Source organism: Palaemon carinicauda, chromosome 36, assembly GCF_036898095.1.
Source record: "Palaemon carinicauda isolate YSFRI2023 chromosome 36, ASM3689809v2, whole genome shotgun sequence".
Lineage (NCBI taxonomy): Eukaryota > Metazoa > Arthropoda > Malacostraca > Decapoda > Palaemonidae > Palaemon > Palaemon carinicauda.
The window spans coordinates 18,146,016-18,203,515 of NC_090760.1; the positions used below are offsets into that span (position 1 = coordinate 18,146,016).

Below are 57,500 nucleotides of genomic sequence, written 5' to 3' on the forward strand. Positions count from 1 at the left end.
GGTAAGTATATCAAAAATTTATTTTACTAATAAAAATAACATTTTTATAATAAAATAAATTTTTGAATATACTTACCCGGTGATTATATATTAAAGGACCCTCCCTTCCTCCCCAATAGAGACCCAGTGGACCGAGGAGAAAATTGAGTTCTGTGTTTACATTGAGTACTGAGTACCTGCACGACAGATGGCGCTGTTGAAGTACACCCCCTACCTGCATAGCGATCGCTGGCGGATTTTTGAACGTAGAGTTTTCTGTCGAGCAGCAGAGCTGCAGCTTATATAATCACCGAGTAAGTATATTCAAAAATATGTTATTTTTATTAATAAAATAAATTTTTGAATATACTTACCCGATAATCATGTAGCTGTCAACTCCGTTGCCCGACAGAATTCTATGGAGGGATACGCCAGCTATCACAATACTAGAAGGGGGTGTATTTACCAGCGCCACCTGTGGCCAGGTACTCAAGTACTTCTTGTTGACACCTCCTCAATTATTCCTCGGTCCACTGGTTCTCTATGGGGAGGAAGGGAGGGTCGATTAAATCATGATTATCGGGTAAGTATATTCAAAAATTTATTTTATTAATAAAAATAACATTTTTCAATATTAAACTTACCCGATAATCATGTAGCTGATTCACACCCAGGGGGGTGGGTGAAAACCAGTGTACAAGATTAAAGGATAGCTAAGTATCCCATATTTCATATAATCAGTTATCCACAATAACAATGAAATAATAAGTACCTGGTAAGGAAGTCGACTTGAACCGTTACTCTGCCTTTAATAAGATCGTCTTCCTTACTGAGCGCAGCGTTCCTCTTGGGAGGCTGAATCAACTCAAAGGTGCTAAAGTATACAGGGCTGCAACCCATACTAAAGGACCTCATCACAACCTTTAACCTTGGCGCTTCTCAAGAAAGAATTGACCACCCGCCAAATCAACAAGGATGTGGAAGGCTTCTTAGCGACCGTACAACCCATAAAAAGTATTCAAGAGAAAGGTTAAAAAGTTATGGGATTATGGGAATGTAGTGGCTGAGCCCTCGCCTACTACTGCATTCGTTGCTACGAATAGACCCAGGGTGTAGCAGTACTCGTAAAGAGACTGGACATCTTTGAGATAGAATGATGCGAACACTGACTTGTTTCTCCAATAGGTTGCATCCATAACACTCTGCAGAGAAACGGTTCTGTTTGAAGGCCAACTGAAGTAGCCACAGCTCTCACTTCATGTGTCCTTACCTTCAGCAAAGCAAGGTCTTCTTCCTTCAGATGAGAATTTGCTTCTCTAATCAGAAGCCTGATGTAGTAAGAAACTGAGTTCTTAGACATTGGTAGAGAAGGCTTCTTGATAGCACACCATAAGGCTTCTGATTGTCCTCGTAATGGTTTTGACCTTTAGATAGTACTTAAGAGCTCTAACTGGGCAAAGTACTCTCTCCAGTTCGTTCCCCACCATGTTGGACAGGCTTGGGATCTCGAACGACTTAGGCCAAGGACGGGAAGGAAGCTCGTTTTTAGCCAAAAAACCGAGCTGTAAGGAACATGTAGCCGTTTCAGATGTGAAACCTATGTTCCTGCTGAAGGCGTGGATCTCACTTACTCTTTTACCTGTTGCTAAGCACACGAGGAAAAGAGTTTTTTTAATGTGAGGTCCTTAAAGAGGCTGATTGGAGCGGTTCAAATCCTGATGACATTAGGAACCTTAGGACCACGTCTAGATTCCAGCCTGGAGTGGACAACCGACGTTCCTTTGAGGTCTCAAAAGACCTAAGGAGGTCCTGTAGATCTTTGTTGGAGGAAAGATCCAAGCCTCTGTGGCGGAAAACCGCTGCCAACAAACTTCTGTAACCCTTGATCGTAGGAGCTGATAGGGAGCTTACGTTCCTTAGATGTAACAGGAAGTCAGCAATCTGGGTTACATTGGTACTGGTTGAGGAAAACTGCATTGGCCTTGCACCAGCTTCGGAAGACTTCCCATAAAGACTGATAGACTCTGAGAGTGGATGTCGTCCTTGCTCTGGCAATCGCTCTGGCTGCCTCCTTCGAAAAGCCTCTAGCTCTTGAGAGTCTTTCGATAGTCTGAAGGCAGCCAGACGAAGAGCGTGGAGGTTGGGTGTACCTTCTTTACGTGAGGTTGACGCAGAAGGTCCACTCTAGGAGGAAGAGTCCTGGGAACGTCGACCAGCCATTGCAGTACCTCAGTGAACCATTCTCTCGCGGGCCAGAGGGGAGCAACCAACGTCAGCCGTGTCCCTTTGTGAGAGGCGAACTTCTGAAGTACCCTGTTGACAATCTTGAACGGCGGGAATGCATACAGGTTGAGATGGGACCAATCCAGCAGAAAGGCATCCACGCGAACTGCTGCTGGGTCTGGAATCGGAGAACAATACAAGAGGAGCCTCTTGGTCATCGAGGTAGCGAATAGATCTATGGTTGGCTGACCCCACAGGGCCCAAAGTCTGCTGCAAACATTCTTGTGAAGGGTCCACCTGTGGGGAAGACCTGACCCTTCCGGCTGAGGCGATCTGCCATGACATTCATATCGCCCTGAATGAGCCTCGTTACCAGCGTGAGCTTTCGATCTTTTGACCAAATGAGGAGGTCCCTTGTGATCTCGAACAACTTCCTCGAATGAGTCCCTCCCTGCTTGGAGATGTAAGCCAAGGCTGTGGTGTAGTCGGAGTTCACCTCCACCACCTTGTTAAGCTGGAGGGACTTGAAGTTTATCAAGCCAAATGAACTGCCAACAACTCCTTGCAATAGATGTGAAGTGTCCTTTGCTCCTGATTCCATGTTCCCGAGCATTCCTGTCCGTCCAGTGTCGCACCCCAGCCCGTGTCCGATGCGTCCGAGAAGAGACGGTGGTCGGAGGACTGAACAGCCAATGGTAGACCTTCCTTGAGAAGAATGCTGTTCTTCCACCACGTTAGAGTAGACCTCATCTCTTCGGAAACAGGAACTGAGCCCGTCTCTAGCGTCATGTCCTTTATCCAGTGAGCAGCTAGATGATACTGAAGGGGGCGGAGGTGGAGTCTCCCTAACTCGATGAACAGGGCCAGCGATGAAAGTGTCCCTGTTAGACTCATCCACTGGCCTGACTAAGCATCGGTTCCTTCTCAGCATGCTCTGGATGCATTCTAGGGCTTGGAAGATCCTTGGGGCCGACGGACAAGTCCGAAAAGCTCGACTCTGAAGATCCATACCCAAGGAGACAATGGTCTGGGATGGAACGAGCTGAGACTCCTCAAAATTGACCAGGAGGCCCAGTTCCTTGGTCAGATCCATAGTCCATTTGAAAATCTCCAGACAGCGACGACTTGAGGGAGCTCTTAAAAGCCAGTCGTCTGACGGAGCCGGACACAAGATCATGATACTGCTGCACAGTCTGTAAACTGTCAATCATGGGCAAGCGAGGAAGTACAGTGACAACCCGAATCTGTCTAGACTGTCTGGGTCGTACAGACAACTCCTTAACGGGTTGCTGAGGTTGCCCACTGCGTCACAACAAGTCCCTTCTGTTGGTTGTTGAACGTCTTCCCCGTGACACATTGACTCCGTAAACAAAAAATCCTCTAACAAGGACTAAGCTTGGACTGCATGTCATGCAACACAGCTCAAGGTCTATGGGAGCAGGTGTGGTAACAGACGGAATTAGCGGCTGAAGTGTAACCATTACCTTCCCTGTAAGCATGTTATGCTTAAATAAAAGTCCATAAGAGGTTATGCAGCTAAAGGCTCCCTCCAAATGACAGAGTCCTCAAGGGAATATCAGAAGGAGGGAGAAAAGAACTTTCTCATCTACAGGGACCTTATCCTAGAAAAGCTAAGTTCTCTGAGTGAGGGTTCACTGGTGCAAAGCAGCAGACTAGAAGGCAACGTTATGAAACTGCTTGACAGTCTAGTGAGTTGGCAACAACCCAAGATGTGTTGAGAAGCATGCGGTAAGGTATGCAGAGCATGATGTATACAGAGTATGCTGTATGCAGAGCATGCTGTATGTAGAGCATGTTGTATGCAGAGCATGCTGAATGCAGAGCATGCTGTATGCAGAGCATGATGTATGCAGAGCATGCTGAATGCAGAGCATGCTGAATGCTGAGCATGTAGTAAGTAGAGCCTGCTGTAAGCAGAGCCTGCTGAAAGGAAAGCAGAGCGTGTGCATGGCGTTTAACATTTCTCAGAAATTCCATGACCAGTGCTAGAGTGCTTTATGCATGCTTGCATGGGGTTTAAACCATGGTATGCTGAACAGCAGAGTCAGAACGAGCTGGAACAACAACAGAGGTTTCCTCAACTTGAGGGAAAACCTGAGGTTCAGACTGCATAGGCTGAACAACAGACGGAGCAGAAGGCAGGTGCAAGGGTGAAGGAGGTTGACTCCTAGCAAGAGTTGCACCCAAGGATTGCACCAGCTGAGCGGAGGACGGAGGCGGAGTAGTCCGTTCCTGTTCCTGAGAGATGAGTGGAGCATGAGAAGGTTGAGGCTGCGCAGAACAAGGTAAAGTTCTAGCAAGCTGAGGCTCCTGAGGCGCAAGTGCATGGTGTAGATGAGCTTGCCTAGATGAGGGTTGAACTCGGTGCAGCGCTGGTTGAGCAGACAGACTCACGGAGGGGAGAGGTTGTTGTACCCCAACCGAGAGTTGCACCACTGGTGGAGCAGCAAGGGGAGGAGGAGGAAGAGTGTAACTCTCCTGATCCCAAAGCAAGGGTTGCCTTAAAGAAGGCTGAGGCTGAACAACACTGTGAACAGCAAACTCCGAAAGTGGTTCAACATCGTACGCCTGGCAGATGGTGCTGCGACCAGGCGGAGCAGGTGCAGGCTGGGCGAGCACAGGCGGAGCAGGTGCAGGCTGGGCGAGCACAGGTGCAGCGAGAACAGGTGGAGGGAGTGCAGGCGGTGCAACACTCTCAGCCCGACACTCACGCATCAAGATCGAAAGTTGTGACTGTATGGACTGCAGTAGAGTTAACTTGGGGTCGGCAGACACTAAGTTCTGCTGAGGTAAAGCCTTAACAGCAGAGATCTGTTGTGGCAGAACCTTACTCCTCTTAGTCGGAGTGTAATCAACTGATGACTGAGGAGAGTCAGAGCTAACCCAATGACTGCATTCGGGTTGTGAACTTTAACTTCGTACGTCTGGCATAGGTCTGGACTTAACGTTTAAGAAGTCTTGAGACCTGAGACCAGCGTTACTCTGCCTTTATTTTCTCCCCTAATCTCTTCTGCAGACGAGCAAAATAAGGGCTCAATCGTCTGCGGGTGGGAGTGACGGTCTCGGTAAGACACGCCCACAACCACCGAGAATACTTCTGTGCGCCGATCAAGGCCTGCTGAACCCTTATGCCCTTCGACATTGCTTCTCCCCTGGGCTTGGGAGCTTGCAAGAGGTCCCGGACTGGGAGGACGACTGGCGCGCACAAAAGTACCCTCACGCACTAATCACTTATCACTTTGATTTCTGTTTGCACTTATTTCACTGAACTCGAAACTTTAAGTGGTTTGTACCTGAAATACGCAATTCTATCCTTTCTCAAAGTTAGTAATTGCGAAAACAGAATTACAATGTAACAGAAAAATCTAATGAAAGATAAATCAGTGGTTGGAAAGAGACTAAACACTAGATCACTCTAGAAACGTTTAGTTTCTTCCCCTAAAGAGACTAGGGAGAAGAGCAAAAAAAAAAAACGATAACGACGTTACTCGTACGCCTGGCAGGCTTGAATGAAACGTTTATCCTCTTTCTCCCTCCGTCTCTATCTCTCTCTCTCTCTCTCTCTCTTGACTTAGAACCTGAGAGAAGAGCCCAATCATATATATCGTTAAAACATATTATTGTTAAAGGAAAAAAACTGAAAAGTTCCTTTATTAGGATCAAAACCATTAAGTTAAGAAAGAATGAACAAAACGCTAGACACGGTTTTCTTACTGCAACGTGAAACCGTGAACATTCTTTCTCTATCGTAACGATAGAGTGCAAGTTGAACGTTCTGAACGTCAACAACTGCAGAGACAAAACAAAACGTTAGTTCAGCTTTGAAAACAGTACGAGACTGTCAAAGAAAATCTTTCAAACTCTGTGGCGGAAATAGCATAATATGTAAACAGGTAAAACCGAAATGACGGGCTCAAAGTTTATTAACTTCGGTAAAAGACCGCCTACTATTAGGAAGGTCGAATATAAACAAATATAAAAATTAATTTTAATGAGTTTATAATAAAAGGAAGTTAATCGAAGAGGCCTATAAGAGGCGGAGAGATATAAAAATGTTATTTTCATTAGTAAAATAAATTTTTGAATATACTTACCCGATAATCATGTAGCTGTCAACTCCGTTGCCCGACAGAAATCTAAGGAGGGATACGCCAGCTATCACAATACTAGAAGGGGGTGTACTAACAGCGCCACCTGTGGCCAGGTACTCAAGTACTTCTTGTTGACACCTCCTCAATTATTCCTCGATCCCACTGGTTCTTTATGGGGAGGAAGGGAGGGTCAATTAAATCATGATTATCGGGTAAGTATATTCAAAAATTTATTTTACTAATGAAAATAACATTTTTCAATATTAAACTTACCCGATAATCATGTAGCTGATTCGCACCCAGGGGGGTGGGTGAAAACCAGTGAACAAGATTAAAGGATAGCCAAGTATCCCCAAATTTCATATAGCAGTTATCTCTAATAACAAATGAAATAATAAGTACCTGGTAAGGAAGTCGAATTGAACCGTTACTCTGCCTCTTTTTTAAGTTCGTCTTCCTTACTGAGCGCAGCGTTCCTCTTGGAGGCTGAATCAACCCAAGGTGCTAAAGTATATAGGGTTGCAACCCCTACTAAAGGACCTCTACACAACCTTTAACCTAGGCGCTTCTCAAGAATGAATTGACCACCCGCCAAATCAAAAGGATGCGGAAGGCTTCTTAGCCTACCGTAACAACCATAAAAACAACAAAAAGAATTCAAGAGAAAAGTTAAAAAAGGTTATGGGATTAAGGGAATGTAGTGGCTGAGCCCTCACCTACTACTGCACTCGCTGCTACGAATGGTCCCAGGGTGTAGCAGTTCTCGTAAAGAGACTGGACATCTTTCAGATAAAATGATGCAAACACTGACTTGCTCCTCCAATAGGTTGCATCCATTACACTCTGCAGAGAACGGTTTTTATTAAAGGCCATCGAAGTAGCTACGGCTCTTACTTCGTGGGTCCTTACCTTCAGCAATGCAAGGTCTTCCTCCTTTAAGTGAGAATGTGCTTCTCTGATCAGAAGCCTTATATAATACGAAAGCCCATTCTTGGACATGGGTCTCGAGGGTTTCCTGATGGCACACCATAAGGCTTCTGACTGTCCTCGGAGAGGTTTAGACCTCTTGAGATAATATTTGAGAGCTCTGACAGGGCAAAGAACTCTCTCAAGTTCGTTACCTACCATGTTGGCAAGGCTAGGTATCTCGAACGATCTAGGCCAAGGACGTGAAGGAAGTTCGTTCTTTGCTAGGAATCCAAGCTGGAAAGAACATGTAGCAGACTCGGTCGTGAAACCAATGTTCTTGCTGAAGGCATGAACCTCACTGACTCTCTTAGCTGTTGCCAGGCAAACGAGAAAAAGAGTCTTGAGGGTAAGGTCCTTGAATGAAGCTGACTGGAGAGGTTCGAACCTAGATGTCATAAGGAACCTTAAGACTACGTCTAAATTCCAGCCTGGGGTGGAAAGACGACGATCTTTAGACGTCTCAAAAGACTTAAGAATGTCTTGAAGGTCCTTGTTGGAAGAGAGGTCCAAACCTCTATGGCGGAGAACTGAGGCCAACATACTCCTATATCCCTTAATCGTAGGAGCTGAAAGGGATCTCTCATTCCTAAGATGAAGCAGGAAGTCAGCTATTTGGGTCACAGAGGTATTGGTAGAGGATATTGAATTGGCTCTACACCAGCTTCGGAAGACCTCCCACTTAGACTGGTAGACCCTACGAGTGGAAACCCTTCTTGCTCTGGCAATAGCCCTGGCTGCCTCCTTCGAAAAGCCTCGAGCTCTAGCGAATCTTTCGACAGTCTGAAGGCAGTCAGTTGAAGAGCGTGGAGGTTTGGATGTAACCTGTCTACGTGAGGTTGACGTAGAAGGTCCACTCTTAGAGGTAGAGTCCTGGGGAAGTCTACTAGCCATTGTAGTACCTCTGTGAACCATTCTCTTGCAGGCCAAAGGGGAGCAACCAGCGTCAGCCGTGTCCCTTCGTGCGAGACGAATTTCTGCAGAACCTTGTTGATTATCTTGAACGGAGGGAATGCGTACAGGTCGAGATGGGACCAGTTCAGTAGAAAGGCATCCACATGAACTGCTGCAGGGTCTGGAACAGGAGAACAAAACAGAGGAAGTCTCTTGGTCATGGAGGTGGCAAACAGATCTATGGTAGGTTGACCCCACAAGGTCCAAAGTCTGTTGCACACACTCTTGTGGAGGGTCCATTCCGTGGGAATGACCTGATTCCTTCTGCTCAGACGATCTGCTGACACGTTCATATTGCCCTGGATGAACCTCGTGACTAGAGAGAGGTTTAGACTTCTTGACCAAATGAGGAGGTCCCTTGCGATCTCGTAAAGGCTCCTCGAATGGGTCCCCCCTTGCTTGGAGATGTAAGCCAAGGCTGTGGTGTTGTCCGAGTTCACCTCCACCACTTTGCCTAGCAGGAGGGACTTGAAGTTCAACAGGGCTAGATGAACTGCCAGCAGTTCCTTGCAGTTGATGTGGAGAGATCGTTGTTCCTCGTTCCACATTCCGGAGCATTCCTTTCCGTCCAAGGTTGCACCCCAGCCCGAGTCCGATGCATCTGAGAAGAGATGAAGATTGGGGGTCTGAATGGCCAAGGATAGACCCTCTCTGAGAAGGAGGTTGTGCTTCCACCACAGGAGAGTGGTCTTCATCTCTTGGTTGATAGGGATAGAGATTGCTTCCAGGGTAGAACTCTTGTCCCAATGAGCTGCAAGGTGGAATTGAAGAGGGCGGAGGTGGAGTCTGCCCAGCTCGACAAACAGGGCTAGGGACGAGAGAGTCCCTGTGAGACTCATCCACTGTCTCACTGAGCAACTGTTCCTCTTCAGCATGCTCATGATGCACTCTAGGGCTTGGCTTATCCTGGGGGCCGATGGAAAAGCCCGAAAACTCTGACTCTGAATTTCCATTCCCAGATACACGATGGATTGTGAGGGAATGAGTTGAGATTTTTCCAAATTGACTAATAGACCCAGGTCTCTGATAAGGTCTAAAGTCCAATGAAGATTCTCCAGACAACGACGACTCGAGGAGGCTCTCAACAGCCAGTCGTCTAGGTAGAGGGAGGCTCTGATGTTTGACAAGTGAAGGAATTTGGCTACATTCCTCATCAGAAGGGTAAAGACCATAGGAGCTGTGCTTAGGCCAAAACACAGGGCTTGGAATTGGTAGACGACCTTTCCGAAAACGAATCTTAGGAAAGGTTGGGGATCTGGATGAATCGGAACGTGAAAATAAGCATCTTTCAAGTCCAATGAGACCATCCAGTCCTCCTGTCTGACCGCTGCTAAGACCGACTTGGTCGTCTCCATCGTGAACGTCAGCTTGGTGACATACTCGTTGAGAGCGCTGACGTCCAGCACAGGTCTCCAACCTCCTGTCTTCTTGGCCACAAGAAAGAGGCGGTTGTAGAAGCCCGGGGATTGATGGTCCCGGACTACAACTACAGCCTTCTTCTGCACAAGAAGCGACACCTCCTGGTGCAAAGCTAGCCTCTTGTCCTCCTCTTTGTAGTTGGGAGAGAGGTTGATGGGCGAAGTGGTCAGAGGTGGTTGAAGGAAGAATGGAATCCTGTAACCGAACCTCAGCCAACTGACAGACTGTGCGTCTGCACCTCTCATCTCCCAAGCTCGCCAGAAGGTCTTGAGTCTGGCTCCTACTGTCGTCTGGAGAATCGGAGAGTCAGTGTTTTCCTTTGGATGGCTTGGATCCTTTCCTGGACTTGCCTCTGTAAGAGTCTGGACGGGAGCTTCCTCGGCTGGGGGCTCTACCACGAAAGGGCGGTATGAATCTAGTCGCAGGGGTATCAGCCACTGGGGAGCGGTAAGTCTTAGGGGCTGAGGTGGAAGCCTTAGACTTACGAGCCGAAGAAGCTACAAGATCGTGCGTGTCCTTCTGTATCAAAGCAGCCGACAAATCTTTAATGAGCTCTTCGGGAAAAATGAACTTCGAAAGAGGAGCAAACAGAAGTTGTGAACGTTGGCAAGGGGTAATGCTGGCGGAAAGGAAAGAACACAGCTGTTCTCTTTTCTTCAAAACCCCTGAGACAAACAAGGACGCTAGCTCGCCCGATCCATCTCTGATGGCCTTATCCATACATGACATTAACAGCATGGCAGAATCTTTGTCCGTATGGGAGGTTTTCTTGCTGAGGGCCCCCAGGCACCAGTCGAGAAAATTAAACATTTCAAAAGCTCTAAACACTCCTTTAAGCAAGTGATCCAAGTCCGAGAAGGTCCAACACACTTTTGAGCGTCTCATAGCAGATCTTCGAGGCGAGTCTACCAGACTTGAGAAGTCAGCCTGGGCAGAGGCAGGTATTCCCAAGCCTGGTGCTTCCCCTGTGGCATACCAAACGCTCGCTTTCGAAGTGAGCTTCGTTGGAGGGAACATGAAGGAAGTCTTGCCAAGAAGTTGCTTAGACTGCAGCCATTCCCCTAAGATCCTAAAAGCCCTCTTGGAGGATCTAGCTAGGACAAGCTTGGTATAGGAAGACTGAGCTTGTTGCACTCCCAGCGAAAACTCAGATGGTGGAGAGCGGGGTATAGCTGAGACAAAATGGTCTGGATAAACCTCCCTGAGAAGAGCCAAGACCTTGCGAAAATCAAGAGACTGTGGAGAGGGTTTGGATTCGTCCACGTCCGAAGAGGGATCAAGGTGTGCTTCCTCATCATCCGAAATCTCAACCCCAGAATGAGGCGACGGGATCGGATACGAATGCTGAACCGCAGAGTCAGAACGAGCAGGAACAACAGAGGTGGAAGGAGGAGGTGCAGCAAGTTCCTGTTCCTGTGGTAAGAGTGGAGCGTGAAGAGATCGAGGCTGTGCAGAACAAGGTAAAGTTCCCGCAAGCAGAGATGTCTGAGGTGCAGGATCAGGGTGCACGGGTAGAGCTCGGTGCAGCAGCTGAGCAGACTGACTCACAGGTGGAAGAGGTTGTTGTACCTCCACCGAGAGTTGCACCGCCGGTGGAGCAGCCAGGGGAGGAGGAGGAAGAGTGGAGTAATCCTCCTGATCCCAAACTGAAGGTTGCCTTAAAGAAGGCTGATGCTGAACAACACCGGGAACAGTGAACACAGAAACTGGTTCAACATCGTACGCCTGGCAGATGGAGCTGCGACTGGGTGCAGCGAGTGCAGGCGGGTGCAGCACAGGCTGAACAGGTGCAGGAGGTTGGTGCACCACCGGTGCAGGCGGGTGCAGCAAAGGCTGAACGGGTGCAGGAGGTTGGTGCACCACCGGTGCAGGCGGGTGCAGCACAGGCTGAACGGGTGCAGGAGGTTGGTGCACCACCGGTGCAGGCGGGTGCAGCACAGGCTGAACGGGTGCAGGAGATTGGTGCACCACAGGTGCAGGAGGTGCAGCACTCTCAGCACAACACTCACGCATCAGGTCCGAAAGCTGAGCTTGCATGGACTGAAGCATAGACCACTTGGGATCAGCAGAGACAGTAGCAGACTGAGGTAAAGCCATAACAGTGGTTGCACCACCGGTGCAGCTCTGTTGTACCTTACTCCTCTTGGGCGGAGTACAATCGCTAGAAGACTGAGGCGAGTCAGAGCTGAGCCAACGACTGCAACCTGGCTGAGCACTCGAGGGTTGGACTCTGCGTTTAAGCGGTCTAGAGACCTGAGACCAACGTTTCTTCCCCGAGAGAAGATCAGCGGACGAGCGGAAGACGGGCTCAATCGTCTGCAAGTGGGAGTGACGGTCTGTGGAAGACACGCCCGCAACCACTGAGGATGATTCTGTGCGCCTAACAAGGCCTGCCGAACCCTTATGCCCTTCGACATTGCTTCTCCCCTGGGCTTGGGAGCTTGCAAGAGGTCCCGGACTGGGAGAACGACTGGCTCGCACAGAAAAATCCCCACGCACCACACTGGCACTAACACTAGCACAAGGCACTGCACCGACACTAGCACTCGTCACAGCACTGGCACTAACTTCACCCACTGCACTCTTGGCCTTCAACTCTTTCACTTCGGCCATCAGAGACTTATGGTCACTTACCACTGACTCTACCTTATCGCCTAAAGCCTGAATAGCACGTAAAACCACTGACATATCAGGCGGAGGGCACACAGTAGGATCGGGGGTAGCCACTACAGGGGTAGGATCAGGAAGAGGATCATGAGATGAGGAAAATAAAGAAGAGTGAGAAGAACTCCTCCTAGCTCTAATTCTCTCTAACTTAGAAGAATACTTTAAAAGTCGGACAAAATCCAATTCCGAAAGACCGGCGCATTCCTCACATCGATTTTCTAACTGACAGGGTCTGTCCCTACAGTCAGAACAAGCGGTGTGAGGATCTACCGAGACCTTCGGAATACGTCTATTGCAAGACCTACAACGTCTATGGGAGGGGGCTTGCGAAATGTCAGACATTTTGTTTCAAGAGAAGTCAAAGGGAGATCCAAAAAACAAGCAAAAATTCGTTAACCGTTAAACTGAATTAAATAAAAGCTATCTAGCTAATATCAGAAGGTTTCCAGTAATGCGACAGCCGTAAATCAAAGAGAATACATCACCAAATAAGCGAGAATAAACTCGAAGACCATAAGCGTATCCCAGAACGTCTAGCCGGAGGCACGACAGAGGAATAATTGAGGAGGTGTCAACAAGAAGTACTTGAGTACCTGGCCACAGGTGGCGCTGTTAGTACACCCCCTTCTAGTATTGTGATAGCTGGCGTATCCCTCCTTAGATTTCTGTCGGGCAACGGAGTTGACAGCTACATGATTATCGGGTAAGTTTAATATTGAAAATAAATCTATAACTTTTGTTAAGCAAAATTAAGAAAGAGAGTCTATACTCTCTTAGACACCAACACTTCCGTCTAAGGGAAGGGTCGGCCATTGAAAGGTGAACGAGAGTTCATACTCTCTCGTCACCAAAATTAATCAAATTAATTCCAAAAGCTAACTAAGCTAATATAGAAGTTTTCCAGTAAAGCGACAGCCGAAATCAAAGAGAAATACTTCACCAAAGTCGTGAAAATACTCCAAGATGCATAAGCGTATCCCAGAACGTCTTGCCGGAAGCACGACAGAGGAATAATTGAGGAGGTGTCAACAAGAAGTACTTGAGTACCTGGCCACAGGTGGCGCTGGTAAATACACCCCCTTCTAGTATTGTGATAGCTGGCGTATCCCTCCATAGAATTCTGTCGGGCAACGGAGTTGACAGCTACATGATTATCGGGTAAGTTTAATATTGAAAATTATTTTATTATAAAAATAACATAATTCTTTAAAAATGGCAATGAGGATCTCAAATCCCAGCTTATTTCAAATCATAAGAATCAATTACAGGTTGGACCACATTTTCTCAGGTTGGTCATAAATCGAGAGTAATGTTCAGGAAAGGCAGAAATCTGTCTCGAAGACAGACTGTTAACATCTGAAACATTCAGATGAGATGGGTATATATCAACTTCAGTCTAGCTAAAATTACCTTTACATTTCTCATCTTGTATTCTGTTTAAAGGCAGCTTGTGAATAGCAATGGACAGTGACAGTGCCCTAGCTGGCAGGACAATGCCCTAGAGACTGACCATATATACATATGATCAGCACCCTCTCCACCTTAAGCTTGGACCACACAGGGCCAGGCAATTGCTGCTGACTCAGAAGGTAGACCTATAGGCTCCCCAAACCACCAATCCTTAGCTCACAAGGATGATGAGGTGGCAGACACTACAGGAAACTATTGACCTTCAGCATGACTCGAACCTGAGTCTGGTAAGTCACCAAGCAGGGATGTTAACAATACGTCACAAGTTTAATATACATGCACAGTGGTGTTATGTTATAATAGACAGGATTGAATCAGTGAATTAAGGGCAGGGAGGCCATTCAGCATCCATGTCCAGAAGGGGGAAACCTGCCAGACACAAAATTATATAACCATAACTTGAGATAAAAAGAAAAATTCTTTTGCGAATCTAATAAATTCAAGTAACATACATCTGCAGTAACATGCAAAGGTTGTTTATGCCTCTAAGCATGAATTGATAAACATACTACCTATGTGGCTGGTCGTTAAAATTGAATTTGAAAGTAGAGCTTCATGCCACAAGGTTACTTTAGATTTGGAGGTAGATTAACTGGTGACGTATATTTTCACGATATTATTATGAGCTAAGCTACAACCCTCATTGGAAAAGCAGAATGCCATTAGTCCAGATGCTCCAACAGGGAAAACTGCCTAGTGACGAATGAAAACAAGGAAATTAACTAAAAGAGAAGTAAGGAGCAATCAAAATAAAATGTTTCAACAACAGTAACATTAAAGTAATTTCATATATAAACTAAAATGCTAAAAAAGAAAAATAGAAAAATAAATGATAAGTGTGCCTGAGTGTACCCTGAAGCAAGAGAACTGTACTCCAAAATAGTGAAAGACCATGGTACAGAGGCTTTGGCACTACCTAAGACTAGAAAACTACGGTTTGATTTTGAAGTACCGTTCTGCTTAACATAGCTAGTTGCTTTTTTACCCTTACCAAGAGGGAAGTAGCCACTTAACATTTACAGTGCAGTAGTTAACCCCTTGAGCAATGAAGGATTGTTTGGTATTCTCAGTGTTGTCAGGTGTATGAGGACAGAGAATTGCGTGTAAAAAATAGGCCAGACTATTCAGTGTATGTGTAGGAAATGGGAAAATAAGCCGTAACCAGAGAGAAATACAATGTAGTACTGTAGTGCCTGGCCAGTCAAAGGACCCAATAAATATCTAGCAATACAGTATCATCTCAACAGTTGATCAATATTCTCTGAATTTCACTTCAAAATAATATTTTCTCTTCTGTTGTATTAAAGTTCTGATAGACTTACGACCATGATAATACATACATGAATCAATACCAGTGTCCCTTCAGATGGGAAAATATGGTCTCCCTAGTTTATGATACTAGCCTGATATTCAAATGTTCACTATCTCGACTGACTATTCTATTTCATGTTATATACAAATCCTGGGTTGAATTACAAGGCCAGAGGTCAGCAGCATCATAATTATCTAAATTGTAAAAAATTATATTTAAAAAATATCAAAAATTTTAAACAATTTTTATTTTTCCTAACATACTCGCCGAGAACTACTTTCCTTAGGAGTCACTTGGTGACCTCTCAATCTCGACCAAGATTTTCCCGCCGTTATCCCCCTATCCCGCTCTGTATAGTTTCTACCCCGGCCGCCAGGATGTTCCCTGAGGGCAGGATCAGGGCAGGTCACAGCCTATCCGGGTCAGCATCGCCATTAAGTTCGACGTTTAGCCCAACTCGGCAATGGAAGGATGGCACTCGGGGACGGAAGGGAGGGCCATTACCCGGAAAGTAATTCTCGGTGAGTATGTTAGGAAAAATAAAAATTGTTTAAAATTTTTGATTTGTTCCGACACAATATACTCACCGAGAACTACTTTCCTTAGGAGACTTATACCTTAGGAGGCGGGAGAGCCATACTGCCACTTGGTCCGGCACATAGTGCCTGGAGGGCTAAGGAATGTGGGGTCTATCAGAGAGCGGATAGAGGGTAACTGCGGAACCTTACGCTTATTATTTAAGACTCACCTCTTAACATCTTCTCTACTGAATTTTCTCCTGATGAAGTAGGGACGAGTCTATTCTCCGTTGGGGACATCTTCTAGCCTACCGCTACACAGATTGGAGGGTGGCGATGACTGTCCCAATGGAGAATCCATCCAAGGACTTTCTTGAATAGTCCTTGAGATAGTGGGCAGTGAAGGTCGACTGGTGCGACCAAGTGCCAGCCTGTAGGATCTGTCCCACCGCCATGTTTCTCTCAAAGGCCAAGGAAGTGCTCAGGCCCCTGATGTCATGGGGCGGGGAGTGCCTGGCACTGCCATCTTGTCCTCTTCATAAGTCCGAGCGATGACTTGTCTCAGCCAGAAGGAAATAGTGTTCTTGGAGACCTGCTTCTTATTAACACCCGGGGAGACGAAGAGGTTCTTGGCACCTGGTCGGAGATGAGCCGTCCTTTCCAGGTACTTCCTGAGCGTCCTTACTGGGCATAACTTCAGGTCTTCCGTATTGCCTGTCTTGGGAATGGCCGGAATTGAGAAACCTTCAAACTTCGGGTCCCAGACTGCTGGGTTCTGAGTCTTCGCTACAAAGGAGGGTACGAACTTGAAGGATACCTCCCTCCACCCTTTGGAGTGTGCAACGTCGTAAGACAGACCATGGATCTCACCTACTCTCTTAGCTGAAGCCAAGGCTAGCAAGAAAACGGTCTTGAGGGTGAGGTCTTTGTCTCCGATGTCTTTGAGGGGTTCAAAGGGAGGACGACTTTGCATTTTCAGGACCTTGGCCAGGTCCCATCTGGGCACTCTCCTGGCTTGAGGAGGACAGGACTGCTCGAAACTTCTAATCAGCATCGCTATGTGTCTCGAGGCCCCCAGGTTGATGCCTTTCAGGAGAAAGACCTGGCCTAAGGCTGCCCGTACTCCTTTAATAGCTGGGATTGACATCCCTATTTCATCCCTAAGGTACACGAGAAAATCAGCTATGTCAGGGACCGAAGCTTTAAGAGGTCTTATGTGTTTTTCCGAGCACCACTTCGTAAAGGCGGCCCACTTCGCCTGGTATACCACGGTAGAGGATTTTCTTAGGTATAGGGACATCCTCTTAGTTGTGGAGGAGGAGTACCCCTCCTTCTTCAGAAGCCGCTCGATAGTCTCCAGGCGTGAAGGCGAAGAGAGAGAGGGTTGTCGTGGAACTTGAGGAAGTGAGGCTGACGCAGCAGATCTGACCTGGGGGGCAGAGGCCAAGGCGGTTGGCTTGCCAGGTCTTTTAGATCCGCGAACCACTCCCTCTCCGGCCACCAGGGCGCTACCAAAGTCATCCTTAGGTTTTGGGATGCTCTTACTCTGTTGAGCACCTGCCTTAACAGCGTGAAGGGGGGAAAGGCATATACGTCCAGGTTGTCCCACTTGTGCTGGAAGGCGTCTTCTAGGGCTGCTCTTTGGTCTGGCACCGGGGAGCAATAGACCGGTAGCTTGGCGTTGAGCTTTGTTGCGAAGAGGTCCATCACCGGGGAGCCCCAGCATTGAATGATGAGTCTGGCTACTTCTGGGTGTAGGGACCACTCCGTCCCTACTATCTGACCCATTCTGCTGAGGCCGTCGGCTAGCACGTTTCTTTTCCCGGGGATGAATCTCGCTAGCAGTACCACCTGTTGCTCGTCCGCCCAATGCAGGATGTTTATGGTGAGGTCGCACAGTTCCTTCGATCTCATGCCGCCTTGCTTCTTTATGTAGGCTACCACCGTGGCGTTGTCGCACATTAAGGCCACGGTGTTTCCCCTCAACCGACTTGCAAAGTGCAGACATGCCTTCTGTACTGCTTTTAGCTCCAGGACGTTGATATGGAGATGCCTTTCGGTCTCCGACCAGGTACCGCTTGCTGTCTCCTCCCGAAGGTGGGCTCCCCACCCTAGGCTGGAGGCGTCTGTGAACTGGAGGAACTCGGGGGGAAAGGACCCGAGGGGCATCCCCTTGAGGGAGTTCGACTGGCAGCACCACCATTCCAAGGCTGCTCTCGTGTCCGGAAGGACCGGAATCAACGCCTTCTGAGCGCCTGTCTGGGACCAGAGGCCCTTGAGGATCCATTGCACGGGTCTGAGCCGCATCTTCCCTTGGGGAACCAGTTTCTCTAATGAGACCAGGTGACCTATTAGTCTCTGCCAGTCCTTCGCCCTCCTGGAATGCTCCGACAGGAACGGCTGAATGATGTGATTGAGGTTCCGTATCCTGTCTTCCGAGGGGAAGGCCTTCCCCTGCACGGTGTCCAACGTCATACCCAAGTACCCCATTCTGTTGGATGGAGTTAGGTTCGACTTTTCCAGGTTGATAATGATTCCCAGATTCCTGCAGAACTGGAGGAGGTCCTTCCCTTGCTCTTCCAAGAGGGCCTTTGAGCTGGAAAGGAGCAATCAGTCGTCCAGGTATCTGATGAGACGGATACCCCGTTCGTGAGCTCATACTGAGACCGTCGCGAAGACCCTCGTGAATACTTGAGGGGCCGTCGACAGGCCGAAGCAAAGGGTCCTGAACTGCAGGATCTGGGAGCCCCATTTTACCCGGAGGAACTTCCGACTCGACGGGTGGACAGGGATCTGGAAATACGCGTCCTTGAGGTCGACCGTCATCATGTAATCTTTCTCCCTCAAGGACATCAGGATGGATTTCGGGGTGTCCATCTTGAAGCTCGTCTTCTTGACGAACTTGTTGAGGGCCGACAGGTCTATCACGGGTCTCCACCCCCCCGTTGCTTTCTCCACCATGAACAGGCGGCTGTAGAAGCCTGGCCCTGGGAGAAGGACTTCTTCCATGGCTCCCTTCTCTAACATGGAGGCAACTTCTTCTTGAAGGGTGGCCCTTTTCAATGGGTCCCTGGGAGCCAACCATTCTGTCTGGGTGGCTGGAATAAGAGGGGGAGGATCCGCTATGAAGGGGAGCCTGTAGCCTTCTTTCAGGACGGACACCGTCCAAGCATCCGCCCCTTGTGTTTTCCATGCTTGCCAATGAGGTCTGAGGCATCCCCCAACCCGAGGCTTGGGCGGGAGTAGGGGGCCTCTCCCTCTACCTTCTCCTAGAGGGGCGGCCTGATCTGCCTCTCTTCGAGGCGGAGTAACCCGACCTGAAGGAGCTGGCAGAAGCTGGTGCTCCCCTGCGGGAGGGCTGCGGAGTTGTTGTCCAGGAGGAGGAAGGGGCGTCCCTCCTCGAAGAGCTGGGGGCGGCCTGAGGAGTCACGGCGCTATCCGAGACTGATCTCCTGTATGGCGGCTTTCTGGAAGATGTTTGTCTGGGGACGTTGGTCTCTCTCCTCTTGGACACCTTCTCCATTAGCACTTCTAGTTCCTTCAGAGGGAACAGCGACTCACCCCCTAGGGGTAGGCTACGCACAACTCGGGCTTCCCTGTCTGGGATTTTCCTTGGCAACTTAGAGAGCACTGTATCCCGTTTTCTAAGCATCCAGTTGGCCGTCAAGGAGAGTGCTTGGTAAGCCAGAAACTTGAGGGTTTTCCCCTCGGAGGTGAGAAGGTCCGTCAGGAGAGACTGTTGCTCAGGATCTTCGGGGTCTGTGGTGGCTTGTACATTCACCAACGTGGAGGCCCACCACTCCAGCCATGAGGAGACGTTCACCAGGTCCCTTGACATCTCCTCCATCATAGCGGCTTCCGTGGGTGAGAAGGAAACGGGCTGAAGAGGCCCTTGCGTCCGAGCCGCCTTGTCCCAGGATGTCCAAGGCTGGGTCCACCCTACAGGGACCTGGGCGCCGTCCATCAGGAATATACACCTTCCCCTGTGACTTGAGACCTTGGAGTAGTTTGGAGGCACTCTGGGACTTGGGGGCCTCCGCACTGCTGGCCACCAAGTTATCTATGTACTCTTGTCCCAGTACTAGGTCTGGGGCGAGAGAAAGGGCCAGGGAGGGCTTCGGCAGGGCGTCGTGGTGAGTGAATCTCAGGAGGCTCGACCTCCAGGAATTCACCTTAGGCGCCGAGGGTTCCGCGATACCATGGAGCCTCCTGATGAGACCTACCACCCTTCTGTAAGCGGAGTCCTCCGACGGGGAAGCGTCGCCTCCGTCGGCCGAGGCCTCCGCCTGGCGTGGGGGAGCCGGGTTGCTTGGACGGTAGACCGGGCGTTCTCCCCTTGGTTCCAGGGGGGTCGACCCGTAACCGTAAGGCGCTCCGTACGCGGGTGGATCTCGCCGTAAGGCGGGTGCCACCGGCTCAGGGAGGACCCTTGGCTGCCCCAAGGCTCTGGAAGCGGAGGACACGGTCCCGGTGGGATGACCCGACAACGGGAACCGGTCCTTCCTGCTCGATGACCGCACCAGCTGGGCTGGTTTGGTCAGGCTGCCTTCTCGGAAGCGCGTCTCCCCCCGCTGGGCGGGGTGAACCGGAGGCCTCGAGGACTTATGCTTAAGAGCGAGGTCCTTCCTGCGTGGCAGGTCGAGCGGGTCCAGGCTGTGCGTAGGGAGCGACAGCCTAGGGGCTCGTTCACTGGACCGAGAGTCTGGAGAGTGGAGCCTTCTGGACTCCTGAAGGGACGTAGACCCATTCGCCGCCGGGAGAGGCATCCCTCCTATACTTACGGGAGTGAGAGCGGGGGCGCTTCCTGCTGTGTCGCGACCTTGACCTGGAGCGGGAACGATCGCTTTCGGCCCGCTCTCTCTTCCGGTGTCGTTTCTCCCTGACTTTTCCCCCGGAGGATGAATCCACCTCTGAAGAGTCTGAGGGCGCCACGTTCCTCGCGTAACGGCTGCTCGCGTGATGCGTGGGGGAAGCTCTTCGCCGTCGGGAGTCCGAGACAGGATGTTAGAGGAAGTCTTCGGGAACTGCTGTGGAGATCGAGGGCACTGAGTCTACTCCATCCCTGCTAAGAGGCCAGGGGCCCAGGGTCACGTCCATCCTTAGCGGTGACCTCCCCGGAGTTTTGGGCAACTTCCACCCGAAAGCACTGCTACTCGGGTGGCGAACTCTAGCGTGGTTGTCCTCCGGCGGGGGAGAGCCCGACACACCGGCCCACGAGGGCGGTGGGGACTCCGATATAACAACACTGCCCCATACGGGGTCTTCCGAGGACGCGTGATCCCCTGCCACGTGGCCTGATTCACCCGAAGCACTACCGGACCCTTCGTTCTCTCTAGAGGGGCCTGCCCTTGGTTCTTCCCTCACACTGGGTTCACCGGGAAGAACGCTATGGCTAATTACAATACTGGGGGCTTGGTGCCCACTCCTCTGCGAAGGCGACGGAGAAGCCGAGGCTTCGTCGGACCGATCACTGACCGACTGTAAAGACACGCCACTCACTTTCTTGGGGGAACGCTTAGACGACGACTTCTTCTTGGTACTGTACCGTACCCACTGTATGCCGTCCCAACTTACGCACTCCGGACACGTGTCCGAGGAGGAGCAAACTTTACCCCTGCACATGGAACAAAGGGAATGAGGGTCCACTTCTGGCTTAGAGAGGAAAGCCCCACACGACTTTCCGGCTCTAGGACCAGGGCAACGACGGACATGCTCCATCGTTCGCACACGAAGGGCCAACACTATCGAGTTACAAGCACACTGGGATATACGCAAGGGGGACGTACTGAAACCCTTGCGAATAACGCACTACGCAGAAAAAACACAAGTCCCCACACTGGAAACACGTGGAATCACAAACGCGCCAAAGGATCGAGAGAGCGAGATGTTTCACATCTCACGACCAAGAACTTAATGGCGATGCTGACCCGGATAGGCTGTGACCTGCCCTGATCCTGCCCTCAGGGCACATCCTGGCGGCCGGGGTAGAAACTATACAGAGCGGGATAGGGGGATAACGGCGGGAAAATCTTGGTCGAGATTGAGAGGTCACCAAGTGACTCCTAAGGAAAGTAGTTCTCGGTGAGTATATTGTGTCGGAACAAACTGGTATTTTAGAAACCACATTCACTCACTGCATACCATTCCTATATTAATCAAACTATTGATAAAAGGAAATAAAATATAATTAAAGATATATATTTTAAGCAGATACTCAGCATAAGTACCTACACCATCATCATAAAATTTCTGCAACAAATTTACCATGAGATTACATTTCGAATGTCAATTTTCAAAATTTTGACACGCAAAAATGTGTTCAAACAGTAAAATATATCAAAATGAGCAGACACACTTTCAGAGCTAGTCTGATACTTGTGGGGGGCTGCTAAGACCGATACATACTGTGATCAAACCCATTTTGTTTTCTCTGAAGGGCAAGAAGTGTAGAGTATTTATTTGCCAAAACATCAGCCTATCCTCCCTTTTCCATGAGAGTGAAGAGCCATATTTGCTAATTCTTCACTGAGAGCAGTTTCTTTAGCTGTCCAATCTGGATTGGATCAGTTGGTACCCTTTGGTTCTGGAAGTCAAACCCCTCCAGATCCCTCTACCATCTCCAGTGCTGTTCAAGGTTGTTCAAAAGATGACCGTCATCTCTTCCTCTTGGATAACGAAAACCCTTCAGGTCATAATTTTCTCGCCATCGCGACTCAAAAAAAATTCGGAGTTGCGAGGGAAAGAATAGACTTAATAGAAGAGTACAATATTTGTCTTACTGGAAACAATGGGTTGCATTTCTTTCTTTATTTCACTACACAATCAAGTTCTAGCCTCTACAACTATTGCCTCATGTTTAAGCCGGCACCAACTAGACCCATTGCTTATGCTTTTGATATCGAACTCAATAGCGAGCTTTTCAGTAAGATATCGAAGGCTTGTGCGAATTGAAACCTAATGCTCCTTCCAAGGCTATTCCATGGTTGTTTGATAAATTCCTGCACTTTGCCTCATTGATAGGTAATGCCCCTGATTTTCTGAGGTCTCTTACTCAAAAGTCTATCTTTTTGTTGCTATGGCTTCAAGTGCTAGTCAGTGAGATTGTGGCAGTTTTAAGGATGTGGCCACATTGAATTCCTGGATTTGGGGGAGGTAAACCTTTTATTTTTTTATTACTACTACTACTACTACTAGCTAAGCTACAACCCTAGTTGGAAAAGCAAGATACTATAAGCCCAAGGGCTCCAACAGCGAACAAAAGCCCCGTGAGGAAAGGAAATAAGGAAATAAATAAATGATATAAGTAATGAAAATCAAAATAAAATATTTTAAAAACATTAACATTAAAACAGATATTTGAATTATGAACTATAAAAGGATTTATGCAAGCCTGTTCAACATAAAACCACTTGCTGCAAGTTTGAACTTCTGAAGTTCTACCGATTCAACTACCCGATTAAGAAGATCCTTCCACAACTTAAATAAAACTTCTAGAGTACTGTGTAGTATTGAGCCTCATGATTGAGAAGTCCTGACTATTAGAATTAACTGCACACCTAATATTACGAACAAGATGGAACTGTCCAGGAAGATCTGAATGCAAAGGATGGTCAGAATTATAAAATATCTTATGCAACATGCATAATGAACTAATTGAACGACGGTGCCAGAGATTATCTACATCAAGAATAAGAAATTTAATAGACAGTAAGTTCCTGTCCAACAAATTAAGATGAGAATCATCAGCTTAAGACTAGACAAAAGAACAATACTCGAAACAAGGTAAAATGAAAGAATTAAAACACTTCTTCAAAATAGATTGATCACCAATAAGCCAATTTTCTGTGCAATTGAGGATGACACAGACCTAACGTTTCTCAAAAATAAATTTGCTGTAGAAAATCACACCTTAAGTTTTAAAAGTCATATAAAGTAAAAGAAACATTACCAATGCTGAGATCCGGATGTTGAGGAGCCACCGTCCTTGACCTACTTACAATCATACTTTGAGTTGTTAGGATTCAACTTCATACCACATAATTAGCACAATGCACTAATTTTAGCTAGATCTCTATTAAGGGATTCAGCCCCCCCAGATCTACATTCAGGAGATGGAATCTATGTAAAGAGAGTAGCATCATCTGCATGTGCAACAACTTGTTTTCTAGCCTAAACCACATGTGTATATTACTATGAAAAATAATGGGCCAAGAACACTAACCTGAGGAATGCCAGATATCACATTCCTATACTTACTATGGTGCCCATCAACAACAAATTGAGATCTATTACTGTACTTGAAAAATCAATAATAAAGCTAAGAAACGACCCACCCACTCCCACCTGTTTGAGTTTGAAAACAAGGGCCTCATGATTAACACTGTCAAAGGCAGCACTAAAATCAATGCCAATCATACAAACTTCCTTACCACGATAAAGGGATTTTTGTAAAGCATAGGAGATTGCAAGAAGAGCATCACATGCTTCAAGGCCTTTACGAAAATCAAATTGCAAACTGGGGAATAGATGATTACTTTCAGCAAACCCATTAAGACGTTTTGCCAAAAGACGTTCAAAAACTTTAGATAATATGGGAGTGATGGAAATTGGGCGGTGATCAGTTGGACTCGAGCTACCACAAACACATTTACATAAAGGAGTAACATTACCAACGCTCCAACAAATGCTGAAAGCTCTTCTTCTTGCTAACTTGCGCAAAATAACAGATAACTTTGGAGATGAGAAATCTGCACTCTTTATAAAAAACAAAGGAAAAATACCATTTTGGGTCTACACCTCCACAAGCATCAAGCTCCATCAACAGAGCTTTAATTTCATGAGATCGAAAAGCTAGGCTAGTTAGTTTAGCCTCGGGTAAACAAGATTGACTGTCAAAAACATCAGCCAAAAGGGTTGCCTTTTCCTTTGGACAGTGAGTCACTGAGCCATCTGGTTTAAGTAAAGGAGGAACTGTTGCATCTACACCAAAGAGTGCAGATTTAAGGGTAGACCACCATTTATGTTCCCGAGTTGTACCAGAAAGGGTTTCTTTTATGGTTAAATTGTATTCCTTTTCAGCTGAGGCATAAACTCTGAGCATAAGCTCTAAGCAGAGTATAGTTAATCCAGGTCAAATCTACCCTTCCAAAGATGATAGGCCTCCTGCTTCTCCAAATGAGCATGTCTACAATCATCATTTAACCATGGTTTGTCCTTCACTCTGTACATTAGCACACGAGAAGGGATATGCCTATCAATCATGTTGACTAGATTCTCATTCAAAGGGACAACAGGATCTACACTATTATATAATTGTGACCAATTCAAGCACAAAAGATCATGGAAAATCCCTTCTGCTTGAGATTTCATATAAATTTTACAAGAGTATGATACATCAGGGACAGGCTGCTCAGTCTTCACTAATAGTGAAATCAAGGCATGATCAGATGTCCCGACTGGAGAACCAACCTTACTAGTTATAACGTCCCCCAGGGGAGTCAGTGTATACGAGGTCCAAGCAATTACCAGACATATGAGTACCTTTACTTTTGATTTGCTCACAGCCTGATTCAGTGTAAAGCTCTTAAGCCATGGCGATCCGTAGGAGATAAAACTTAACCACTCCCTACGGTGGGCATTAAAATCACCAAGGACAGAAAAAGCCTTTCTTTCTATATATATATATATATATATATATATATATATATATATATATATATATATATATATATAGTAATTTCTTGTACATGTGGACAGAATTACTATGCAAGACTACAAACTGAGTTGAACATATAAAATGTGGCCCAAAAAGGGCTTGAAAGGTTGCCCATACCGGCTTTATTCTTTTATTCGGTTCCATCCTTCAATATACTATTTCAGAGGTAGTAGGTTGGCCAAGGTACCAGCAACCCGCTGAAATACTACCGCTAGTGTATTATGAGTACTTTGACTGGGCAGTCAGTACTGCATTGGATCGTTTCTGGTTATGGTTTATTTTCCCTTTGCCTACACGCAACTGACAAAGTTGCCAAACAATTCTTCACCTACGGGGTTAACTACTGCACTGTTATCGTTCAGTGGCCACTTTCCTCTTGGTAAGTGTAGAAGAGACTTTAGCTATGGTAAGCAGCTCTTCTAAGAGACGACACTCGAAAATTTAACAATAGTCCTCTAGTCTCGGGTAGTGACAAAGCCTCTCTACCATGGTCTTCCACTGTTCTCTTGCTTGAGGGAACGCTATTTTATCTTATTTCTCTTCCACTTACAATAAAGTTTCTAGTTTATTTAGGAAAAATTTATTGTAATGTTAGTTAATATCCTTTATTTTTCCTTATTTCCTTTCCTCTCTGGGATATTTTCCCTGTTGGAGCCCCTCCTGCTCTCCCATCTATGGTTGTAGCTTACCAGGTGGTAGTAATAATATTATTCTGCAATTTAAGTTTATTCATGAATGGCAGAGGCAAGGGACAATGCCCTACTGACTGACCATAATACATACGACTAATGCCTACGCCGACTCTCCCCAAAGTTAAAACCAGAAGGCCAGGCAATGACTTCTAATGACTTAGCAGATAAGACACCTATAGGATTCCTCCATCCATAGCGAGGTTGCAGCAACCAAAGGAACGAAAGTCTGAGCAGGACCAACACCAGTGTGGCTATCACCAGGCCACCAGAATGATTTCAACAGGTACTAATTTAAGATAGTACCCATGCCTATATGCTAGAATAGTTTTCTTTATTATCAAAAAGTTTTATTTTGAGCCATGACCAAATGCCTAATGGAGCACCAAAAGCATCTGAGAATAGATCATTGTTTTCAGTAATGGCTTCTATACTGAAAGGGTTCCGACTTTTTTGTGGTTTAAGTACTGATAATAGTAGCCAGGATTCCAACAACTTTCTACAAATCCTTTTACACATTGGCTTCAGAAATAGAAGAGCGAAATGGTCACTGACTTCCACAGATTTCTTTTTGTGAAGTTACCAGATCAAGCAGTCCAAGGCAGACAGGAGGCATGTGCAAGTGAATGTATGACTTGGGTCAGACACTTGGCAGAGGGCAGTCAGATATGCGTCTGGAATCAGTCGGGCAGCCATCCATTGCCTCAAAAAAAGGGCATGAACGCTTCAATGATTTACCCATTTCCTAAACTATGGCGTCATCTATACTCTTGTGCACCCGCTGTGCATTTGCCCTCATGTGGAGGGGCCTTCAAGTAGGAAACCTCATTATATGGACATTTACTAACCATATAAAATCCGGGTTTACCTAGATTGCTATAGTGGTTTCTGGGGACATGGTCTAGTATTTTTAGCTTGTGATATTCATTACTTCTAGTTAATTAGGTGTTGCGGTTATTCACATACATTAAAAAAAAGACCCTGTATAATTAGTGCGTTTCAAACTATTAAAATCCCTTATTACCACTAACTTAGTCTATAAATTCTTTCCTTCCCTGGTATCCCACCTTCACCAGTGGAGTCCGTAACCTGAACACAAGGGAAGACCCATATGGAAATACACATTTAAATTCCATGCTCATCTAATGTTTATATAAATACCATTATCCTCTCAAAAGAATGTGATAAAATGGATAACTAATAGTCCTGGCTTCCAAGCCACAACACATTGCTTCACTTCTAGCTCACAACAGGAAGCATGTCTTATTACTTTACGAGGAGTGCAACGAATGATAGAAAGGTCAATAGACCGAACTTCTCAAATACGCAACATGAACATCAGGAGTAAAACAAAAAAGAAATGAATGGTTAACATTCATCTTTATGTTCTGCAGCATTTAAAATTGAATCCCTCTCTTTAATGGGAGACTTTCAGGACTAAATTTTCGAGAAAACCCAATTTCTGTCAAGAAAAAATATCATCTACCATCAATGTGATACCTTCGCTCCTTTCATACTTATTTACAAGATTTTTGTAAAAAGAAAATTGAAGGAAGGACCAGACCTGATAAGACAAACCACATCTAGTTCCTTTGTCCAGTTTAACCTTGTTGCAAATGCTTTATGTTGAACAGGTTGGAAAGTCATAATCCTTAGCATATATGACAAAGTATTTTTCTAATTTTCAACAGTTTATTCATTATTCCTTTCCTACAGTACAAAACAAAATATTAATAATTAATAACCTAAATCCGGGCCTCATTCAAACAACAATTAATATATTAAGTGAACTTTAATTGTACCAATTATTTGAAAATCTTTCCTTGATTAAACTTGCGACCCTTATTGTCCGTGCCATTCCATTTGAAATATTGATCGACGAGCTTCTTGGTTTCGTCTGAATCGGGGTCTAGCTTCTTCCAATCATACGACTCGTAATCGATAGTCCAGTCATCGCAAAGCTTGAAAGAGAAAGTAGTTAGGATAGGTTAATCATATATAACAAGACATTTACTATTAATTTCACATTCAAATCTAAAGGTGGACATAAGATAGATGTTTTTCATAAATTCTATCATTGCAAAGGGAAGACATCTATTCACATCAGTAGGGACTCCTTCCCATAAAATTTATTAGTTTGTGAACATATTCCAAGACAGGCAGGTCCCAGCGACCCCCCCCCAAAAAAAACATTAACAAATAGAAGACAAGATACTTTTCACAAGGAGTATTCAATAATTAGCAAGCACTACTACATAAACAAAGTACAGGTATATAGATTATATCTATAAAAAAAAAAAAAAAAAAAAAAAAAAAAACCAGTACAATATACAAAATTATCAAAAAACTTACTGGGAAGCATAGCTCGTGGCCTCTCCAGACCCAGATACCAGAAATATTATTAGCGCCGTCTTCTCCAAATACGCACATGGAAGCGAAGGCATTCTTACGGAGCTTATCTACTCGCTGGAACATACCTGCGAAAAGACAACCAGTGAAAAAATTGTCCATCTATTTTTCAGATATGGACTATTAAATAATTTCATTATTTCGAAAAATTTTAGTTTCAAATATTGCACGACAAACTGGCCCACACTTACCACCAATAAGATTACAGGTCATGAACACCTTGGCTAGCTCATCAGCATACCTGTTGAAAATTTATTTATTTAGTCCAACATATTAGTTCCACAGACCTAAATGTCTAAGAAAAAAAAAAAAGGGGGGGGGGGTTGCATATACAATTTCCCATTTTCTTAACATGTTAGTTACATTTCTTATATTTCAGACATGGGGTCTGACAATTCCTAATTTTGAATTTCTGGAAAAAAAAAAAAAAAAAAATTGTAGCTCCAATTGAATGTCATTTAAACCTGTTCGTCCCCAGGACAAATTTAATTTTGTTTGCAAAATCTAAGAAAATGGATATTACTATTCTTTGCTAAGCTACAACCCTTGTTGGAAATGCAGGAGGCTATAGCTCTAACAAGGAAAACAACCTAGTGAGGAAAGGAAATAAACTACACAGAAGCAACAAATTTAAAATCAATTTGGAGAGAACTTTTATATTTTTCCCAGCATACAAACCCTTTGCTATTTATAGAGGTTATTACTTTAGGCAAAGCTGAAAGACTAGCCAAGACAATTTTAACGATTGAGCGGGGTTGTTGGTCTACCCCCCCCCCCCAATAACTAGCATAGGGGTAGTTATCCCACGCTAAATTGTCTTAGCTAGTATTTAAGCTTCGCCAAAAGTAATAAACCCTATAAATAGCAAAGGGTTTGTATTTGTGCCAGAACAAAATATTTCAGGAACAATAACATCAACATAAATCATTCATGTATAAAAAAAGAAGAGGAGGAGAGAAGTGTGCCCGAGTGTATCCCCAAACAAGAGAACTTTACCCCAAATAGTGGAAGACTAAAAAATTATAAGACTGAGAACTATGGGATAATATAATCTTATGGACGATATAAAAAATTCTAATTTCAGTTTGAATTCACCCTGATACAAAGCACTAGTCTGAAAACACCAAACCGTATATTACTCACTTGTATTCACAATACCAAATTGAATAATGATCTTTGTCAAACTTCTCCCAGAAGTATGGCACAGACTTTTCTTCGTCATTGTTAGAATAAAACCGCTTGAAGTCATCCATATTGAAGTCTCTGAAAAAAGAAGAGGGAAAATTCATGAAATTTTATAGCCACAGTAACAATCACCTCAAATTCCAAACATAAATCGTTAATAAAACATTTCAAACAGCATATGAAATCACTATTCAAGTCATGATAAAAAGGACTTCAAAAATTCGGTTAATCTTCGCAACATACAAATCCAGAAAAAGGCTTTTAGTCGTTCGCTGAAAATCGCACCTGTATCGCTACATTAGTTGAAACAATAGCTCACATTTCTCTCTCGGACTAAATGTTCAGCTCACCAAATTACTAAATGTTAATTTATATTTTGGATTATATTAAAAATTTTAAAGTATAGGCTGCACACCAGACGCACAGGTTATTCAACCAAGTAAAATACATAATTTGGTAAAATCTAAGTATCAAAAATAATTCTCATCTGCTAGACTAAATCAAAATCTAGAAAACAATGACACCATAATTAGCAAGTTGAAACTGTTCAATGAGATGCTACACAAGATTTCTTTACTTTGCTATGAACAAGCTAGGCAAGGTTGAGTTTTAACATGGCAATTATACACAACCCAACCCATAACAGTTATCACATTTCTTACACTTACTCAAGTCCCTTAGGAACAAATTCTACAGGATAACAATGTATGCAAATACTTTAGCCACTAATAATCCCCAATTCTTGGTATCATTGTTTCTTCACTGGTTTCTCTACAGCAATTTTTGCAAAGAGGCGTAGAGCGAAGATTTCCTTTACCCTCAGATTGACCCCATAATTGCATAAATGCTATCAGGGAACACTTCCGAGGGGTGTATGTCTTTGAAAATGTACTAATTATGTAACTATTTCCTATTCCTTATCGGCTGGCCTTGGCAATTGTTTCTTCACAAGTTACTATATGACAAGTAATACACAATTATGTGACTATTTCCTATTCCTTATCGGGTGGCCTCGGCAACTGTTTCTTCACAAGTTACTCTATGACAAGTAATACACAGAGTCGTAGAGCAAAGATTTCTTTTGCCCTCAGATTGACCCCATTATTGTAAGAACAACAAGGGAACACTTTCTCAGGGTTGCAGAATATTTTCCAGTGGCCAACTTACTCGGTATAACATATGTCCTAAACGCCGAATTATATCAATTTAAAAAAGTACAGTACACCTCTTCAATATCGTGCATGTCTTTGAAAATGTACTAATTATGTAACTATTTCCTATTCGTAATCGGCTGGCCTCGGCAATTGTTTCTTCACAAGTTACTCTATGACAAGTAATACACAGAGTCGTAGAGCAAAGATTTCTTTTGCCCTCAGATTGACCCCATTATTGTAAGAACAACAAGGGAACACTTTCTCAGGGTTGCAGAATATTTTGCAATGGCCAACTTATTCGGTATAAAATGTCCGGAACCCCGCTTTATATCAATTTAAACAAGTACAGTAGACCTCTTCAATATCATGCATTAATACATGTTAATCACAATATTAACTTACCTGGTATATCTACTACAGTATATTAAAAACTAAAATCAATCATATTCACAAGACTTATTTTTTTTGTTAGTTCCTTAACTAAGACAACACAGAAAACCCATGTCATCAACTCTGAGGAACACACCACCAGCAACTTGTACCTCAGCTTCATCAGAACGATGAGAAAAGAGGGCCGTCACTGGTGACTTACTTTGCCACACTTGTAACACAAAAAAAATTCACAACTTAATTTGCTGACTTAAAAATGTGGCACTGTTAAACAACCAAAATTAACGTACATAAAAATATCAATCCACTGCTTTTCAAGAACCCCACCATATTGCACTGATCTTTCTAGCAATTAATGAACCAGTTTGGGGTTCCCGACACATAAAACAATAGCATTATCTGGTTAACAAGTTTCCTGCGACGGCCCTTTTAACAGACATTCCTCTACTGCATCGGTAGTCTAAACGCAACAGCTTCAATTACCTCCTAGATATCGAAGAGTGACACTAGTGTATCTCTCTCCCCTACTAGACTGTGGTGACCCACGGGTGGGTCCCAGCGCATAGAAACAACAAATATTTGGTTGATGCAAAGGGACCCATCAGTGGATCACACTTGATTCTCAAAGTGTTATATAATCAATATTCACAATTTATTTACATATACATATTGCTTTTACAGGTTACCATAAATACTTCAAGCTTTCATGGAGGCAAAAAAGGGCTAGATAATAAAGTCCAAGTGATGAAGACGAAAACTCTTCGATGCAGAATGAAGATCGTTCTGATGTGGACTATGAGATTGGAACAACAAAAAGCAGCTCTAGTGAAAGTTCTTTCAGGAATGAATGCAAAAGCAATGATGATGAACATCAAGAGGAAGAAAATTTAGATATAAATACACAAGAAGAAGTTGAGTGGAAGCAACTGATAAGAGTTAGACTGCATGGATTTACTGGGAATAAAGAACTTTGCATAAGAGCAAAGCCATCATCTGATAATGAAATTTAGCCAACTGATGTTTACAAATAAGTGATGATATTGTGAATCTAATTGTTCAAAAAACTAATAGATATGGGGAGCAGAAAATATCCAAGGCTACTGTGACTAGGTTCAAGAAAATATTTTAATCTTCTACGAGGACCCACAGACGAGTCACATTGCAACAAAAAGGCACAGTGGGACCCCCCCGGGGGTTCACATCGCACGAAAACTTGTTAATACAGCAAGGCAATCGCATACAATTAAAACGCTTAGCATTAAATCACTTTAGCGTAACACCTAACATGCAATTTTACCAAAAGAAACCTTATTAACCTAATGTATTCAATTACCTTTCCACATTAGTGCCAGCCATCAGAGTACCTTCCCCTCGAACTCATTCCTCAGAACATTGTTTCTTCCCTTATTAACCTATACAAAATACCTTGCACAGGCTCATACAGAGAGAGAGTTCCTTTACCCTCAGATTGACCCCATAACTGTACAACAGAACAATCAGGGAACACTTTTAAGGGGTGGTTTACTTTGCCATTCGGCTACAAAATCGGCACACTATCAACTCTTCCCTCCAAGTACTCTTGGCGATTCTCTGGATGGTGTTATTTGCCACGATGATCAAATCTTTTTCTCTACATTATTCTTTAATAATATCATAAATACAGTATACCAAGGCACTTCCCCCAATTTTGGGGGGTGGCAGACCAAGCAAATGAAAAAAAAGGGGACCTTTAATAATATAAGATGAAAGAAAATGAAGAACAGCTGTGAATTATAAAGAGGGAGAAAAGTTCCCACATTAAAACATGACAATATTCAACCATTTGCTAAGGCAGACATACATACTAGAATTAACCATAGTTTAATACAGCAAGATTAATCCCTAGCCCCCCCCCCCAAAATATAACATCATGAACTACAACTCAGGATCATTCAGCAACTAACACTTTTCCAAGTCCTTTAATTCCATTTTATACCACTTATCCAATCCCACTCGCCCCAAAAATCTACATTTTACATCAAAATAATTTCTCAATGTTGTTTCTTCCCCTTATTCCTCAGTACAAAACAACTTGTACAGAGTTATACTTGGGAGACTTCCTATTACCTCAGATTGACCCCATAATCGTAAAAAGTAACAATCGGGGAACACTTCGAGGGGTTTTATTTTGTAATTTGGAAATAGGTCCAACCATTTCAATGATTCCGTCAAACTCTTATTTTGTCAGTTTTTAGGACTTTTTTTTTTTTTTAGAACTTTTTAGGTTTCAACTCAGTTTAGGATTAAAAGTAAGACCCAAATACTTGAAAATGTTTCAAATATTTTAATTTTACAAACTTCTTTATTGTTATATATTTAGTAAAACTTTTAAAACTCTTTAGCACCATAATCAACAACTAGGAACTATAAAACTTCCCTATCCTACAAATAGAATAGCCTAACTCATAAAACCTAAACACTAGTTGAGCATAAAAATGGATTTAAACTTTCTCTAATCTCAAATAATTTCACTTGTAATAGTATCACTACTGAATCACACCCAAGGTCAAGGTATTTAGAGTCCTTGGAATTATCTTTGAATATTCATCCAATAACCTACACCATATTTTCACTGCCTGTATCACTTCAGAATGTTCAATTCAAACCAAAATCTTGTTAAAGTTGAACGATAATCATATATGATCCAGGCTTGCCACCCAGCCCCGCACTAATATCACTTTTACCATAACCCTTTTACCCCCAAAGGACGTACTGGTACGTTTCACAAAAGCCATCCCTTTACCCCCATGGACGTACCGGTACGTCTTTGCAAAAAAAAAATGCTATAAAACTTTTCTTTTTCATATTTTTGATAATTGAGAAAATTCAGGCATTTTCCAAGAGAATGAGACCAAGCTGACCTCTCTATGACAAAAATTAAGGCTGTTAGAGCAATTTAAAAAAAATATACAAAATGTGCTGGGAAAAAAATAATCCCCTGGGGGTTAAGGGTTGGAAATTTCCAAATAGCCTGGGGGTAAAAGTGTTAAGGAGAGAATAGTATGGACTCGATTCACCGCTCGCTAGAAAAGAAGTCATGCAACTTATTCAATACAGATCTGTTTCGGGTTACTCTAGGCTGGCCGCTAGAAGTTGGCTCGCTGAGTACTTTTTCAAGCAACTCCTTCCCACCCTCTACACAAGCTTGTCTTAGATTTTCCAAAGTCAATCCAGATTTCCCAACAGTCTCCGCCATGCCACGTGAAAGGTGCTTGCTATCGACTAGAGATTGCAGCGATGCAGCATTCTCCTTGCCCCTTTTGCTATATTCGATGTACTCCAAAAGTGACTGGTATGTAAAGGAAAACTTTAGTAGTAGTTTGTCATTCAAATTATGCTTCATGACAAGCTTCTGCAACGACTGGACGTCAGCCAATGAGTCATGTGCGTCGTAAGACTCCTTCAATATTTTTGTGACCAGTTCTTCTTGTCGATAACTAGCCATTTTAGGGTAGAGCTCCTTAAACAGTGGCAACGTATCAATGAACCCCATCACTAGCTGACCTAGTTCATCAAGCAAGCCATATCTCTTGTAATTATTCAAGAGGCGTCTCGAGTCAAAATTATAACAATTATGGGCTATAAGCACCACAGGGGCTACGGGCCTGATCCAATTAAGCCATTTTTGCAAAGCTTCACGGGGCTCTAAAGCTTCCACAATCTTCCCCTTCAAATACAAGGAACCCGAGTCACATTTTAATCCTGTCACCTCTGATGCTTTCCATGAAATATTTTTACTGGGCAAGATATATGCATTGAAATACTGCTGACCAACTGCAGAAGACAACTGAACAATGTCACAGTCTGCTTCCAGACCAGTTGTCTCCAAATCAAAGTACACAACTAACTTGGGCATAGATTCAATGTGTTTCAGGTGAACCTTCTCCACAGGAGGAGGAACTACAGTTTCTGAAGCGGGGCTTTTCCCAGGACCAACACTTTCGACAAATGTTTCCATAGAGGTAGGAGCAACATTTTCAACAACTGTATCTGAAGAGGGACTCTTCCTAAGAGTAATACTTTCGACAATTGTTTCTGGAGAGGGACTCTTCCTAGGAGTAATACTTTCGACAATTGTTTCTGGAGAGGGACTCTTCCTTGGAGTAATACTTTCGACAATTGTTTCTGGAGAGGGACTCTTCCCAAGAGTAATACTTTCGACAATTGTTTCTGGAGAGGGACTCTTCTCAAGAGTAATACTTTCGACAATTGTTTCTGGAGTGGGAATAAAATTTTCAATAAAGGTATCCGAAGAGGAGCTTCCTCTATGGATATTTTCATTTATAGGAAGAGGGGTACCGATGTCAAAATTGTGCGGGCAAGACCCTCCATCCAAACTTTTACTTTCTACAATAGGAATAAAGGTAGAGACGGATGAACTTCCACATGACCGCTGGTTGCTGTCTTGTCCTGTCGGCTGGGCAACGCACCCATCCAACCTAAAAACATGACAACCGTCAATGTTTTCATAACGGGGCGTCGAAACTCGCTTCACGATATCCAATAATACAAGCCTTTTAACCTGCTGTTTGGCCACACCATTATATCATTACCATATAACATCTGCTTTCCAATTACATTAAATGAAATCTAAACAATGGGGAAGGAATAAAGCTATTTTACTGATTGATATTGTACATAACTCACCCAGCAGGAAGGGCATCAAGGGGGTCCTTAGGTTTGGGTTCAGCAGGAGCTGCCGCTGCAGGGGAAGCTTCCTTTTCTTTCTTGGGCTGCTCCTTCTTGGGTTCTTTCTTCTCTTTCTTTTCCTGCTGTGACCAAATTACTGTTAAATTTTTGTACAAATGGCACCCAAATCAAAAGCCATTTAAATCTTTATGAAATGTAGGCCTTAGGACATTATAAAAGGATTATAAAATCTAGGCCTTAGTCAATACAATATTCCTACAAATGGGACTTGAATCAAAAGGTAATTTTAAAAAGATTCATAGAAATCTTAGACCTTTTACACTAAGCTATTTCAGCACTTGAATCAAAGACCATTTTAAGACATTTGGAACATAGTCCCATTTAAATATCTTAAACATGTTAGGAAATGTGTACCAAAAAATCAGTACTGTACAGCCAAGAATAAAATGCCTCAAGCCTCGTACCTTCTTGTCTCCACCACCCTGCTTGATCTTTCCCTGAACTTCAGCGAACTTCTTGTTGTCAAACTGTGCCATCTTCTCGCACAATTTGAATTCGCCAATGACGGCCTTAACTTGGGGTTGGTTGATGACGGTCGTGAACCAACGATTCACGTTCTGGAAAGGCTTCCTGAAGGAGGGTTCCAACACATACTGAAATATTTTTTGAAGCTGCAATTAACTTAAAATACAGGAGGCATGCATCATGATGAAAAGTAACAATTCAACTGGAAAATCATTCAATTTTACCAGGTTCAAGGGATCGCATGACAAGGTCATGAATATTGCCTAGTTGTATTCCAGACCTTTAATATTTCCTGGCTTGTATTCCCAATCTTAAATCTTGTCTAAATGGTATTCCAGTAACTTTCATCTTGTCTACATTGTATTCCAGAGAGAAGAGAAGGACAGAGAAAAAAAAGAGAAGAGGACAGAGAAAAAAAAGAGAAGAGGACAGAGAAAAAAAAGAGAAGAGGACAGAGAAAAAAAAGAGAAGAGGACAGAGAAAAAAAAGAGAAGAGGACAGAGAAAAAAAAGAGAAGAGGACAGAGAAAAAAAAGAGAAGAGGACAGAGAAAAAAAAGAGAAGAGGACAGAGAAAAAAAAGAGAAGAGGACAGAGAAAAAAAAGAGAAGAGGACAGAGAAAAAAAAGAGAAGAGGACAGAGAAAAAAAAGAGAAGAGGACAGAGAAAAAAAAGAGAAGAGGACAGAGAAAAAAAAGAGAAGAGGACAGAGAAAAAAAAGAGAAGAGGACAGAGAAAAAAAAGAGAAGAGGACAGAGAAAAAAAAGAGAAGAGGACAGAGAAAAAAAAGAGAAGAGGACAGAGAAAAAAAAGAGAAGAGGACAGAGAAAAAAAAAGAGAAGAGGACAGAGAAAAAAAAGAGAAGAGGACAGAGAAAAAAAAGAGAGAAGAGGACAGAGAAAAAAAAGAGAGAAGAGGACAGAGAAAAAAAGAGAGAAGAGGACAGAGAAAAAAAGAGAGAAGAGGACAGAAAAAAAAGAGGACAGAAAAAAAAGAGGACAGAAAAAAAAGAGAAAGACAGAAAAAAAAGAGGACAGAGAAAAAAAGAGAAGAGGAAAGAGAAAAAAGAAGAGGAAAGAGAAAAAAAGAGGAAAGAGAAAAAAAGAGAAGAGGAAAGAGAAAAAGAGAGAAGAGAGAAGAGAAAAAGAGAAAAAAAGAGAAGAGGAAAGAGAAAAAAAGAGAAGAGGAAAGAGAAAAAAAGAGAAGAGGAAAGAGAAAAAAAGAGAAGAGGAAAGAGAAAAAAAGAGAAGAGGAAAGAGAAAAAAAGAGAAGAGGAAAGAGAAAAAAAGAGAGGAGGAAAGAGAAAAAAAGAAGAGGAAAGAGAAAAAAAGAGAAGAGGAAAGAGAAAAGAGAAGAGGAAAGAGAAAAAAAAGAGAAGAGGAAAGAGAAAAGAGAAGAGGAAAGAGAAAAAAGAGAAGGACAGAAAAAAAGAGAAGAGGACAGAGAAAAAAAGAGAAGAGGAAAGAGAAAAAAAGAGAAGAGGAAAGAGAAAAAAAGAGAAGAGGACAGAGAAAAAAAGAGAAGAGGACAGAGAAAAAAAGAGAAGAGGAAAGAGAAAAGAGAAGAGGAAAGAGAAAAAAGAGAAGGACAGAAAAAAAAAGATAAGGACAGAGAAAAAAGAGAAGAGGACAGAGAAAAAAGAGAAGAGGACAGAGAAAAAAAGAGAAGAGGACAGAGAAAAAAAGAGAAGAGGACAGAGAAAAGAGAAGAGGAAAGAGAAAAAAGAGAAGGACAGAAAAAAAAGATAAGGACAGAGAAAAAAGAGAAGAGGACAGAGAAAAAAGAGAAGAGGACAGAGGAAAAAAGAGAAGAGGACAGAGGAAAAAAGAGAAGAGGACAGAGAAAAAAAGAGGACAGAGAAAAAAAGAGGACAGAGAAAAAAAGAGAAGGACAGAGAAAAAAAGAGGACAGAGAAAAAAGAGAAGAGGACAGAGAAAAAAAGAGAAGAGGAAAGAGAAAAGAGAAGAGGAAAGAGAAAAAAGAGAAGGACAGAAAAAAGAGAAGGACAGAGAAAAAAGAGAAGGACAGAGAAAAAAGAGAAGAGGACAGAGAAAAAAGAGAAGAGGACAGAGGAAAAAAGAGAAGAGGACAGAGGAAAAAAGAGAAGAGGACAGAGGAAAAAAGAGGAGGACAGAGGAAAAAAGAGAAGAGGACAGAGGAAAAAAGAGAAGAGGACAGAGGAAAAAAGAGAAGAGGACAGAGGAAAAAAGAGGAGGACAGAGGAAAAAAGAGAAGGACAGAGAAAAAAAGAGAAGGACAGAGAAAAAAAGAGAAGGACAGAGAAAAAAAGAGAAGAGGACAGAGAAAAAAAGAGAAGGACAGAGAAAAAAAGAGAAGGACAGAGAAAAAAAGAGAAGGACAGAGAAAAAAAGAGAAGAGGACAGAGAAAAAAAAAGAGAAGAGGACAGAGAAAAAAAGAGAAGAGGAAAGAGAAAAAAAGAGAAGAGGAAAGAGAAAAAAAGAGAAGAGGAAAGAGAAAAAAAGAGAAGAGGACAGAGAAAAAAGAGAAGAGGAAAGAGAAAAGAGAAGAGGAAAGAGAAAAAAGAGAAGGACAGAAAAAAAAGATAAGGACAGAGAAAAAAGAGAAGAGGACAGAGAAAAAAGAGAAGAGGACAGAGAAAAAAAGAGAAGAGGACAGAGAAAAAAAGAAGAGGACAGAGAAAAGAGAAGAGGAAAGAGAAAAAAGAGAAGGACAGAAAAAAAAGATAAGGACAGAGAAAAAAGAGAAGAGGACAGAGAAAAAAGAGAAGAGGACAGAGGAAAAAAGAGAAGAGGACAGAGAAAAGAGAAGAGGAAAGAGAAAAAAGAGAAGGACAGAAAAAAGAGAAGGACAGAGAAAAAAGAGAAGGACAGAGAAAAAAAGAGAAGGACAGAGAAAAAAGAGAAGAGGACAGAGAAAAAAAGAGGACAGAGAAAAAAAGAGGACAGAGAAAAAAAGAGAAGGACAGAGAAAAAAAGAGAAGGACAGAGAAAAAAGAGAAGGACAGAGAAAAAAAGAGAAGAGGAAAGAGAAAAGAGAAGAGGAAAGAGAAAAAAGAGAAGGACAGAAAAAAGAGAAGGACAGAGAAAAAAGAGAAGGACAGAGAAAAAAGAGAAGAGGACAGAGAAAAAAAGAGAAGAGGACAGAGAAAAAAAGAGAAGAGGACAGAGAAAAGAGAAGAGGAAAGAGAAAAAAGAGAAGGACAGAAAAAAAAGATAAGGACAGAGAAAAAAGAGAAGAGGACAGAGGAAAAAAGAGAAGAGGACAGAGGAAAAAAGAGAAGAGGACAGAGGAAAAAAGAGAAGAGGACAGAGAAAAAAAGAGGACAGAGAAAAAAAGAGGACAGAGAAAAAAAGAGAAGGACAGAGAAAAAAAGAGAAGGACAGAGAAAAAAAGAGAAGGACAGAGAAAAAAAGAGAAGAGGAAAGAGAAAAGAGAAGAGGAAAGAGAAAAAAGAGAAGGACAGAAAAAAGAGAAGGACAGAGAAAAAAGAGAAGGACAGAAAAAAGAGAAGAGGACAGAGAAAAAAGAGAAGAGGACAGAGGAAAAAAGAGAAGAGGACAGAGGAAAAAAGAGAAGAGGACAGAGGAAAAAAGAGAAGAGGACAGAGGAAAAAAGAGAAGAGGACAGAGGAAAAAAGAGGAGGACAGAGGAAAAAAGAGAAGGACAGAGAAAAAAAGAGAAGGACAGAGAAAAAAAGAGAAGGACAGAGAAAAAAGAGAAGAGGACAGAGAAAAAAAGAGAAGAGGACAGAAAAAAAGAGAAGAGGAAAGAGAAAAAAAGAGAAGAGGAAAGAAAAAAAGAGAAGAGGACAGAGAAAAAAGAGAAGAGGACAGAGAAAAAAGAGAAGAGGACAGAGAAAAAAGAGAAGAGGACAGAGGAAAAAAAGAGAAGAGGACAGAGGAAAAAAAGAGAGAAGAGGACAGAGGAAAAAAAAGAGAAGAGGACAGAGGAAAAAAAAGAGAAGAGGACAGAGGAAAAAAAGAGAGAAGAGGACAGAGGAAAAAAAAGAGAAGAGGACAGAGGAAAAAAAAGAGAAGAGGACAGAGGGAAAAAAAGAGAAGAGGACAGAGAAAAAAAAGAGAAGAGGACAGAGAAAAAAAGAGAGAAGAGGACAGAGAAAAAAAGAGAGAAGAGGACAGAGGGAAAAAAAGAGAAGAGGACAGAGGAAAAAAAAAAGAGAAGAGGACAGAGGAAAAAAAAAGAGAAGAGGACAGAGGAAAAAAAAAGAAGAGGACAGAGGGAAAAAAAAGAGAAGAGGACAGAGGGAAAAAAAGAGAAGAGGACAGGGGGAAAAAAAGAAGAGGACAGGGGGAAAAAAGAGAAGAGGACAGGAAAAAAAAGAGAAGAGGACAGAGGAAAAAAAAGAGAAGAGGACAGAGGAAAAAAAAGAGAAGAGGACAGAGGAAAAAAAAAGAGAGGACAGAGGGAAAAAAAGAGAAGAGGACAGAGGAAAAAAAAGAGAAGAGGACAGAGGAAAAAAAAGAGAAGAGGACAGAGGAAAAAAAAGAGAAGAGGACAGAGGAAAAAAAGAGAAGAGGACAGAGGAAAAAAAAGAGAAGAGGACAGAGGAAAAAAAAGAGAAGAGGACAGAGGGAAAAAAAGAGAAGAGGACAGAGGAAAAAAAAGAGAAGAGGACAGAGGAAAAAAAAAGAGAAGAGGACAGAGGAAAAAAAAAGAGAAGAGGACAGAGGAAAAAAAAAAGAGAAGAGGACAGAGGGAAAAAAAGAGAAGAGGACAGAGGAAAAAAAAGAGAAGAGGACAGGGGGAAAAAAAGAGAAGAGGACAGGAAAAAAAAGAGAAGAGGACAGAGGAAAAAAAAGAGAAGAGGACAGAGGAAAAAAAGAGAAGAGGACAGAGGAAAAAAAGAGAAGAGGACAGAGGAAAAAAAGAGAAGAGGACAGAGGAAAAAAAAAGAGAAGAGGACAGAGAAAAAAGAGAAGGACAGAAAAAGAGAGAAGAGGACAGAAAAAAGGAGAAAAAAAAAGGAGAGAAAAAAAAGAGAAGGAGAGAAAAAAAAGAAGCGGACAGAGAAAAAAAAGAGAAGCAGAGAAAAAAAAGCAGAGAGAAAAAAAAGAGAAGCAGAAAGAGAAAAAAGAAGCAGAAAGAGAAACAGAAAGAGAAAAAAAAGAGAAGCAGAAAGAGAAAAAAGGAAAGAAAATTGTCCGGGTTCATATTCCAGTACAAAATAAGGAAAAAGAAAACAAGTGGTAGAGATGAAGAGGACAGAGAAAAAGAGAGACGAGGACAGAGAAAAAGAGAGAAAAAAGGAAAGAGAAAAGAGAAAAAAGGAAAGAAAATTGTCCGGGTTCATATTCCAGTACAAACTAAGAAAAAGAACACACCTGGTAGAGATGAAGAAGTGTGCAGCACACCGAAATATCGGCGAGAGAGATCCGCTCGCCCACCAAGAAGGTACGCGGTAACAAATGGGTGTTGAGGGCCCCAAGGGCTTTCTTCACGTCCTCCTTTGCCCTCTCGGTGTTGCTCTTGTTGAACTGCATAATTCCCAGGCAGGGGAACACCCATGTGCATGAGGCCGGCAGAATTTCATTATCTGTGAACGAAATAAAAGCATTAATCAAAGGCCAAGGGAAAGGCAACTCATCCAAAGACATTCCAATGTCTCCTTAATATTCTTCAGTACTGTACTGTTGAATACAGTACAATGAAGAACCTCCTTCTATAGAATATTGCTCTTCCCTTCGGTATCCCCTCGATCCCATGAAATTTAGTGGGGAACAAGGTAGCAATCAAAGGAAATTCCTTTTTACAACAGCTACAAGACAAACTTGATTTAAGAAACCAAATTGCTACACAAGCTTTAAGAGTGAAATACGATTAGTGACAGCTTCCAGCCAAAATCTCTATAACTATATATAACTGACCTTGCAGTATATCTAATGCATCACACTACAAAGCAAATGCACTATTAAAAAACTTAGGGGGGGGGAGGACCTAGACTAGAGGGGTACAACATACCGAGCATTTAGCGAGACCAAATGTATTCTATAAAAAAAAAAAAAATTACCAATTAAACGGGAAACCTTACCTGCGAAGTTCATCCAGGCAACGACCTGGGCCTGGTCCATGGCCGACTTTCCGCGCAGCTGGTCATTAGCGACGGCCCAAGCAATGGCATTGCTTTCAAAGATGCATTTGCCATCGGTAGTCTCAAACGCTGGTACCTACTTGAAAAAGATATTCATGTATTATCGCATGTTAACCAAAGTACACTAAGCTCTAGTACTTAAATTCAAATCTCCATTCCTAACAATTTGTTAGTTCCTAAACTAAGACAACACAGAAAAGATCATGTCATCAACTCTCAGGAACACACCACCAGCAACTTGTACCTCAGCTTCATCAGAACGATGAGAAAAGAGGGCCATCGCTGGTGGTTCGCTTTGCCACACTCGTAACACAAAGAAAATTTATAACTTAATTTGCTGACTTGAAGTGTGGCACAGTCAAAATTTCCTACAGTACACTACACTATCAAGATTATCTTGAGAAAGACCTACCTTGCCAAGGGGGAACTTCTTCAAGAAGCTATCGGACTTGTTGGTCTCGCCGAAGACGAAGTTATTGTCGACATTGACTTTAGCCCCACTGTACTGAGCTGCAATCAGGGCCTTGAAGGCCCTGAAGTTCTCTGGGTAGGTGTACAGCGTCTGAAAAGGATAGGTTGAAACTTCAAATACCGAAACATTCCACTAGGATTTTATATTCAAAGATATCCCCTAGATTAAAACTTCAAAACTAACTATAGTCAATTTTTTCTAGCGAAGCAGATTTGCACCGACTCGCAGCGGTGCCCTTTTAGCTCGGAAAAGTTTCCGGATCGCTGATTGGTTGGACATTCTAACCAATCAGCGATCAGATAACTTTTCCGAGCTAAAAGGGCACCGCCGCGAGTCGGTGCAAATATGCATCGCTAAAAGAAATGGACTATAGTGCATTTTGTTATAGATATAGAGTACATTGTTCCTCTTCCTAACATATGCCAAGATGTGAAATTCATCTCGTCCTTATCATGCAATATCTTTCTATGGCCTCCCCAGGCCGGTATATTATAGAATTGGTGCAGCGAACATTTTTATGGTGTTTTGAAAGGTTTGGGATAATGATTCCAGGTGGTAAACCCTATTCTATCAAGTTTTGGGAGATCGACTACCATACCTGAAAAGCTTTGGCTTTGCACTAGGTATCGTTATCAATTGTTTAAATAGTGAACATGTATCTAAAAATTACAAATTTTGCTTCCGCCAGTCACCGTAATAAAAAAAAAAAGTAATGAAACACTGGAGCATTGGTTTGCTACGACTTGCGGATGTAAAGAAAACTGGTAACTATTCCTCATCCCATCAAGTGCATTTCCTGACTATACTTCCAGCTAGTGCAACGGGAACGTGCAAGCTGTGCATTTGCATAGACAGCAGAAAAAACAAAGTCTCTTACAAGGGAGGGTACTGCCATAGTTAGGCACTACATTATACTGAACTACAATCCACCCCACCCCCCTTGTTAATACCTTCACAATCTTTCCTCGTGTTACTCTACATAACTCCTTCATATTCAATTTCAATAATACTATGCTAAATCAATTTAAAAAAATGAATTCTTCTAATCTTAATTCTACCCTGGTCCCATACTTTACTTTACCTCTATTAGGCATCACTCCATAGTTTTAATTTTCATGTTTCAGTCCGTATACTTTACCACACTGAAAATATGTATGCATCAGGAGAAGTTTGTTAAAGAACGACTATATCCATACACAACACTGGAAATGTACTAACAGTAGGTCGTGCATAAACTATTAAGGTCACAAATCAAAATAATTCTCTACATACAAAACCCAACATCATGTTCACTTTCGTTGCCTTACAAACCAAACAAAACCTTCACATTAAATAGCAATGGTACATAAAGTGGTTGTGGTTGCTCTTCGTTTCTTTGCTATTAGAAGATTAGATAAAAGACCACATCAATTAGCAGCTCTAGTATTCTACCTTAATACAAAGCGGAGAGAAAAAAAAAAAAAGGAAAAACAAGAGTTAGACATACTACTACACTGTCGAAATTAATTTTAAGATTCTATACATCGTCACCCTCATAAACTAACTGCCTAAGTCATTTTCTCCACTTCTTGGGTAATAAAAAAGAAACCTTCTCATTTCCTAATACTTTATATCATTGTATTGAGCTTCAATTAACAAATTCTTCTGTTAAGAATTTGTGAGTTGAAGCTCAAGACAATGAAATATAGAATAAGGAAATGATTAGTTTTTATTTGATTCCCCAACAAGGAGAAAATGACTTAAGCAGTTAGTTTATGAGGGCGACGACATTCCAATGAGAAGTATAGATATATTCCTTACACTGTACATATCAAAGAACCAAACTTACTGGTCTGATAATAAGTTTGAAGGCTAATGCACGTACGCAAAATTCTACGATGCAAGTACAGTATACTGAATCTTCAATGTTAGATTCCGCAAAGAATCTAGACCTTAGCGACGAAAGAAGAAAAATAGTGGAATTGCAACAGCTGTATGAAGAAGAAAAGAAGATAATAGGAAACGTGCTGTTCAAGAAAGAAGGAATAGAGAAAAGAAAAGAATATAACAATCAAATGTGGAAAAAAGACAATAAAAGAATTAGAATATAGAAGAAAACCAAGGAGGTGCCGATGGAAAGGCGAATCCCTTTGCCCAACAACTGAACTGAACAGATGTTGGTTGAAATTAAGATTTGAGATGTCTCCATCAGCATAGAAAAAGGGTTACTATTTCGTTCTGCAATGCATCACAGCTTGCTGTCGTGATGGTCAGAATAACAGAAAATAATTTTCAAACAAGTTTTTTCAACACCCAACAAAATGTAGGCTCTTCTGGAGGCAATTTTTAAAAATACCCATCTAAGAATGTGGTATATGAATTTGTAACTTCCCCAGGCTCCCTGCAAATAAAAAAGGGCTTCGACTTATTTTCAGGGATCAGTCCGTTCTTAGGAAATGTTTTATTCATTCGTTCTGCTCTATAGAGTATTTTTCATCCGTATTTATTTGACAATTTATGCACGTTGCTAACTGTATCAACCTATACTCGATATGGAATTGATTCTAACAACTATGCCTACTCCATCATAGGGGCCAATACTAAACAGTATTCTAGAAGTTTCATGGAGGTTACATTAACTATCATCCTGTACATACTACAGGTTCTAGATAAGGAATTAACTAACAGCCATGATTTCTCGAAGTTTTATACCAGCTGTGACCAAATAATAGAATGAAACTGTAATATTTCTAGCAAAAGCTTTTCTGTGGAGCAGCTGGACATAGCTTTAGTTCTATTTTTTACAGGGATCTACTTAAACGTGATGAATATTTTTTTTTTTTAAATCCATTACATATACAATTTACATGCTAATCCCTATTTCCTTTCCTAACAGCTCCTTTGCCTGTTGGAGCCTTTGGGCTTGTAGCATTCTGCTAATAAAACCAGGGATGTGGCTTGGATAGTAGCATGGGTTGATTATCAAATTTGCACAGACGACACATGAGCGAGACCAGCCATGCTGAGTTTTAAGGTCACTCATGAATGGCAGAAACAAGGCCACAGACAGGATAATACCCTAAAGACCGACCATGATCAGCACCTATGGCATTGGCTGTTGATGACTTGGCATATTTAAGACCTATAAACTATTCCCACCCTCCCAAGGATGGAAACTGCAGACACTAGAAGAAACTATTGATCTTTGGGGGGAAAGTAGTGTTATTTTTTTTGAAAATGAAGATTTTACCAATTTTTTGGTGCTTTGCCAGTAATATAGAATAGAAAGAAATCAAATAATTGAGCTTCCACAACCCTAAGAACACCTAAAAATTGATTGTATCATTTTCATTCACCAAACCATTTAAAGGAAAAAGAAAAAGGATTAAAATTGATGTAGAGGAAAAGAGAAAACACTGATAGAAAAGATAAACTATAGAGGTGGCGCTGCAAAGGCTACGCCTCACTCCCGAACCTGGCGCCAGGCAGACAAGTTTCAAATAGTTTACAATTAACCTTCTAGTTATCTGCAAGCATCAACAAAAGAATGGGAATTAGCAGTACATTAAGTCCTTTGATAAGCTTGGAAATTTTTTGGCTTCAAATTTTCTAATGGTAGTGTAATTATTTTGTAATTGAATTAAGATATCCTAAAATAAATTTCGTTCAGCTACGCTCCACAAGGCACTAGAGGAGTTGGACGACCCAGACCTACATGGATGAGGACTATGAAGCACAAAGTAGTAGATGATGTACGGAGAAGTATTGAATTAAAAGCTCAGGATAGACGTCTGGCGAAATCTAACAGAGGCCCTTTGCGTCAATAGGCGTAGGAGGAGATGAATACGATTTTCATCATATACTGTAGTCTAAGAAGCAATCTAGACATTATAATCCCACCCCTAAAACACCATAACATTAGTAGGGGGTATATTCACAACAATGACCATGCAGTTTAATAGTAATGCGACAGTAATTGCTCTTCATCTTTTAAATTATTAAAAAGTTCAAACGACATATGAACAGGCATTCCCGAGTACTGTGAATCAAATTGGCAAGTGCAGTGAAGTAAAAATAATGCATCTTGCAACATACCACAGGTAAAAGCATGCTACTGAATACGACTGAAGTTAAAACATTTACTTGCTCACAATTCAATCTACACAAGTCATGCTATACAATCGCTAGTGTATAATACTGTGCATGACAACATATAGATTGTACATTCCCTATATATGACAAAACAATGTGTGTAATGTCAACTCCGAGGAATACGAGTCAAAACAGTCAACGCGGCCTTTGAGGGCCGAGCATCATATTCCAGCTGCTTGTTCTGCCACAACCTTTAACACAAGTGAAGGACGACCTTCACTTGCTGATGACACGTGGCATCAACATACAAATTGTGACGTGGCATAAAAAAAAATCTACAGACCATGCAGCAAGCTAGAACAGATGCAATCAAATCAGTAAAAGGACCGCTCTACATATGCAACCAGTCATGTGGGTGATATTAGGGGTCATTCGTAGACAGCTGGGTGACAATCTTTGTTGGCAAATATACTCTACCAGGCAGTTAACACGTATTAAATTACACTGGCTACCGGTAAAAGCGAGAATTGAATACAAGCTACTCTTACTAACGTTTAAGATACTGAACCAAAATATCTAAAAGAATGCCTGAATAAACTAGAACTAGAAACAAATGTTAACACAAGACACATGAGTGACAAACTTAGGCTATCTGAACCAAGAACAAATAGTAAATTTGGTGAAAGGGCTTTTAGCTACTGTGCGCCTAGACACTATAAAAAACTGCCAACTGAAATGAAGGACCTAAAGGGAGCAATTGAATTTAAGAAGAAACTAAAGACATTACTTTTCACAAGATCATATGATTTGGAAGATGCTACAATCAAAGAATTGTATAAGTTATAATGAAAATGTTTCGTTAGATGATTAATATGGACCCGCCCGAGAAGTAGTTCACTCGACTTCAGTGGAGGGTTGGATTTAAACCCAAAACAAGTAAACAAGTAAGTAGAGCAACTTGCACCTATTACCAGAGGTGAAGATGATGATGATGATGAGAGGAGCAACACCAATGATTGAATCAAGTATATTAAGGCAGACCAACATAGGCTTAATTTGAGGCAATCTCATACAATGAACTACTAGGCACGGCAATTTCTAGGAGGAAAATTGGGGTATAAAAATAAAAAAAAAAACAAAAAATAAAAAAAAAAATGTGGGTGAGGAGAGGTGGATCCACTAACCTACATATAACCATTGATTTAATAAAACCAAAAAATTACAAAAAAAGGAAGGGGGGGGGGGGGGGTCAAGTGATATAAAACAACGTAGAGTTAAATAATAGTTTAACATTACTACAACCCCTAATCTCGCATAGGGAACACATCCTTCTACCCGCCACGGATTGTGTACAAATGCCCCACTACCCTAATATCATTTATGAACATGAAAACCCCTGGCCTAGGAAGTGATTTAAATTAAAAATAGGGACTTATTCAACCTGTGGGGCCTAACCAAATTAATTATCAAGGAAAAGGATGAAAAACCAAAAGAAAAGTTTTATTTAGGTTTTCAATCTTGATTTCCATGATAGGTACTGGTTTACAATAGCTCTGATGGATGTCTGCCAAAAGTTTAGGGCAGTCGCTAAGGACACTTATCAATTATAGGAACGGAATGTTTGGGGTGTATGCATACCAACGGCCAAGTCCTATAACATGCCTATAATCAACCGTCACTAGAAGAGAGGAGAAGAGAGGAGAAAAAAGAAAAAAAAACAATAAGCAGGTTAAGCTTGGTAGGGCGTTTTAGTTTAGTTTCTAAGCGTCCTGGAGCTTCTGTCCGTCATTACACAAAAGCTCCTAATGTTTCAGCAAACAACTTTTCAATTTACTAGAATTTAAGTAGGCAGGGGAGCGTTAGCCTTCCCCCTTGGGTAAGTAGGTAAGGACACAGCTTGTAGGTTAGGTTAGTTGATGTCCATTTTTAAATGAACGCTTGGAGAACTGGCCTCTGATAGGCTCCAAATCCACAAAACAAAACTGAAAGACGATCAGGCATACCCAACAGTCCGAGAAAACCATAACATGAGCAATGGATAATTGTGATACTCCTCGGCAGATATCTACTTAATTACAGTTTCCTACTTATTTGCAAAAGTTCTATTCACTATTACGAAGAATCTTCAAATTATATTAAAAATATAAACGGTTATATAGTTAAGGACAGGACAAAATTTCATAAAATAAGGAAAATGAGAAAGGAAGGTTTTCATTTATGGTGATTGCTGCATCAACATATGGAAAAGGATAAATCAAGGAAAAGAGCGATAATTTACCAGAAACAAGATACTAAATGATAATGCTACCTAGTCTCACCTTGGTTAAAAAAAAAAATATTGCTTCGAACCATTTTAGAGCCTTTGTAGGGTGACGGCCAGATCCCGTAGAAAACGAGAATATTCTGAAATGTGGCAGTCGTTCTAAAAACGATTTTGGCGGGAGAAGCTAACTTAAATAACCCACCTACCCTATGGTAAAAGCCGTATCCTTACCCAGGGGGCTTCGCCCCCCCCCCTTCACACGTTTCCTTACCTACAAGTACGACGGGAGACGCCAACTTAAAAAACCCACCTAACCTATGCTAAAAGCCGTGTCCTTACCCAGGGGGGCTGCGCCCCCCCCCCCCGAACCCCCCTTTTACACCACATATTTAAGATCCGTGGACCATTTCCAAACGTTTTTATTCTATACAAGATATCAGTCGGATCGATAATAAGCAAATTAGGACGATTGGCCGTGGCGCTACAAACTATCCCATTTTACAGATTATAGGAACAAAAAGCTAAAATAGCAATGTAAAAAGTGAACATATGACAAGGAATATGCACAACACAGATATAGTACGAACCAAGACGTCGCTGACCCTAAAGGTTAGTTCATACAGATAACACTTAACCAACCTTGAAATGAAGAGACAGACTTTCAAATTAACTTAATCCTAACTTCTATTAAACTGATACCATCACGATGGCTTATTTTTCCCCGTTGGAGGTGCCCTTTGGCGTATGGCATCCCAATTTGCCAACTCGAGTTAATAGATCAGCTAATAAAACTGGCATATCCCTTACTTGTACAGGATTGTAATACGTCGCGTTAGCAATATTTGCGACTATTATTTTAGCAATAATTACGATTAACAAAAATTGCTAAACTACAACACTAGTTGGAAAAGCAGGATTTTATAAGCCCAACAGTTACAACAGGGAAAAGACCCCAGTGAGGAAAGGAGAAGGAATAAAATATTCTAAGAACAGCAACATAAGAAATACTAAACAAAAACAATACTGCATTAGAAATTACTTATGACGTAGGTTAGGAAAAATGTATTATTGCCAAATTTCAAACTTGTAGCTACGGTTCAACCACCTGAAAAACTCTCCTACAATAATACCACTAATTCTAATTTATACTATTAAGACAAATACTAATAAGACAACCATAAATTCAAAGCTACACAGCCACAAGAAATTAATTATATTTCACTGACAGATGGAAAGCCGGGTGCTACATTCCGTGACCATAAATAGTCGGGGTGTTGGCATACGCATTGCAGATACAATTAGTAAATCTATAATTGCATTATTTACTATTGATTTATCACAACGAACGATTAAACTACTGCATAACTAATTAAAACTGCTAAATGCATTGCATACAACTTGCAGTGTAACGTAAATATCACGTACGTGGCTGCAAAACACAATGTTTTCGTTTTACAAAATACACCTTAAATACACAATAATTCGTTAAATTGAATACAATACCTCCTCTTCTGATAATACACATCTTGCAAAGCAATATTTCAGGCTGCAAAAATAACCAAATTTCCGGATGCAGAGGATAAAGAGAGATATTATCAGGAAACGCCGGGACACTCACCCCGTTGGCTGCCATGGTTATGGTAGAGGAAAGAGAAAGCGGATGGGGCGCGCATGCGCGATTTCAGATGCCATTCTTCTTCTGGTTAAGGTGAGGATTTTGGGCCACAGTTTGAGCGTGAAGTTTAAAAATAGAATTTTAGAAAAAGTGGAAAAATAAGAGATAGATTAGTTTAACGAATGCAAAATACACGAAAAGAGAATGTAAACTTAAGGAGCACGTCTTCTTCTGGCCCAGGTGAGGATTTTGGGCCACAGTTTGAGCGTAAAGTTTAAAAATAGAACATTGGAAAAATAAGAGATAAAGTACATTGAGGAATGCAAAATACACGGAAAAAGAATGCAAACTTATGGAGCACGTCTTCTGGCCCAGGTGAAGATTTGGGGACAGTTTGGGCGGAAAGTTTGAAATTAGAACTTGAGAAAAGTTGAGATGCCATAGATCAAATAATTTTGAGGATTTGAGGACAGTTTATGTGGAAAGTTCAAGATTAGAACTTTACATTCATAATAGATATATTCATTTTGAGGATTTTGGGGACACAGTTTATGAGGAAAGTTTAAAATTATAACTTTGAAAAAACAATAGATAAAAGAAATCTGTCAGAAATCTTGGAGTAATCATGGATGATAGACTGACAATGAATGAACATATAAATAATATGGTAAGAAATTGTAACTATCATATTAGAAACATAGCATTTATTAGTAAATACTTAGATGAAAAATCTATGGCCATACTCATTAATCACCACATATTTTCAAGACTTGATTACTGCAACTCGCTGTTCTATGGATTACCAAATTATAAGCTGAAGAAAATTCAGGGTACAAAACAGAGCCGCTAGATTAATAAAAGGACTACACAATTGGGGAAGAGTTACCCCTGCACTAATTAAATTACACTGGCTGCCGGTAAAAGCGAGAATTGAATACAAGTTACTCTTACTAACGTTTAAGATACTGAACCAAAATGAACCAAAATATCTAAAAGAATGTCTGAATAAACTAGAACTAGAAACAAATGTTAACATAAGACACATGAGTGACAAACATTGACTATCTGAACCAAGAACAAATAGTCAATTTGGTGAAAGGGCTTTTAGCTACTGTGCGCCTAGACAACTGAAATGAAGGACCTAAAGGGAGCAACTGAATTTAAGAAGAAACTAAAGACATTACTCTTCACAAGATCATATGATTTGGAAGAGGCTACAATCAAAGAATTGTATAATTTATAATGAAAATGTTTCGTTAGATGATTAATATGGACCTGCCCGAGAAGTAGTTCACTCAACTTCAGTGGAGGGTTGGATTTAAACCCCAAACAGGTAACAAGTAGCAAGTAAGTTAATGTTGAGGATTATGGGGCAGTTTGGGCAGAAAGTGTAACATTAGAACTATATAAAAGTAGGGAAACACTGTCTGTCCTAAGTACGTATATTCATTAACAATTTCCAGAGGGTTATGCATAGCTCTTATTTGTTGTATTTCTGAATGCTCAGTGTATATTATCCTAGTTTTACTCATACTCATTTTCAGTCCTACATATCTGTTTTCTCTATTCGAATCATCTATCATCTTTTTATAATTCCTACCATAGCTCACTAAACACAACTAGGCCATACGGAAATCTTAAGTTGTTAAGGTAGTCTCCATTAATATTAATTCCTATATTTTCCAAATATAAATGCTTAAAACTTCTAATTCCTTTCTCAATTGGAATTTTCTCATTATCTTTATGCAGTTTTATGATTGCTCTACTTACTGTATAGATATCTTCAAGAGTTTTAACATAAGATTTATCGATTCCTTGTCTTTGAAGAGCTTTCAATACTGCTCAGGTTTTGACAGAATCAAAAGCTTTCCGATAATATATGTGTATAATGTGTATACTTATATATTATTATTATTATTATTATTATTATTATTATTATTATTATTATTATTATTATTATTATTATCATTATTATCATTTGCTAAGCTACAACCCTAGTTGGAAAAGCAGGATGCTATAAGCCCAGGGGCCTCAACAGGGAAAATAGCCTAGTGAGGAAAGGACACAAGGAAAAATAAAATATTTTAAGAACAGTAACAATATTAAAATGAATATTTCCTATATAAACTATAAAAACTTTAAAATAACAAGAGGAAGAGAAATTGGATAGAATAGTGTGCCTGAATCTACCTTCAAGCAAGAGAACTCTAACCCAAGATAGTGGAAGACCATGGTACAGAGGCTATGGCACTAAACAAGACTAGAGAACAATGGTTTGATTTTGGAGTGTGCTTCTCCTAAAAGAGCTGCTTACCAAGACTAAAGAGTCTCTTCTACCCTTACCAAGAGGAAAGTAGCCACTGAACAATTACATTGCCGTAGTTAACCCCTTGGGTGAAGAAGAATTGTTTGGTAATCTCAGTGTTGTCAAGTATATGAGAATAGAGCGAATCTGTAAAGAATAGGCCAGACTATTCGGTATATGTGTAGGGAAAGGGAAAGAACCGTAACCAGAGAGAAGGATCCACTGTAGTACTGTTTGACCAGTCAAAGGACCCCAAAACTCTCTAGCTGTAGTATCTCAACGGGCGGCTGGTGCCCTGGCCAACCTACTACACACACACACACACACACACACACACATATATATATATATATATATATATATATATGGTACGGTCACTGTCATACAAGTATCCTGGACCAGGATTCGATTCCCGGTTGGTCAGATGTTATTGTCTTTGAGTGATTTTGCCTCGAAACTCTGATCCCGAGGTCGGTAAGAGAATCCAGACATTAATTTATTAGAATAGGTGGCTTATTTGAAATATGAAAAAACACGTCTAAATGTGCAAAATTTATCATATATATATATATATATATATATATATATATATATATATATATATATATATATATATATATATATATATATATGTATGTATATTTATGTATATATATATATGTATGTATATTTATGTATATATATATGTATAAATATATATACACACATATGTATAATGTGTAAAAATCACATGGAAACGTGATGCTTAGATGCAAAAAAACCACAGGGAAAATGAAAATATGAAACATAAGATTAAGTCCAGACTAGTCTCGTGATACTTCTTCAGAGGATCACGAAACTAGTCAGACTTAATCTTGTTTCATATTTTCATTTTCCTTGTGGTTCTTTTGCACATATATATAATATAATATAATATATATATATATATATATATATATATATATATATATATATATATATAATATATAGAATATATATATATATGTACGCTATACAGTGATGCCTCAGGATACGAAATTAATCCGTTCAGGATGCGGTTTCGTATCCTGATGTTTTCGTATCCTGAGTCGCGTTTTACATGTAAATAGCCTAATCCGTTCCAAGCCTTATAAAAAGTCACCTTTTCTTTCATAAACACGCTAAACTGTAGTAATAAACATGCATTGCAGCCATTTCTATCATTCAATAATTAACACAACCGTTAAAAACAGCCTAATCCATTCCAGAAACCACTATGAGATTATTCAATAATGTACAGTACGTAGTTATAGCCAAGTTATCCCCCCCAAGCCCAAAGAAAACGGTCCGTTTTCTTTACTACGGTACGATACTGTATAAAAGTTACGGTACTGTATGTACGTAAAGCATTTAGATCAGTGAAGGTGTATTGTTACTGTACCTGTACGTACACCTAAATTAATTATTGATACTGTACCTGTACACTCTGAAAAAAAGGTTACAGTTAATTAGTGTAACAAAAAAGTTGAAACTTACCTTTTGAGTGAGACGATGTCCGATAGCGAAGTCGCGGCAGAGGAGGATGGCATAAGGCAGAAAACGTAACAAGTGACAGACTACGTACAGTAATTTACACACTTAACACATTAACACTTAAACTTTACAAAATAAAAAAAAATGGCAGAAATAATTAACACTTAACATTACGTATGGAAAACTATAAAATGAAAGAAAAAATTACTTTAACACTTAACGGTAACATAAAACTTAAAATTGAATTTTTTTTTTTTTTTTTTTTTTGCCTTTTTATAACTTTACGTTTTTCTTATTTTCTAAATCTCTTCTACTTCTTCATCACTTTCTTTTTTCTGTTTCTTTTCTTTACTTTCACCTTCTACTTCTTCATCTCTTTCTTTTTTCTGTTTCTTTTCTTTACTTTCACCTTCGTCTTGGCCTACCAATACCGCTGGCCTCTTTAATAAGAAACTATCCATTGAAGCTTGTTTCTGCCTACTTTTCAACACATTTCTAAAATGCGTTAGGCAAACGTCATTGCAGTGTTGAAGCGCACGGTTGGTATAAACTTTTTCTGGATGTTCCTTTTCGACGAAGTCTGCCATTTTATGGAAACATGCAAGAATTTCCTTAATGTCTGCCGTTTTCAAAGGTGCAACATCCTCCTCATCACCGCTAGAGAACTGCTCTTGAACATCACTCACTTGCATCGTCTCCAACTCCTTCAAGTCGTCCGTCGTCAACTCCTCGTGGTGCTCCTCGATAAGTTCATCGATATCTTCCGCGCTAACTTCCAGCCCCATGGACGTACCAAGATGTACGATGTCAGCCACCTCAGACTGCTGAATTGGTTCAGGATCGTCAACGATCTCGGCTTCTCCTCCAGGCTTCCCGAACCCCTCGAAGTCTCGTGCAGAGACAGCATCGGGCCACAGCTTCCTCCAAGATGAGTTTAGGGTACGCCTCGAAACTTCCTGCCAAGCGAGATCGATGAGTTTGAGGCATATCACGATGTTGAAGTGATCTTTCCAAAATTCACGCAGAGTGAGGTTTGTACTCTCTGTGACTTGGAAACATCTCTTGAAGAGATGCTTCGTGTACAATTTTTTAAAATTAGAAATAACTTGCTGGTCCATGGGCTGGAGGAGAGGGGTGGTGTTAGGCGGTAGATACAGGACCTTTATGAAGGAATACTCGGCCAGAAGATATTCCTCGAGGCCAGGAGGGTGAGCTGGAGCATTGTCCAACACCAGCAGACATTTCATAGGGAGGCGCTTTTCTTCCAAATATTTTCGGACAGTCGGACCGAAGCAGACATTCACCCAATCAATGAACAGTTGCCTCGTTACCCAGGCTTTTGCATTCGCCTTCCACATCACAGGAAGGTTCTCCTTAATAACTTTGTGGGCTTTGAAGGCTCGGGGATTTTCTGAATGGTACACCAGCAGGGGCTTTATCTTGCAGTCCCCACTGGCGTTTGCACAAAAAGCAAGGGTAAGCCTGTCCTTCATAGGCTTATGTCCGGGTAGCCTCTTCTCCTCCGCCGTGATGAATGTCCGACGAGGCATTTTCTTCCAGAAAAGCCCAGTTTCGTCGCAATTGAAAACTTGCTGCGAAGTGTAGCCTTCCTGCAGAGTCAACTCCTCGAACGTTTTAACAAAGGCTTCGGCAGCCTTCGTGTCCGAGCTGGCTGCCTCCCCATGCCGTACCACTGAATGGATGCCAGTCCTTTTCTTGAACTTCTCAAACCACCCACGAGAAGCCTTAAACTCTGGGGGTTCCTGCTGGGATGTTCCTTCTCCTGCTCCTTCTTCGGCCTGAGCACGCACGAGATCACCGAAAATGGCGGAGGCCTTCTGGCAAATTGTAGTCTCAGTGATGGTGTCTCCTGAGATCTCTTTGTCCTTGATCCACACAAGAAGCAGCCTCTCCATCTCGTCATGCACGTGCGTTCTCTTGTTGGAGAAAATAGTGACGCCCTTAGAAGGTGTTGCTGCTTTGATGGCCGCCTTCTGCTTCAGGATGGTGCCTATCGTAGACGGATTCCGGCCATACTCCTTGGCGATCGCACTTAAACGCATGCCAGACTCGTACTTTTTAACGATTTCAAGTTTCGTCTCCATCGAGAGCATCGTCTTCTTCTTCTTTCCTTCGGCAACATTCTTGGGACCCATGGCTTCAGTAATACGTAATATAATACACTACGTAACGTTATATACAGTCTATGTATAGTAAACACTAATACAGTACAGTGCACAGTAACGAAAGTTTATTAACGATAACACGTGGCGTACGAATGTACTGTATATTAACACAAAGTCAAACAAGCGAAAGCACACAACACAATGTCTGTTAACGATACCGCGGTCGGAACGAAAAGAGAGAGAGAGAGATGAACGCCCGTGCGTAGGCAAGCTGGGATAGTTGCCGACCAATAGGAAAGCAGGATCTTATGGCGTCAGCTAGCGTCTGAGTAGGGAGATAACCAATGGGTGAGCGGGAGGCTGTAAGTGAGTCTACCCAAGTTCAAAGTCTGGCGGCGCGCGCTTTTTAAAATTACTCTCGGCGAAGAGTTGGGATCTCGTAAGGTTTTCGTATCCTGAAATTTTATCCGTATCCTGGGGCATAAAAATCTTCGAATCACTTTTCGCATCCTGAATTTTTCGTAAGCAGAAACTTTCGTATCCAGAGGTATCACTGTATATATATGTACATATATATACATATATACATATAATGTATATATATATACATATATATATATATATATACATATACTGTATATACATATATATATATAGCCTATATATATATATATATATATACACATATATA

The 57,500-nt window shown here is 41.9% G+C and overlaps 2 protein-coding genes across 3 annotated transcripts; both read right to left on the minus strand.

Moving 5' to 3' along the window:
* Positions 1–27,797: 27,797 nt before the first annotated feature.
* LOC137628788 (elongation factor 1-gamma-like) lies at positions 27,798–51,035 on the minus strand. Of its 2 annotated transcripts, none has more exons than XM_068360006.1 (10): positions 50,891–51,035; positions 42,879–43,028; positions 42,407–42,542; positions 41,700–41,911; positions 36,316–36,504; positions 35,849–35,970; positions 29,577–29,696; positions 28,625–28,674; positions 28,377–28,501; positions 27,798–27,985 (listed from the first exon to the last, which is right to left on the minus strand). In XM_068360006.1, the coding sequence occupies exons 1-10, from the start codon at positions 50,903–50,905 to the stop codon at positions 27,830–27,832; spliced, it is 1,275 nt and encodes a 424-aa protein (XP_068216107.1). In that variant the 5' UTR covers positions 50,906–51,035; the 3' UTR covers positions 27,798–27,829. The 2 variants fall into 2 exon arrangements, with proteins under 2 accessions (XP_068216107.1, XP_068216106.1); XM_068360005.1 differs by having other exon boundaries at positions 35,849–35,973.
* LOC137628789 (DNA polymerase III PolC-type-like) lies at positions 33,623–35,740 on the minus strand. The gene has a single exon (XM_068360007.1). The coding sequence runs from the start codon at positions 35,157–35,159 to the stop codon at positions 34,215–34,217; it is 945 nt and encodes a 314-aa protein (XP_068216108.1). The 5' UTR covers positions 35,160–35,740; the 3' UTR covers positions 33,623–34,214.
* Positions 51,036–57,500: the final 6,465 nt, after the last annotated feature.

Excerpts from the sequence above, each read along its gene's own strand:
- LOC137628789 (XM_068360007.1), bottom strand. The coding sequence starts at position 35,159 with ATGGAAACATTTGTCGAAAGTGTTGGTCCTGGGAAAAGCCCCGCTTCA.
- LOC137628788 (XM_068360005.1), bottom strand. Across the intron at positions 42,543-42,878 it reads AGAAGTTCCCCCTTGGCAAG|GTACCAGCGTTTGAGACTAC; the intron begins GTAGGTCTTTCT and ends TTTTTCAAGTAG. Across the intron at positions 29,697-35,848 it reads CTTGATGCCCTTCCTGCTGG|AGACTTCAATATGGATGACT; the intron begins GTGAGTTATGTA and ends TTCTTTTTTCAG.